General features: G+C 31.9%; 7 protein-coding genes across 13 annotated transcripts; 2 read left to right on the top strand and 5 right to left on the bottom strand.

Moving 5' to 3' along the window:
• The first annotated feature begins 13621 nt into the window (after nucleotides 1-13621).
• LOC133668735 (protein DETOXIFICATION 29-like) lies at nucleotides 13622-18934 on the top strand. Its single transcript, XM_062088715.1, has 8 exons — nucleotides 13622-14045; nucleotides 14188-14729; nucleotides 15567-15653; nucleotides 17374-17430; nucleotides 17527-17765; nucleotides 18006-18124; nucleotides 18429-18515; nucleotides 18623-18934. Exons 1-8 carry the CDS (start codon nucleotides 13698-13700, stop codon nucleotides 18713-18715), a joined length of 1572 nt encoding a protein of 523 aa, XP_061944699.1. The 5' UTR covers nucleotides 13622-13697; the 3' UTR covers nucleotides 18716-18934.
• A 2793-nt stretch (nucleotides 18935-21727) lies between these two features.
• On the top strand, nucleotides 21728-24191 carry LOC133706219 (probable fructokinase-5). Its single transcript, XM_062131702.1, has 5 exons — nucleotides 21728-22020; nucleotides 22268-22678; nucleotides 23417-23551; nucleotides 23676-23792; nucleotides 23900-24191. The coding sequence occupies exons 1-5, from the start codon at nucleotides 21838-21840 to the stop codon at nucleotides 24032-24034; spliced, it is 981 nt and encodes a 326-aa protein (XP_061987686.1). The 5' UTR covers nucleotides 21728-21837; the 3' UTR covers nucleotides 24035-24191.
• Nucleotides 24192-32641: 8450 nt separating this feature from the next.
• Nucleotides 32642-34320, bottom strand: LOC133668234 (putative clathrin assembly protein At1g33340). Its single transcript, XM_062088005.1, has one exon. The coding sequence runs from the start codon at nucleotides 34225-34227 to the stop codon at nucleotides 33124-33126; it is 1104 nt and encodes a 367-aa protein (XP_061943989.1). The 5' UTR covers nucleotides 34228-34320; the 3' UTR covers nucleotides 32642-33123.
• A 1426-nt stretch (nucleotides 34321-35746) lies between these two features.
• LOC133668201 (uncharacterized) lies at nucleotides 35747-40072 on the bottom strand. Of its 3 annotated transcripts, none has more exons than XM_062087966.1 (7): nucleotides 39527-40071; nucleotides 39326-39401; nucleotides 39053-39183; nucleotides 38888-38958; nucleotides 38422-38503; nucleotides 37052-37099; nucleotides 35747-36138 (listed from the first exon to the last, which is right to left on the bottom strand). In XM_062087966.1, exons 1-6 carry the CDS (start codon nucleotides 39932-39934, stop codon nucleotides 37079-37081), a joined length of 789 nt encoding a protein of 262 aa, XP_061943950.1. In that variant the 5' UTR covers nucleotides 39935-40071; the 3' UTR covers nucleotides 35747-36138; nucleotides 37052-37078. The 3 variants fall into 3 exon arrangements, with proteins under 3 accessions (XP_061943950.1, XP_061943949.1, XP_061943951.1); XM_062087965.1 differs by having other exon boundaries at nucleotides 35747-36150; nucleotides 39527-40070; XM_062087967.1 differs by lacking the exons at nucleotides 35747-36138; nucleotides 37052-37099 and having other exon boundaries at nucleotides 38416-38503; nucleotides 39527-40072.
• Nucleotides 40073-44179: 4107 nt separating this feature from the next.
• Nucleotides 44180-46406, bottom strand: LOC133668068 (pheophytinase, chloroplastic). Its single transcript, XM_062087812.1, has 6 exons — nucleotides 45942-46406; nucleotides 45403-45514; nucleotides 45210-45303; nucleotides 44904-45081; nucleotides 44754-44823; nucleotides 44180-44674 (listed from the first exon to the last, which is right to left on the bottom strand). Exons 1-6 carry the CDS (start codon nucleotides 46328-46330, stop codon nucleotides 44363-44365), a joined length of 1155 nt encoding a protein of 384 aa, XP_061943796.1. The 5' UTR covers nucleotides 46331-46406; the 3' UTR covers nucleotides 44180-44362.
• A 6527-nt stretch (nucleotides 46407-52933) lies between these two features.
• On the bottom strand, nucleotides 52934-60457 carry LOC133668187 (COP1-interacting protein 7-like). 4 transcript variants are annotated; one of them, XM_062087936.1, is made up of 12 exons: nucleotides 60284-60457; nucleotides 59939-59997; nucleotides 58936-59015; nucleotides 57809-57994; nucleotides 57606-57717; nucleotides 57496-57529; nucleotides 56812-56849; nucleotides 56667-56701; nucleotides 56430-56582; nucleotides 53762-56268; nucleotides 53527-53613; nucleotides 52934-53366 (listed from the first exon to the last, which is right to left on the bottom strand). In XM_062087936.1, the coding sequence occupies exons 3-12, from the start codon at nucleotides 59007-59009 to the stop codon at nucleotides 53299-53301; spliced, it is 3294 nt and encodes a 1097-aa protein (XP_061943920.1). In that variant the 5' UTR covers nucleotides 59010-59015; nucleotides 59939-59997; nucleotides 60284-60457; the 3' UTR covers nucleotides 52934-53298. The 4 variants fall into 4 exon arrangements, with proteins under 4 accessions (XP_061943920.1, XP_061943918.1, XP_061943921.1 ...); XM_062087934.1 differs by lacking the exon at nucleotides 59939-59997 and having other exon boundaries at nucleotides 60284-60456; XM_062087937.1 differs by lacking the exons at nucleotides 59939-59997; nucleotides 60284-60457 and adding an exon at nucleotides 60058-60254.
• Nucleotides 60458-62996: 2539 nt separating this feature from the next.
• Nucleotides 62997-68519, bottom strand: LOC133668188 (uncharacterized). Of its 2 annotated transcripts, none has more exons than XM_062087939.1 (8): nucleotides 67867-68519; nucleotides 65155-65302; nucleotides 64905-65055; nucleotides 64609-64734; nucleotides 64421-64501; nucleotides 63871-64063; nucleotides 63526-63796; nucleotides 62997-63402 (listed from the first exon to the last, which is right to left on the bottom strand). In XM_062087939.1, exons 1-8 carry the CDS (start codon nucleotides 68077-68079, stop codon nucleotides 63164-63166), a joined length of 1422 nt encoding a protein of 473 aa, XP_061943923.1. In that variant the 5' UTR covers nucleotides 68080-68519; the 3' UTR covers nucleotides 62997-63163. The 2 variants fall into 2 exon arrangements, with proteins under 2 accessions (XP_061943923.1, XP_061943922.1); XM_062087938.1 differs by having other exon boundaries at nucleotides 62997-63405; nucleotides 67867-68518.
• Between the last annotated feature and the right edge of the window lie 2452 nt (nucleotides 68520-70971).

Raw genomic sequence — 70971 nt, 5'->3', positions numbered from 1 at the left:
CTGAAAAACAGGTCACTAAAAGGTTAAGTCAAACCACTTATGTCTTTCTTGATATTGAGAGGACCATGATAAATTGCAAGATATTATACTTGATCTTCAAATATAAATTATTGAATTGATAATAAATTAAATTGTTTAATTTATTTAATCTTATTTTATTTAGAATTATGATCTATATTTAGGCCAACTTATTTGAAAACCTAATAGGTCACACATATAAGAACCATTGGTCAAAAATTAAAATGAAATGATTAATCAAGTATAACTTGATTGTAAATAAGTTTTAGAAATTAAGAACTAGAATGTGATTAATACAAGGGAATACAATTCTAAATATGGAAAAATTCACGTAGAGACTTGATTGAATAAATTTCTAAATTATTCTAAAATAATATATGCAATATCATTTAATGAGAAAATTATTATCTTTCTCATTTATAGAGTTTTTAGGTTTTTCTATAACTATGTCACCTATTTCTAGTACAATATAGAGGAAAACTAAACTAGTTGCACAAACACTTGAAACACAAAAAAAAAGCTAGCATTCAAAAGTATAGCAATCTCTCTTTTCTCGAAGGGTTTAAGAGATTTCTCACTTGTGGTTCATATTAAGTCATGCTCTTAATGGTTATTTCAACTCTTAATAAATTTCTCATCATTCATAAAAGAAAAGGCTACTAGTTGTAATTTGTTGGAGAAAAAACACGTTAATTTGCAATGAAAAAATCTTAACAAAAAAGATGAACTATATTTAGTTTTTTTAATGATTATTTATGTGATACTTATTTGTTAATTATACCTAGAATGAAATAAATGAATATCATTAAACACGTTTAAGCTTTATTTTTAGATTTATAGTACAATTGAAATTTGGTTTTAAAAACTAATATTCATAAAATATTATAATGTGAAAAATACTAAAAGATATAGAACTCATCGAATCAAATACATTGATATAAGAATAATATCCGAAATTGTTTTAGAGTTCTTCAAAGAATTATTAAAAAAAATTAAAATATAAAAGGACTGACTATAATTAATTAATTGGAAACCAAAAAACTAGAAAACACGAAAATTAAATAATGGAACCAAAAATTGTGAGCCTGAAGAAATCATTGAAAACTACTTAGTGTAATTGGGCTGAGAACAGCCTTTGTAAAGATCAGGCAAATCCTCGCCTGACCCCTTTTAGCTTTTCCCACAGAGGAACCAATAGACTAGAGAGTCAGATGAATACAAAATAGCATATGCCGGTGGTATCAACACCACTTTACTAATATTACTGAACCAGTCTAGACTCAGCCAGAATAACATTTACGAAGTCGCTAGTGAGAAATGCGAGGTTTCAAAGAAATTTTTAAATGAGATGACAAAATTACAATTAAAAAAAAAGAAAAAAAATCCTATAAATGCATTTAAATTCTGATTATAACATCATCATTAGTACTATGATATAAATCCAACAATATCACAAATAATTATTAATAATGACAGGAGTCGGTCACATACACTGCTCAAAGATAAGTAAGTCATTTACCGTTTTTTGGTAACATGAATTGTTTATTCCAGTCATTGTTGGTATTTGTTTTTTATATTATTAAATTTATAACATTAAAATCTTTTTTATGATATTGGTAATGTTATAATTAAAGTTTCAGTGTATTTTATTACCATCTTTTTTCTTTTAAATTTATACCAACTATTTAATAGTTAATAATTTCTTTAAAGTGTTGCGATTTTCAAATGCGATAATTTTAAATGTCATTTTTTTACTATATATAATTTGTTAAAACTGTTGTGTTATTTTACCAAATCTGTTTCCAAATGTGAAAAAACCGAAATGGACTGAGTAAGCAACTCAGACGATATATTTCGATAACTATGTTCTGGCAGCTGAAATTTTAGTGTATTTTTTTCTTTTATTACTATGTTTTTGTAATGGGTTTTTGTGCCATCTTTTTATTGCCCATTAACCTTTGTATGAACAGTTGAATTTTGGGAAACAGTGGAATTTCCAAGCCAGATTATCAATGAAACTTGTTTTACTTCAAATTATGTAACCATTTGATGTCGAAAAGAACTGTGGCTTTGCAGTTTATTGTTTAAATTTTGAAATATAGGCATAGTTCAGGATTTCCTAAAAACAAATACCTCAAATTAACTTCTTTTATATATTTTCAGATCGTTTTAACATTCTAATATTAAAAATAACTTTTAAAAAATAAAAAAAATATTATTTTGATATATTTCTAAAAAAAAAACAATTTAATCAACAATGATAACCATATTTTCAAACACTTTCATAATCAATAGCTTTTGACCCACCCAATGGTTGGATAATATTCTTGTCTTTATTGTGCTGCCATGGGGAATTGGGTGTTTTTGAAACTTAGTTTCCAGCAATAGAGTTTTACTCTGGACTGGCCGTTACGGAAACCCCTTGTGTTGTTCTTTCAAGTGTAGACTTTTACTTTGGACTGGCTGCTATGGATTGTTCTTTCAAGTGTAGAGTTTTACTTTGGACTGGCTGTTATGGAAATCCCATCACGAAAAAGAAAAAAAAAACTATTAAAGGCCCCTATAAATCTAACGAGATGACAGTCAGCTATGTATTTGTTTGGCAGGTTTATGAAATTTTTGTATTAAATTATAAATTTCAATTAGATTTTGTAGGGGGAGATATCGATGAAAAAATTAAAATATTAATTTTTAATTTTTTAATGATAAAAACAATAATATTTAGATAAATCTGGAAATCAATGAAGGGTTAATTTTATAAGTAATATAAATTTGATTACTAATGAAATTATAGATAGTTTTTTTTAGTGATTTTTTATAATTATCAATAGAATTATTAATGGAATGATGTCGATAATTTTTTTTGTTTGGTATTTTTTTCATTTATAAATCTATCAATAATTATGTTAAAATCATCCGAAATAAGTTTTTCAACAATTATCTACCATCTGTGAGTCTGTAGTAAATATTTAAATATTTTCCTGACAGAATAATGTTTATATGCTGACAATTATTTCTTTGTGGTGTCTGATTTGATAAAAAAAACAAAACAAAAAAAGTATTCGTCCAATTTGTTGCCAATCGTATAAACAGAGGGCACGGCGTTAGTGACCGGTGGTCAACATGTCTTTCTTGACTTTTAGCCATAAGATTTATTCCCTTAAATTAAAATAAAGGTTGTGTTATTAAGATTATTAAAAGAGGATATAAAACCTTAATTGAAGTCTAAATTTATTTGAAAACATTTTTTTTTTAAGTTTAACGTGGGTTTTTAGATCAATTTATATGTATTTTAACTAATTTTGTGAATCCTGAAGTTAATAATTATATAAATAATTATAAATTTTAAACTTTTTACTATTTTATCACCACCTCATTAATTTGAAAACATTATTTAATAAAGAAAATGATGAACATCTACCGAGAACAGAAAAAGGAAACCTGCACACGACTTTTAAGTTGGAGTTGGACTGTGGGATGTTGACAAGGGATTCTCTGATTGGAGCAGTGTTGTCCGCTCATGGCTGTAAAAGATTAAGTATGGATCCGAAGGTCAAAGCACCATACTAACAAGTTAGAAATTGGGAGGCAAGAGAGAAACTCACCAAAACTTAATTATTATTATTTTTATTTTGTTATTTTTTTAAATTGTTTTGATATAATGATATCAAAAACAATTTTTTTTTAAAAAAATATCATTTTAATATATTTCTAAGCGAAAAGCTTTTTTAACCACAATCACTACCACAATTCCAAACAGACGTGTAACAAAACGGTTAAAACACTGTTTTGAAGTGAGTTTTAACATGTTTTTCATTAAAATTTGAATTTTTTTATTTTAAATATGCTGAAATTAATTTTGAAAAGGTATATTTGTTATGAAAAAATATTAAATTGATGGGTTTTTTTTATTTTTTATCACTTACAAAAAATTTTTATCTGTTTTTAAAAATATTATGAAATGAGCATTGCATGCTCACATTTAATTAATTAATTAAATTAAATTAAAAAAATAAATATCTATAAAAATGATAAATCAAAAAATTACAAATAAAAATACTCAAGATTTAATATTTTGAGTTGAATTTTGGTATCTTGCTGAAATATTTAACAAAATATGTCGTCAAAATGGTTAGAAACACTGTTTTGGAGTGAGTTTTAACCTGCTTTTTATTAAAATTTAAAATTTATTTTTGCTTTAAATCGATTAATTTTTTGGTATTTTTGAATCGTTTTTAACATGGTAATGTTAAAAATAAATTTTAAAAAATAAAAAAAATATTTTAATATATTTTCAATAAAAAAAACAATCACTATTATTATACTAATAGATATGCTTTAACTCATCACTTTATTATGTTCAAGTTCTAATATTTAATCTTCCTCCACAGGAAACCCGGGCTCTAGAGCTATGTAGGAATAATATTTTCTTTTTGTTTGGCTTTTGTTTTAGGTTCAGCGTTGAAGATGCATTAAATAATGCCTATAAATGACCCTGCCACCTGGCCTTTAATAAACCTTGATAGCCATCAGCTGACCATGTGAATACCCGAGATAGCCATCAGCTGACCATGTGAATACCCAAGTGGTGATGATAGTATCGGTTATAATAATTTTATATAAAATAAATCAAAATAAATTATGAATTTTAATTTTTAATTAAATCAATATTAAAAGATGAAATTAAAAAAAAATTTAAAAAAAAACTAAGTTAACCTATTAAACTCGCGATCTAAGTTATAAGACTGAGATAACCTTACGAAAAACAAATTGATTAAAAAAACTCAATTAAAAATATATAGAAAACGACTCTAGTCAATCCGCTAAACACATGATCCGAGTCATCTGACCGAGATAACCTAGCTCATAGGAAAAAAAACGACCTAATTTAATCTATCAAATCCACGACTTTGGTCATGAGACTAAAATAACTCTATAGAGAGCAAATCAAAACAAATTATGAAGCTCAATTCTCAATCACCTCTATTGAACCCAATGTTAAATGATGAAATTTGTAAAGATTTTAATTAAAAAAATGACATAAAAAATTATCTAAGTCAACTCGGGTTAACTCGTTAAGCATTATTCTCGGATCATAAGGCCGAAATAACCTAGTAAAAAGTAAACCAAAACAAATCATGAAAGTTAATTCCCAATCTAACACAATATTAAATGATGAATTTGGGGAAAAAGTCAATTAAGAAAACAAATTGAGTCAATTGGATTAACTTGTCAAACATACGGCTCGGGTCATGAGAAGGGAACAACTTAATAAAAAAAATTCAATGTTGAAGGACTTATGACCCGGATCATGAAACAGTGATGACCTTTTAGAAAAAATTAAAAAAAAACAACCCGACTTAACTATCATTAAAATGCCAAAACCAGCGACCTTGATCATCAGACCAAGATATCCCAATAAAAGCAAATAAAAATAGATTATGAAGCCCAATTCTCAACTAACTCAATGTTGAAAAATTAAATTAGAAAAAAATCCAATACAAAATAAGATACAATAAATTACTTGAATCTACTAAGATTAACCTTTTAAGCATTATTCCTGAATCATGAGGCCGAAATAACATAATAGAAAGTAAAAAAAAATACAAATTATGAAATCTAATTCCTAATTAACCGAATATTAAATGATAAAAGAAAAGGAAATTAATTAAGAAAAAATGAGTTAACTATGTTAACCCATCAAATCAAGTTAACCTGCTAAACTTATGATCCATATCATAAAAATATGATAACTTAGAAAATAAATTTAATATTAAAGAATAAAATTACCAAAAATACATCAATTCAAAAAACAAACAAAAAATAGAACACTGTTGCAATGAATAAACAGTTTTGTGAGAATGTTAGAGTAAAACTACATTCTCTTTTAGTTTATAGTTAGATAGATGACCCGCATTTTGTTGCAAGCCAAGCTGACTTTTTTCAACAATGTAAAAAATAATGTCCAAGCGCTAATATTAGATTTTAAAGATCAAAAAAAAAAAAATCCATGACTCAAGTCCATAAAAAGAAAGCTAAAAAAAATAATGATCGTTAATCCCCTAGAATAAAAATATAGAATGATGAAATAAAAAAAAATCAATGAAAAAAAAGTATTAAAAAATAAAGCACCAGCAAAACAAAGTGAGGTTGTCAAAACCCACAAGCAAAACCAAGTGGACGATAATTATTTGATAGGTGGCTCGCGTAATGCTGGGGACCTATTATTTTTTTATCGCAAAAAAGATATTGAGATTATTCATGTTTTTTTTTTAAAGAACAAAATCCAAGATTATGATCATTGACTTAAGATTCAAAAATATTAAAAAGCAATGAAAAAAATGATTCAGCCAAACCTTGTGAACCTGCTGAATTTATGACTCGAGACATGATACTGGAATAACTAAATAGAAAAAAAAAGGGTAAGTCAATAGAGAATACTAATTTCAAAAAAGAAAATTAAAAAAACTGAATTCTTTCATATATTGCCTCAAATTAAATGCTAGGGATCCAATCAATAAATTTAATAAACAACCAAAATAGAGCCAACCATATTTTTCATTGGAGAAAAAAATATATATCAAAATGATGCAAACCTTGTAAACCCGGGTTAAACTATCAAATCTATAATCCATTAAATTCTTTACCTAAGCTCAACCCAAGAGCTTAACACCTAAAAAATTAAAATATTGGATGGTAAAATCAATTAATTCAATTCAAAAATAAAATAAAATTCCTTTAGAAAATCTAAATTTAACAAAGTCAAAAAAACTAAAAGCAAGGTGACCTATGTTTTTTTAAAATTAGCCACAAAAATTTTATAGAAAGCAAATAAAAAAATAACTGGATGGTAAAAGAAAAAAAAAGCTAAAAAACCATAAAAACATGTGTTCGTATCAACTTTGTTAATTGGAGTCAATCTCTTGAACTTGTAAACTGTTAAATTCTACACCTGGACTAACTAAGAAACTTAACCCGACCAACCTGCGGTCCGAAATATGAGATAAGGATAACCCCACAAAAAAAAAGATGAAAATTCACAAAACTAATAGCCTAATAATTCAATATCAAATGATAAAAATAAATAAAAAATATCAAACTCAAATAAGGTAAATCATTAAAACTGGTGAACTGAGTCATAAGAATGCGACAACCCTGTAAAAGGCAGAAATATCACAAAGCAAAATCCTCAATTATAAAATAATTGAAAGAAACTAATTACGGACTAAATTGAAAATAAAATAAATGAAGAAAAAGATAGAAAAAGAGATGAAAAAAATGAGGACCAAAATTTGAAAAACAAATGAATTAAAATTCTAAAGGAAAAAATCAAAAAAATAAAATAAATACAAAGGATAAAAAAACAACAATCAAAAGAATAAGAACCAGATTCTAAACAAAAATAAATTAAATTAAACTTCAAAAAGCATTAAAATCAAAGAAATAGAAATAAAAAGAATGAGGAACTAACCCAAAACAAATACAAAATGGAGGACAATACTAAATTTTTCAAGGCTTGGCACAAAAAACAAGACGCGAGAGATAGAAATGAAGGGAAGGGCCCCATTGTCCATTTGACCTAATAGAAATCGGGTTTGCGGTATTGATACTTGGTTTCTCGCAATTGGGTTCGAGCTCCCAATCCCCGGTCGTCCAAGCAATTATACAAGAATAAATTAAAGCTCAGACGACCCAACATAGTTATGAGATGACCAAGCTTAGGTCCAAGATGACCAAGCTTAGGCGATTGTACGTGAAGCTGTTGTCAAACCTAGGTGGTACATGTGGTTTGTCTAGTCACCCAATTGGTCTCAGCGAAGATATACCTCCACCTCGTCCTCCTCTTCTAGCTTCTTTCTCTTAGATAAATTGTATTTAATCTGAAAAGTTTTTAAATAGTAATAAATAATTGGTTTTTTATTTTAGTTTTATTTCTTTTAATTTGTTTTAAATATTGATGGGATTACTGATGGATTAATGTTTTAGAAAGTTAGAGAAAAGTTACAGGATTTTTCCAGTGACATTTACAAACAGAATTACTAACAGACTAAGTACTTTGAAAAGTTCCAGAAAATTCAAAAACAATTACAGGAATTACCATTAAAAATATGTAAATCACCAAAGGGTTAGTTTCATCGGTAATATGAATTTGATTACTGATGAAATTACAAATAGTTTTTCGGTAATTTTCCATAATCATCAATAAAATTATTGATGGAATGATGCCAGTTATTTATTTTTTGTTTGGAATTCTTTTTCATTTATAAATTTATTAATGATAAAATTTGGACATAATAAAAATCATCAACATGAGTTTTTCAACAATTATCTACCATTTGTGATTCTGTCAGCAAATATTTTCCTGTCAGAATAATATTTATATACTGACAAATTATTCCTTTGGAATCAAACAAAATTCTGGTTGTAATATCAATTCCATATCCAATGGTGTCATCAAAATGGGTTTCTCCCTAGCTTTGGTCCTCTTCCTATCTTTTTTTTTTTTTGGTTTGGGTGCTCTCTGATTTGATAAAAAAACAAAAAAAAAATAATATTCGTCCACTTTGTTGCCAATCGTATAAACGTAGGGCACGGCGTTAGTGACTGGTGGTCAACATGTCTTTCTTGACTTTTAGCCATAAGATTTATTCCCTTAAATTAAAATAAAGGTTGTGTTATTAAGATTATTAAAAGAGGATATAAAACCTTAATTGAAGTCCAAATTGATTTGAAAATATTATTTAATAAAGAAAATGATGAAGATAGCTAATAAATTGATAAACTTCCTATTTCAGGTTATGGCTGAGAGGAAGGGGCACGTCTTTCATCTACCAAGAACAGAAAAAGAAACTGCACACGACTTCTAAGTTGGAGTTGGATGGTGGGGGATGGTGACAAGGGATTCTTTGAGCGGGCACATGGCGAGGCAGTGTTGTTATCTATTAAGAATTATATTTAATTTTAAAGGGTGTAGCTCAATTAATCAAGTTTTGAAATTGTTTTTTAAAAATTACTAGTTTGAGTGTTATAAACTCCAATCATTAGAAACTTACATGATCGTTAACTTTATGATCTCAAGAGATTAATTGATATGCATGCGTGTAAGTTGATTCAGACACTCACGGTTAAAAAAATAAATTAAAAAAACAATATTAAGAGAAAGAACAGATGCTACAGAGAGAAAGGGAAGGAAGAAGAGTAGGCGATCTTACTAGAAAAGGAAGGGTAGAAGGTGACGATGCCGTGGCAGAAAAAAGGTGTAAACGTATTGTCTACTCATGGCTATAAAGGTTAATTCAAGAAGAAAGCATGGATCCGAAAGTGAAAGCACCAAACTACAGGTGATAAAGTGTATTAAGTCTAGAGAAAAATTCACCAAAAATCCATTTATGATATAATAATGGATGGTTTATCTGTATATAATAACACTTAACCATCAAGATTCTACTAGTTTTTTGGTTCGCGAGACCATCTTTAATAGAAAAATACTATTTAATAGAGTTAAATAATTAAAGCATTATTTTGGAGTCAGTTTCAACCTGTTTTAATATACTAATATCAAACATAAATTTTAAAATTTTTAAAAATTAAAAAAATATCATTTTAATATATATCTAAATAAAAAACACTATAAAAAACAATTGCTACTACACTATCGAATATTCTTTTAACTCATTACTGTATTACGTTCAAGTTCTAATATTTACTCTTCATCTACAGTAAATCAATGGCCCTAGAGCTATGTAAGAATAATATTTTCTTTTTGTTTGGCTTTTGTTTTAGGCTCGGCGTTGAAGATGATCTGAGTGATTAAATAAGTGTCACATATATACAAGTAGCACATAATTAAATAAGTGCCACATATCTACAAGAATCCACATGATTATTGGTGTTTTAAATGTGTGAAGTAAAATCTTCCTTGAACATCTCATTTAAGCATATAATGCCTATAAATGACCCTGCCACCTTCCCTTTAATAAACCTTGACAGCCATCAGCTGACCATGTGAATACCCAAGTACGTGGTGGCGTTATTATTTTATTCTGCAATAAATTTTATCTACACAAGAACAAGTGGTGGTTTATACTAGATGATTTACTGCTCTACGTTACGGATTTGGTTAATTTTTTAACATAAAAAAATATTAAGATGTTGTTTAATTTTTTTCCCAGCAATATGAGGGTTGATACGATATAACCTGATTGAATCAACGGGTCAAAAAATAATCTACATAACTCATAAAAACATAGTTGTACTTAAAAAAATTCAAGATGATATATTTTTTTTAATATTATGATAATAACATGTTGGATTGACTTGAGTTAACCTAGTTTAACATGTCAAATCCGCAACCAGGGTTATAAGACCATAATAACTCTATAGAAAGCGAATCAAAATAAATTATAAAGCTTGCTCCTCAATTAAACCAATGTGGAAAGATGAGATTGAAAAAAAAAACTAATTAAGAAAGGACTTAAAAAGGAGACTTGAGTTAACCTGTTAAACCCGTGATCTGGGTAATAAGACTAAGATAACCCTATGAAAAATAAATCGATTAAAAAAGAAATCAATTAAAAAAACATAGAAAACGATCCGAGTCAATCCGCTAAACCCATGACCTAGAACCGAGATAACCTCATAGAAAAAAAATGACCTAATATAACCCACCAAATTCGCGACTTTGGTCATTAGATTAAGATAACTTTATAGAAAGCAAATCAAAACAAATTATTAAGTTCAATTCTCAATCACTCCTATTGAACCCAATGTTGAATGATGAAATTTGTAAAGATTTTAATTAAAAAAATAACATAAAAAATTATCCAAGTCAACTCGGGTTAACGTATTAAGCATTATTTTTGGATCATGAGGCCGAGATAATCTAATAAAAAGCAAACAAAAATAAATCATGAAACTTAATTTTCGATTTAACACAATATTAAATGATGAATTTGGGGGCAAAGTTAATGAAGAAAAACAAATTGAGTCAAATGGTTGTCAAACCTACAACTTGAGTAATGAGATGAGAACAACCCAATAAAAAAAATCCAATGTTGAAGGACCCATGACCTGGGTTATGAGACCATGATGACCTTTTAGAAAAAATAAACAACCCGACTTAACTGTCATTAAAATGCCAAAACCAGCGACGTTGATCATGAGACCAAGATATCCCCATAAAAGCAAATAAAAATGGATTATAAAGTTCAATTCTTAATCAGCCCAATGTTGAATAATTAAATTAGAAAAAAAATTCAATTAAAAATAAGACACCAAAAACAAATCGAGTTTACTCAGGTTAACCTTTTAAGCATTATTCTCGAGTCATGATGCTGAAATAACATAATAGAAAGTAAAAAAAAAACTACAAATCATGAAATCTAATTCCTAATTAACTTAATATTAAAATGTAAAAGGAAAAAATTAATTAAGAAAAAAAAATTGAGTCAACCAGATTAACCCGCCAAATCAGGTTAACTTGCTAAACCCGTGATCCATATCATAACAATATGATAACTAAAAAAAAATTAACATTAAATAATGAAATTACAAAAACAAACATCAATTTAAAAAAGCAAAACACTTTTACAATGAATAAATAGTTTTGTGAGAATGGTAGAGTAAAACTCCATTTTCTTTTGGTTTATAACTAGATAGATGACCCGTATTTTGCTGCAGGCCGAGCTTATTTTTTTCTGCAACGTAAAAAATTGATGCCCAAGCGCTATTATTAGATTTTAAAGATCGAAAAAAAATTCATGACTCGACACCATAGAAAGAGAGCTAAAAAAAATGATTGTTAATCCCTGGAATAAAAATATAGAATGATGAAATAAAAAAAAAATCAATTAAAAAAAATTAAAAAACAAAGCACCAACAAAACGAAGTGAAGTTGTCAATATTATGCAAGCAGAACCAAGCGGACGGTAATTATTTGATAAGTGACTCACACAACGCTGCGGACCTATCATTTTTTATCGCAAAAAAGATATCAAGACGATTCATATTTTTTAAAAAAGAACAAAATCCAAAATAATTATCATTGATTCGAGATCAAAAAAATATTAAAAAGCAATGAAAAAAATGATCGATCCAAACCTGGTGAGCTTGTTGAACCCATGACTTAAGACATGATACTAGGATAACTAAATAAAAAAAAAAAGGTAAATAAACAAAGAATACTAATTTAAAAAAATTTAAAAATAGAATTACTTCAAGTATTGCCTCAAATTAAATGCCATGGATGCAATCAATAAAATTAATAAACCAAAATAGGGTCAACCTTATTTTTCATTGAAGAAAAAAAATATTAAAACGATGCAAACCTTGTAAACCCGAGTTAAACTATTAAACCTGCAATCCATTAAATTCTTGATCCAGACTCAACCCAAGAGATCAACACCTAAAAAATTAAATGTTGGATGATAAAATCAATTAATTCAATTAAAAAAAAAATTCATTTAGAAAATCTAAATTTAACAAAGCCAGAAAACTAAAAGCAAGGTGACCCATGTTATTTTAAAATTGACCATAAAAATCTCATAAAAACAAATAAAAAAAATAACAAAATGGTAAAAGCTGGAAAAAAAAAGCTTTTAAAAAAGCAAAAAAACCATAAAAACCTGTATCCATGTCAACTTTGTTAATCAGAGTCTATATCTTAAACCTGTAAATTGTTAAATTCTACCACATGGACTAAACTAAGAAACTTAACCTGACCAACCTACAACTCGAGATATGAGACGGGGATAACCCCACAAAAAGGAAAGTTGAACAAATCACAAGGGTCATAGCCCAATAATTCAATGTCGAATGAAAAAGAAAACAGATTAATAAGTCAATGTCAAATGATAAAAATAAAAAAAACTCTAAAAAGGATTTTTAAAAAATACCCAACTCAAACCAGGTAAATAATTGAAACTAGTGAATCCGATCATAAGAACGAGACAACTCTGTAAAAGACAGAAATAATCACAAAGCAAAATCCTTAATTATAAAAAATTGAAAAATAAATAAATAATGAGGAAATCTTGCTCAAAAAATAATTGAAAGAAACTAATTAGGGATTAAATTAAAAATAAAATAAATGAAAAAAAGAATAGAAAAGGCGATGAAACAAATGAGGACCAAAATTTGAAAAAATAAGAATTAAAATTCTAAAGGAAAAAATCAAAAAAATAAAATAAATGCAAAGGATGAAAAAACACCAATCAAAAGAATAAGAACCAGATTATAAACAAAAAAATAAATTAAATTAAACTTCAAAAAGCATTAAAATCAAAACAAATAAAAATATAAAAACCCTCAGCAGAAAACCATTTTTTATTAGATTTCAAAGGAAAAGGAATATTTTTACTTTGCATTATAAATGTGAACGATAACTTTGCCCAAATCGATTCCCAAATAATATTTGTATCCTATAAAAATTATAATTTTACCCCATTACCAAAACAAATATTAAAAGCAATAAAAAGCAAAACCATAATTACGAATCCAAAAAAAAATCTACTCACTTGATACAGTGAATTAGTACCGCATTTTGTTATTTTGTTTTTTTTTTGTAATTAATTAATTAATTAAATGCATATATAGACACACACACACACAGAGTAGCATATACACAAAGCATTCGCCTCAAGTTGGGAGAAGGCAAATCTCCCTTTCTCTCAGTAGCTAACATGGCAGATTCCAGGCAGCCACTTCTCTCTCCAAGAGGGAACCAAAACGAAAGTGATGACCAGCTCCTGTCACTTACCAGATCAATCACAAACAATTCATTTGCCTCCTCCTTCGTTGCAGATGCCGATGACATCCAACCAATCAGTAGTGTCCGCGACTTTTTTAGAGAATTCTGCAGGGAGTTCATAAAGCTCTGGTACCTAGCCGCCCCTGCCATCTTCACTTCCGTATGCCAGTATTCCCTTGGCGCTATCACTCAAGTCTTTTCAGGCCATGTTGGCACTCTCGCGCTTGCTGCCGTCTCCATCGAGAACTCAGTCATCGCTGGCTTCTCCTTCGGTCTCATGGTACAGAAACAAATTTAAAATCCATCTCTTAACTATTTTTATATGTATGTATTTAATTAACATATTTATGCAAGTTTAATTCGGTTAATTATAAGGATATATATGATCATGCACTAATTAAATAGAGTTGAATGGTGATCAGCTTGGCATGGGAAGTGCTCTTGAAACATTATGTGGGCAAGCTTTCGGAGCTGGACAGCTTGATATGCTAGGAATTTATATGCAGAGATCATGGCTCATACTCAATACCACAGCCTTATTGCTTAGTCTGGTTTATATCTTCGCAGCTCAACTCTTAAAGCTTATAGGCCAAACTGCAGCCATATCAAAAGCAGCAGGGATGTTCTCGATCTGGATGATACCACAATTGTTCGCCTACGCGTTTAACTTCCCAATGGCAAAATTCTTGCAATCTCAGAGCAAGATCATGGTCATGGCTGTGATTTCAGTTGTGGTCTTGATTTTGCATACGGTTTTCAGCTGGTTGCTGATGATCAAGTTGAAATGGGGTCTGGTGGGCGCAGCTGTGGTGTTGAATGCGTCATGGGTGATCATAGACATATCGCAGTTTGTGTATATTATCAGTGGAACCTGTGGTCGGGCGTGGAATGGTTTCTCGTGGAAGGCCTTTCAAAATCTCTGGAGTTTTGTCAGGTTATCTCTTGCGTCCGCGGTGATGCTTTGGTAAGTTTCCTTGTGCGTAATTATTAATTTTTACCACTACCATTTTCTTATGTATTTACATTTGATGATCTTAATTATATATCTCAAGATCTCATCATGTACCATTAGGAGACTGCAAATGTACTCTTCTTCGACAAGTTTATAGTAAATCAACTCCTTATTCTCTTGCATTTTAGGGTATTTGAAAGGGTAGTAGTAGTTATTTTTTAAAATGTTTTATTTTATTAAAATATATATTAAATAAAGTTTTTTTTAAAAAATTATTTTTAATATTAGTGTATCAAAATGATATGAAAATACTAAAAAAATATTAATTTAAAGTAAAAATAAAATAAAATTTTTTAATTTTTTTAAAATATTTTTAAAACGTAAAAACAAACATGATTTTTGAGTAAAGGTATCATTTTGGTTTGACTGAGAGCTTGATGAATCTATTTTTTAAAGTGTGTCTTTTATTTAACAATATATAAAAATAATATATTTAACTTTAGTAAACATTAAAAAAAATAAAAATAAAATTTAAAATTCAATGAAAAATCAGTTTAATTGTAGCTCCAAACGAGGTAGTCTAATCTTATCATGCTCCTTAAAGTTTGGTATTTGATGTGATGGATAGCTGCACGGTAGCGTGGCCCTTGCAAATATTACTATAACCAGCACAGTAAACAGCTGATTCAACGTTTACCAAATCCCATTTATAAACTTCCTATTTGTACTTGGGAAGATCTAACTGAGAAAAACTCCAAAATTTATATAATTTTTTTTTATTAATTTATCCCAATCTTGACTCGAACGATTTGATCAACATTTTCACCGTTATTCCAAATTGTTTTGCAGCTTAGAGGTCTGGTATTTTATGGCATTGATACTCTTTGCTGGATATCTAAAGAACGCAGAAGTTGCGGTGGATGCCTTGTCGATATGGTCAGACTCTCAACATTACAAATATCATTCTCTGTTTCTTTTTTTTTTCTTTTTTTTTTTGCCCCTTTCAGTAGGACTTACACGGTAATATTGGCTAGGAATTCTGCTGGCGAGTGATATTAGCTAGGGAATTTTCGATAAAAAAAAACAACCTTAATTGCTCAACTACAGACAACATTAACTAGTTACTAGGTGGCGTCCCAAATTCGATGCCTCATGTCTGAGGTCTTCCCATCTAGCCGCCGCCATTCCCGGCGCGCAACCATAAATTTGTCCCATCGATAGTAAATTTTCAGAATCATGTGGCTGCCTCGGAACTAAATCAGATTTCACTGTCATTTTTTTTCGTTTTTATCCGAGTAAAAACCCCGTCATGTCATATCACCTTGTGAGAAAAACTGCTCATTTTAGTCATCGCCGAAAGGACAGATAGCGACCGAGAGTTCTGTCACTGGGCCAGTCCTGTTAATTTCCATTTTAAAATTAAATCCATGCTTATGCCATACTCAGCTCTCTGGACTCCACGTTGTATCCCTGTGATGAATGGTCACTAACAAGCCGCAGGCTTCCTCGAAAAAAACAAAAAAAATGGAGAGGAAGGAAAATAAGGAATTGCAGGTGGAAGCTAACAGTCAAAGAATAGAGCACACGTTTGACCTACCAGTCAATCCAAGCACCTGCCAAAAGCCTCTGACTTTGACACTCCTTAGGGGACCCCACGTGTAAATGGACACTGTCAGTGTCTCTCCTTAGGTACACATATAGGTACGATGTTAAAAGTTAATTACAACTTAGTTTTTAAAAACATTATACAACATTGCTTTAAGAAAATCAAAATGCTTTGTAAGATTTCGGTCCTGGGAACGCAGTTGCGGCTATATTTTTAAAAAATTTAAAATTTTATTTTTTTTAAATTTAATATGGTTTATACGTTTTGAATTATTTTAATGTGTTAATGTCAAAAAAAAAATTTTAAAAAATAAAAAAACATCATTGACATGCATTTTGGCATGAAAAGTTATTTGAAAAGCATCCGCAACTACGCTGCCAAACACGCTCTTCAAATTTCAAAATCAATGTGTCTACAAGACAAACTTTATTTAGATGTTATATATATATATATAGAAGGTGTTTTAATAATTATTATTTTTAGAAGTATGTTTTACTTGGTAATATATTAAAATAATATTTTTATTTTTTAAAAAATTATTTTTAATATCATCATTTAAAACAATTTAAAAACACAACAAAATTAATTTAAAATAAAAAATAATAAATTTTATTTTATTTAAAAAAATATTTTTAAAAAACAAATACAAATACAAATACGGCCATTACTTTAATGCTGCTTTTAAGATGTATCTGACACTTTATTTGTCTGCATGCATTTGGCAAGTTATGATTTTTCTCTTCAGACGTCTCTCTTTTTCGTCCTACCTAGAGAACAAATTGCTGTATGATTAACACTCTTAACCACAGGTCTGCAATTCCTCGGCTTCTCAGCACCAAGGAAAAAAAAAACATAAAAACAATATATTTTTATCTAGTTTATCAGTCTACTCCTTCCAGCTACCATTCTTTCTCTACTGAACATTCAAGATGTTATAGGAAAATCTGATAAGCAATGTGTTTTCTTGTCATATTACAATTAATTATAATGCTAGAGACAAATTGGGGTACTGTGATAAAAATTGTTCCATAATGTATTGAAAATCTGCAGCATGAACATACTGGGATGGACGGTCATGGTAGCTATGGGAATGAATGCAGCCATAAGGTTTGTTATATCTGCTCCTATATATATTAATTTAATAAATACATATAAGCAAAATCAATCTGATATATGGTTGTTAAATAATGTTTGTGTATGCAGTGTAAGAATATCAAATGAATTGGGTGCTGCTCATCCGAGAACAGCAAAATTTTCACTGGTGGTGGCTGTTGTATCATCCTTCATCATTGGTCTCATTATTGCAGCCATTCTTCTTATTTTCCGAAAGACTTACCCATCTTTATTCTCAAGTGATGTGGATGTGCAAGAACTTGTTCGAGAGTTGACACCATTGCTGGCCCTTTGCATTGTTATTGACAACGTTCAGCCAGTTCTCTCTGGTAATTAATTAATAACTCCTAGACGTCATTATTAACTTCATGAAAAATCTAAATCTTTATGCTTGTCTCTTTATCAGTCTTTCTCCTTTCTTAACTTCATTGCTTTGCTGCTTCACTTTTAGTTCGAGATGATTTTTGATATTCACAGTTAAAACAATTATTTTCTTCGCATTGTTTTGTTCTTGTTATTTTTATCTTTACGTGTATGCATATATATTTTTTTTTATGTTTTTATTTCAGGTGTGGCTATTGGAGCTGGATGGCAGGCTCTTGTAGCCTATGTAAACATTTCGTGTTACTATATATTTGGGATCCCTTTGGGTCTCATATTGGGTTTCAAGGTCAAACTAGGAGTTAAGGTTAGTCAAACTAGGATTTCTTACTCTATTCTTTGCTTTGATCAATTGTTCAATTAATAAACACTGACAACTGACACTATCAATTATTAATATTACAAAAAAAAAAACAAAATGGTTGGTGAGTTTCAACAGTTCATATATATATATATATATTGGTTAATGTGCGTGCTGCATCCAAGATATATATACTATACAATGTATGAGGTAGCAAAATTAAAAACAAATATCCGATAGCCAAGAGAAACAGCCCCCTGTAAGTAATATACATGCGTTTCGATCTAAGGTTTTGATCCGTTTTGTTCAGGGGATTTGGTATGGAATGCTATCAGGGACTATCCTCCAGACTTTGATCCTCTTCTTGATAATTTATAAAACAAATTGGAACAAAGAGGTATGTTCAAAGCTAAACTTTCCCAGCAGCTTCAAGCATTCCCAGTCCTTGTGTTTAGTCGTTTTACTCTTTCATAAATATATACATCTTATACATTTTGCGTGCAGGCTTCTATTGCTGAAGACAGAATAAGAAAATGGGGAGGGGACACAGATATCAAAGAAAAAAGCGTCAAAAGACTTACAGTTACTGAGACTTGAAGTAAGAGAGATATATTTTCAGATTTTGGCCGAGTACAAGGTGAAGAGGAACTCAATAAATTATTAGGCAAATCTTCTTTTCTTCGTGTAATGTTTTCATATAACGACAATGGCGGTTGTATATGGCCACACTTGTAGTTTTTCTTTTCTTTTCAATTAAGGTAACTTTTTGTTCTCAACTGTTTAAGACTATGAATAAAATCTTAGTTGTTGAAAAAAGGAGAACAATTCTTGACCATATGAAATATGCGTTCCTTCACACTTCCTATATTCGGTAGAACAACCAGGGGAATAGATGTTTCGACTTTTGCAATCTAATTCTAAACTCGGAGCCGAAGTTGATGCTAAAAATGGAGGCCTTGAGCTTGCAACGACAAAACCATAAGGGGCTAGCACCATAAATCATCAACCTGGTGCGATCATTTTACCAACTAATAATGAGATGTGTTCGAAGGAGATGACAAGGGGATTAGGCGCCCGGGAAAAGGCGGGAATATTTTAAACGCGTTGAAGTGTCTTAGAACAGAGTTAAAAAAAAAACAGAGAAAACAAGAGCAGAAAAACAAGTTTAAAAGGACTGGTTGATCCGAGAGGAGAACCAGCAACGGTCTTTGTTGTGTTCATGAAAAACAATAAAATAGTTAGTATCTAATTAGACTCAAAGAAGGAACAAGACGTCCTGCGTCTAATCTTCCAATTCTTGACTGTTGTTCCTTGAAAAGCATTTGGAACACAAGTATCATTTGAAAATCCGGTTTAACTTCCGAAGAACTAATTTTCACTTCAAACGACACGTGTTCATCAAATTGTGTATTAGAGGCATTTTCAACATTATGTAAAGAATTTTTGAGAATTTTTGCATAGGACATTGAGATGAATTATATGTAAAAAAAAAAAAGAAGAAAAAACAGTTCCTATCTAATTTTATTATAGTTAGAACTTTAACTGATTTTTAGATGACATGTTTTTACATCTAATTATACAGTAAATGATTAAATTTGATCATCGGAAAATATCTGACACTTTTTAAATAACACAAACGCCGCCTACTTACTAGAATATATGATATACATACCAACAACTTTTTAATTAAAAAATAAAAAACATTTAAGATACTTTTAATAACACAACATACTCATGTAAAGTTTACCATTCATAGTAATATGTTCCTAGAGCTACAATAGGCAAATCTCACTCTCTCTCAGTAGCTAACATGGCAGATTCCAGGCAGCCACTTCTCTCTCCAAGAGGGAACCAAAACGAAAGCGATGACCAACTCCTGTCACTTACCAGATCAATCACAGACAATTCATTTGCCGAGATAAAATTGAAGTTTGTCCATAGAATATAAAATAAGAGATTTCATCAATTTTATCCTTCCAATAAAAAATTTGATTTTAATTTCTAAAAATATAATATTTCATTGATTTTGACATTGTAAGGAGAAATTAAACACTAATCTTTAAAAATAAAATATTTTATTAATTTATTTTTTTCTTGAAATAAAAACTAACATCCATCCCTAAAATAGGATCTTTTGTTGACTTGGGACTTTGAAAAAAAAACAATTGACGTCCATCTTAAAATAAAAGTTTTTATTATTTTATAGTTTTCAATAAAAAAAAGTTTGATATTAATCTTTAAAATAGGAGACTTTGTTAGTTTAGGGTTTTAAGAAAGGTATTAAACCACACTATAAATGGTAAAAATTGGGCTTTGGTTTACTCTTTTGAATATATTCAAAATAGAAACTAAGAATGCCACTAATATTCATTGGGCTCATGTGGGGTCAAGTTGATGTAGCTCGGGTCTTTTTAATGAAAAAAATAAAGTTAATTTATAAAATAAAAGATTTCATTGATTTTATCATTTCAATAAAAAATTTGATATTAATCCCTAAAAATAGAATATTTCATTGATTTTGACCTAAAATTAGGATATTTACTAGTCCCTAAAATTAGTAAATAAACAAATAACAAAATAATAATTAAATAAATAATAACATTTTAAAAAAATTGTGGTTCCAATATTTGTTTTATAAAAAAATAATTTTACATCGTTCTGAACTTTCTTCTTACAAAAAGTTCACTAGTTTTGGTTGGATTAAACGATTCACGGATGCATCGATTACATTAGCTAGACTATTCTCATCTAATTTACTTTAAAATCTGACTCAATTAAGAGGATGAGTTGAGGAGCAACTATTTTACACTATAAATTTGAAAGTTTAATAATATTACTGAAAATTTCCTCGCAGCAACACACATTGCAACTATGTACCCTACTAAGTCCTTCAGTAGTCTCGAGTGATTATCCTAGGTTAAAATGGTTTTAAATCTTGGGTTGAGCAGAGGCGTTTTAGACTTGTGTTTATGAAAAATGCTTAAGGGGTTGAGCAGAGTATCCGACTAAACCCTAAGTAAACCATTCATGTATTATCGTAAGCAGGCAGAACTACTCGTTCTCCAGAGTCCAAAATAGCCCTTGAAGTTTATTAGTTACTTCATAGAAGTATTATTTCTTAATTTTCTATAAAATAGTCATTTCAATTACTAATTATTAATTTACTATAATTCGTTTATGGAAGACCGATATAATTGGCATAGAATCCAAACAATAAACAGTATACGAGAGTTGCCTATTACCTTGCTGGGCAACTGTTGATCAGGATTTTCCTTTCTATAAAAGACCCAGTTTTTAAGGTAACTAATAACAAATCACATGGCCGTGTCTCAACTAAAAATCTGACAACATTAAACCAAGGAAATGAGATGATATGATAGCTTGATTTATCATGATCAACCGGTCCATAATGTTCCTGATACCCTAGTTTACTTAGATTGGATGGATACGATGTAAGCAAGGCATGGATTTCTTTACTATGTAATCTCTTTCTGAAAAGAATAAGCCGAAAAAGAACATCTGCCAGTGTTGATATAATTAAGCAAAAAATACGGATTGTCATTTACTCATATCCTTGTTTTTGTTGCCTTTGTGTGTATAAAAGGGTCTCTGATTTGAGAGTTTATCAGTACTCGTTGCTATTATCCTTTACCAAAAGAGATCGATCATAGCTAGCTTGTTTGAGAGAAAGTTTGTTCAAAATTAATTAAGAGAAGAAGATGACGACTAACCCTACCCCATTGATCGTCTCTTTCGGAGAGATGCTCATTGATTTTGTGCCTGATGTTGCTGGAGTTTCATTGGCAGAGTCTGGTGGCTTCATCAAAGCACCTGGTGGCGCACCTGCTAATGTTGCTTGTGCCATCACCAAGCTTGGTGGAAAATCTGCCTTCATTGGCAAGGTAAATCTCTTGCTCCTAGCTCGTTTGTGCACCATGCAAGGCACTTACTTTTCACCATTTGTTTTGTGAGCCTTCAGATCGTGAGATTTGTACACGTTTTTTACACATCTTCTTCTTCAAAAAAAAAAATAAAAAAAATAGAGATGTGTTAAATAAAATGTAATGATTTTTATGCAAGAACATATGGATCTCAAAGAATAATAATAATAATGTACCAGTAATCATGATTATGTTTTTAATATGATAGGTTGGAGATGATGAGTTTGGCCACATGCTAGTTGACATCTTGAAGAAGAATGGTGTGAACAGTGAAGGAGTGTGCTATGATCCACATGCCAGAACTGCTTTGGCATTTGTGACCCTGAAGAAAAATGGAGAGAGGGAGTTCATGTTCTATAGAAACCCTAGTGCTGATATGCTACTGCAGGAATCTGAGTTGAACATGGGTCTCCTTAAGCAGGCCAAGGTATTCCACTACGGATCTATAAGTTTGATATCTGAGCCATGCAGATCGGCTCACTTGACAGCCATGAAAGCCGCCAGGGAAGCTGGGATATTGCTTTCATACGATCCAAATGTGAGGCTGCCTCTGTGGCCGTCTTCTGATGCTGCTAGAGATGGGATCAAGAGCATCTGGAATGAAGCTGATTTCATCAAGGTAAATCTACCTAAAATCGTCCCTCCAAATTATTAAATATGTCACAGTTTAATTGAGTTATCTTTTAGTTTTACCAAAAAAAAATAGTCTCTTAGTGAGGAATTTTTTTCTTAAGAAAAGCTGCCTGGGTAATTATGTTCTTAATAAAATCCAAAGCTACACACATTGTTGGACTAGATGTTATAAAAACCAGTCACAGCATAAAAACAAATTGGACCCAGATCCTCATTGTCCCAATTTTCTTTTGTGTCTTGAGCTTGGGGTCGAAAGCAAAGTCAACGACTTCGTGGTTTTTCAACCAAGGTATTGAATGGTTTAGCTGAAGAAAATCAATTATATTCCCTTAATTCATCAACTCAGATCATGTTTAGTCTAAATTTCTATTTTAAACCTATGGATTCAGATTTTTTAATGTTTAAATCTTATCATCTCTATTCTATATAATTATTTAATTAAATTATAAAAATACTAATAAATATTTTTCAAATTTAAAGAGATTTCACTCATTGAAATATATTATAAAATAATATAAAAACCAGAGATTTTATCTATTAATTGAAATTTGATAGTTGTTTGACATTTATTTATATGATCTTGAGTTGGTGCCACAGTTACTTTTATCCACTGATCAATGATTTGGTAGCTCATACATAGTTAAGATCAGCTATATATCTTATTGCTTCGCTTTTAATTCTTCTTTTTTCAAGTAATTGAATTGCTTGCTGTTACATGACGCAGGTTAGTGATGATGAGGTATCATTCCTGACACAAGGGGATCCCCAAAAGGAAGATGTGGTTCTGTCCCTCTGGCATGATCGCCTCAAGCTACTTGTTGTCACCGATGGAGAAAAGGGTTGCAGATACTTTACCAAGGCACTGTTTTTGTCTACATATTTTGCGCCTCATAATTTCTTGAATGATTATAATTCATCACTATATTCTAAAGTATTTCCATTTTCGCCTCATTGTTTGATAATACGTTTTTTGCAATGCGCAGAGTTTCAAAGGAAGAGTGCCTGGGTTTTCAGTGAAGGTAGTTGATACTACTGGAGCTGGTGATGCTTTTGTTGGTTCGCTCCTTCTTTCTGTTGCCAAGGACACTTCAATTTTTGAGGTACTCTCTTTTCCTCCCCTACTTTCGATTAAGCAACACTTTTCTCCTTTTCTGTTTGATTTGGAATTAATCTTATAACTCAATTATCCTTGCATTTGGTATGGCAGAATGAAGAGAAACTGAGGGAGGCTTTGTCATTTGCAAATGCATGTGGAGCCATTTGCACAACTCAGAAAGGAGCAATTCCAGCCCTTCCTTCTGGTTCTGATGCTCTTGCACTTATGAAGTCCAAGGCCAACTAGATGTTATGTCCCTTATTTTCTTGGGTCCAAAACTTTTGTACAAGAGATGCACTGTGTATTTCTTCTTTTAATTTTCGATTTCTCTGCCATTGCAGATAATCTCTGTTGACAGTTTTGTCTACATCTTTAAAAGTTTATGGTATGCTGTTCTTAATAATTTGTTTTGATTCACTAAATTGGCTATCCCTCCTCGACCTCTCACTAGCAAAGTGCAAAGCTGAAATATTTTTTATTCGATATTGGAACCTCCCATCTTCATCCTCCCATGAGTGACGTTTTTTCATGCCAAGAAATACATTGAATTAACCACTTAATTTATGGGATCTTTTGTCTTTTCATTGGAGGAAAATAATTACCAAATTTATGTTCTACTTTGTAAATTTAAGATTGGAAGATCAAAATAAAAAATAGCTTGAAATGCTCTTAGGATAGTATATATGTTAATATGATGGTTTCGAGTAACTCCATACTTCATATGTTGACAAGAGGTTTAGGTTTGCAAATATGAATTTATAATTATTATGACAGTATTATGATATTTAATCACTTTTTTATTGCTTGAGAATGTATGGCAAATGGGTTTATCGTAAAAGACAGAACACCAAGAAACCATGTCAGCTGTGCTCCTCTGTTTTCACGTTATCGTTGTCGGTGGAGGGCTGTACAGTCAAGCAATTCCAGGTGAAATTAGAAAGGAAGTTGATTCCTTTCTTCCGAGGCTATGATGATTCAATCAAGGCCAACTTGTTTGATGAAATGTACATGGTTTTCTACAGGAAAAAGTACATAAACAATGTAATAGATAGGTCACTCGGCGTAGCAGTTCAATGCGAGAGCTTGAATGAAATAGAAAACCCATTGTGAATCTAGTGCGTTATTCAGCAGTAGCATGAGATTAAACACATGCAAGATTCTGCATTTATTTTCTCGAGACAAGTACATAGTAAAACTACAGAACCTGAGAAGTGGAGGTGAGGGGGTTAAAGGAGGAAAAAAAACAGGATTACAGAACAGCAACAGAGTCAGAGTTCGCAGGGAAGAGCTACCCATACAAGAAGTTACCGAGAGGAATTTTAAATGTGCAAAAAGCTCTACATCTCTGTTCGGAGCCTGTCAAGGAATCGGCATCATAATTTGCAGTATGTTTAGCACGTTACACCAAAATAAACAGAGCAGTCTCATATGTCAGTATGACAGAGAGTCTCTGTTCCCCAACACCAAACTGGCCTTCTTCGTTGTTGTAAAGTCTCATATAGAATTTTAGTTACACAAGCAACAACCTAGTGCAAAGTGCAAATGGCCTTCTTCTTTGCAATAATTAGCTAGATTTGTAGGAATTGCTTTGTAATCGGGGAATTCTTGCCTTTCCTCTTATTCTCTTTCGTTTCTTTGTTCTTGTTTCACTTCCTGTTCTTTTTTGCCATTCTCTAAATGGCTAAGTTTATTTTTAATATATATCGATTATTATCCTAAAAAAACCTGATTCATCTAGAGATCACAGCACTACCGTGAGCCGAATTATTTTTTTTTAACGTAAAAAATATATTGGCATTAATATTGTGTTTTCTAAGAAGAAAAAAGTTTAATTACGAAGACAGTGATAAAATATAAGGTGTATTGGATGACACTTTTTTTTTTAGTTGTAAGACAGTGATACAATAGAAAAAATCAAATATTAAATGATATAGTATAATAGATTGACATGTGTCAACCCGAGTTAAAATAATTAAACTCATGATCTAGATTATGAGACCGTGACAACCGCATAAAAAACATATTGAAACAAATAATAATGTCCAATCACAAAGCAATCTAAAGTTGAAAGATGAAATTTAAAAAAAATTATTCAGTTAAAAAATATTAAAACATTATATTATAATGAACTCATGTTAATTTGTTAAGCTTGTGATTTGAGTCATATAGCCCACTAGATTAAATAACTTTTATTTATCAACTTTTTTATTTAATTTGTAAAACCCGGTATAAATATAAAGTTGATGTAATGAAACCTCGACGAGAAATGAAAACTTGGGATGAGAATAAATAAATAAATGGTAGAAATAATAATAAATATACTGTATATGGAGATGATTATATCCATAAATAATATAAATGTATTGTTGAGGTTAAGATGAGTGATATGAATTTAGATTAAAACTCTTAATGTTGGTGCACCCGGTAATGGGTTTTGATAGATAAAAGAATAAAAAAATGGTAAAGTTATCGTGAAATGATAATAAGTCTATAAATAAAATAAATAATAAAAAATATATATTTTGAAATGAGAAAATAGTCCTAATGACTTAGAGAGATAATTGATATGATTTAAGCATGGATTAACAAGAAAAATCAGATTTTGAAGTAAAAATCACATATTAATCAATTTTATGCTATTGCGTATAACTTTTAATTCGACTATTGGATTAAATTGAAATTTTACAAGGAGTCTCCTAGTACATTCTTTTACCTTAGGCTAAAATTTTAATTCAATCAAAGTTTTGAAAGGCCTTACAATATAGTTCAGCAGCCGGGTGTATTTCATAAAAACACTATAAGGTATCTTTGCAAATAAGGTAAAATCATTATCTCTTACCCTTAAAAAATGACCAGCAACAGCTGTACAAGGGGGAAGGGTTGTTTCTCTTATTTGCTTGTAAAAAAAATGAGAGGATGAGAGCTTGAATTAATAGAAAATGGAGAGAAAACTTGAAAAAGGGAAGGATTTCAGTGATTTCTAGTTGGAATCCATAGGAAGGCACAATAATTTAAGGGAGAGAGGAGAGAGAAAATTTTGGCTAGAGAGAATGAGAATTTGCAAGGAGGGAAGAAAAGCTTGTATTAAACTTGAAATATTTCTTGGAATTGTTGTGTTTAGAAGATAAGATAACCTTTTTTCATGTTTTATTGGATTTTATAAGTCTTTTTGGCATATGTTGATTATGGAAGTTGAGTAGACTTAGGGTTTAATTGATTGATGCATGATTGTTAATTTATTTTTTTAGTGATGGGTTAATTGAGATGATTAATGAATGAGTTTAGTGTTAATTGCATGAAAAATAAAAAAGGGAAGCCTTGATTTCTTCCTTGGGTATTTCAGCCGACATTGAAAAAATTGGGATGGGACTAATTTGTGTTGAGTGCTTGCTTAAAAAATTTATTATATGTTTTTTTTTATGTAAATCATGATTGAGAAAATATGTAAAGAGTTTTGGGAAGAATCCATTGAATTCTCCAATAAAAAGTTTGGCCAAATGGTGATGGTTCTAGGAGGTTCTTAATTTGATTTGCCATGTGTGACAATGTATTGATTAGTTATAATGAAATGAGTTTTCAAGATGAAAAAATTGAAAGAATCCATGGAATATTTGAAAAGATCATTTGACCAAATTAACCAATTAAGAGAAGGAATCAAATTTATAGATAAATATATGTTTGATAGGATTATTCCTTATAGACTAAGCAAGTTGGTTAAGTCCTAAACAAAAGATTAAAGTAAGATTCGTGAAAAAACATAAATTGTAAGTTCAACCAAAAGAATGAAAGATAAAGAGAAATGAATTTCTTTATGGAATAACATCTTAAATTGTCATTGAAATGTTTATTAGAACTTGTTATTGGCTTTTGAATTCAAGAAATGAAAGAAAACACCATAGGATGAAATGTTAATTTTGCTAAGAAAATGAATAATAAAAAGAAAAAGAGAGATGAGGGTCATTTTATTATACGAAACTAAGTTGATGATAAATGTTAAATGATCATTTAACTTGTGTAAAAAGGGGTTAGCTAATTTGACTATGGTACTATAGTGAAAGGCTAAGTTTAGATGCGTAAAACTAGTTAAAATGGGGTATCGAGTGGATCGTTGTTTTAAATTGTTGTTAAGACTTAAATTCAAATCGTTAAAATGATTATATATTAAAAAAAAAGGAAATAAAGGCCATAAGATATAAATGTTGATTCTAGGTTAAGCAAAATACATGATAAACAAAAAAAATAAAGTTTAGGAGTCGTCATACTAAGTGAAACTATGCTAACGATTAATGTTATATAATGATATAACAAGTGTAAAAAATGTTTGATAAAAAATATTTAGATGTTAAATAAAAGAAGTGTATTAAGGTGTGGACATTGACAAAGTTGAGTATATAGACATTAATTAATGTGCTTAAACATATGACTATGCATTGATGCATGAATAAAGAAATATGCCTTAGATAAATGGTAGGTTTGGATCTTTATAAACGATGAAAATTTTGGTTGGTATAGATGAGTATTAAATCATATAAGCCTATCTTATAATAAATTTGCAATCATGTGTTTAGTGGGAGTCGCGATAAGGTTTTTAGGTTGATTTAATATGGGTATAATGGTTTTAAAATTTTGTTGATATAAAAGAGATTACGAGAGCTGGACAACATACTGGTGGAGCAGGATCCACATATGTTGCGGGTAAGTGCTCAATATCTCTTTTTTTCTAAAATTCTTGAATGTTTCTTTAATGAATTGTTATTTTTTTAGTGTCATGTTATTATGAAATGAATAAATTTGGTAGAATGAATAATGAAATGAAATATTTCACTCAATTGTTAAAATGAATACTTGGATATGTAATATAGTCTTGGTATTGAAATGGATTGTTTGGAATGCAATGTTGTAACTTGTGCTTGAAAACAAGAAAAATAATAAAAAGAGAAGGAAGGCTACAAAAAGAAAATTGAGAAAAACAAATTATGGATTGGATTGAAAGGATTATAGAGTGATTTGATTAGTCATCTACTCGGTAGAGGCTAATAATATCGGGTTTCTGATATCTCTATTGATTGGTTATCCATGTGTATGGAAGCTAATGGTATCATGTTCAACTGATATCAGTATAAATTTGATTAGTCATCCACTTAGTCGAGGCTAATGATATTGAGTTTTCAATATCGACATTGATTAGTAGTCCATGTGTATGGAGGCTAATGATATTAGTTTTGGCTGATATCAACATAAACGTGATTAGTTGTCCACTCGATAAAGGCGGATGATATCAACTTGATTGATATCATCATTGATTTAATTAGTATATCATGTATACAAAGGCTAATGATATCGGTTAAATTGATATTGACATTATGGTATGGCCTATATGGGTGGAGGTTAAAGGCTTTTACTAAGCAAAGGTTTGGGATAAACTCTAAGGAATTAAGAATATATATATTTATTTATGGTATGGAGTTTCAAAAAGGCTATCTTGATGAAGTGGATTTAGCATACTTAATCACATATCTAATAAGATTGGTTGACAACTTATAGTATAAAGATAGATTAATTGGACAAACCTATTAAGATATAATCATATGTTGAAAGGGCAATTCTTTGTGATAAGAATGTAAGCTCAAAAAACTAATAATAACAAGAATGGTGATTGTTTTCACAGCCTATTCATGATAGGAACCAAGTGCATGTTGTATCTAGTACATCATAATTGTTATAATTGTGTTTTATTTAAATTCATGAAGTTTTGTAGGTTCTTGTTATTAGATATAACTTATTGAGACAAGGCACTGATTTGCTTAGTTACACTACTAGGTATATTATCATAGTGTATTTTAATTCAAATGGATGAGAATTATAATATGAATAAATATTTATAATGTAATGGTCTCTTCATGAAAAGGTAAGCTTAAATTGTTTAATGTACTTGATATATTTTTAATAGGTGTGGATTTTTATAAATTGATTGATCGATTGACTAGCCTAAGACTTAATATTAAGAATGAGTTGTTGCGTTGTGAAAATTGAATCTTCATGAGTTGTTATGTAAGTTATCTAGGGTAAGAGAAGAAGTGTTTAATGACCCGAACATAAAAATTATTCACTTTGTGTTTTTTAGCATATTAGTAAAAATAACTAAGATCGACCATCAACTATGGAGAAAAAGATTAAAGTTATTGATCAACGATAAAAACCTATTCATAACAAGAGTTTTTAGCAATTAATATTGAAGAATGTTGTGTAACACACACACACACACACACACACACACACACACATATATATATATATATATATATATATATATATATATATATATATAGAAGAAGTGTGGTACAAATAAAAAGTACAAAATTTACTAGGATTCAAGTTGTAAATTTCTTATTTTTCATAAACAATTTGTGTGAAAAGTAGAATTTTTATTGTATGTGAAACTCGATTTCTATAACAATATAAATAAATTATTTGGAAGCTGAAAATAATGAATAAGCTCGTATATATAATTTCTTTACAAGCTTTTTATGATTTATTGTTTTTTTTTTACTTATCACAATTGATAATTTTTCTCTATAGTTTTTTCTTAAAAAAAAATTATTGCTATATATATATATATATATATATATATATATATTGCTTTAGGATTAAATTCTTAAGTGTAGTTTAGAAGAAAGGAATTAATAACAAGTCATATTAATCAAAGAGTAACAGTTATATATTCTTCATATTCTCCTTGAGATTGGTGCTTTTATGACATGTCTTTAATTAAAAGATACTCTTTTAGTCAATCTTAGAGGTGAGCAAACTAATTGAATTATCCAAAATATTCATAAAAACTTATCCAAAATTAATCAAATTGAATGATATTGGATAATTTTGGTTAAGAAAAATAAAAAAATTGGTTTGGTTTATTTTAGTTTTAAATTTTATAAATTAAAAAATAAACACTGAAAAAATCCATTATAAACTAAAAATATACTAAATCAAAGTATTAATTCAAATTTTATTTATTTTATTTTAACAAATATAAAAATGAACTTATCAATTTAGTTCTTTCAAACGATTTAACTTAGAATTTTGAAGAAAAAAATAGTTTGAATTTTTTAAACCAAACTAAATTGTTTGAAAATCTTCTCTTTCAACATTAAGATATTATATTATTTGCGACCTAATTACATGTTGTTTGGAAAGAAGGAAAGTAAGAAAGAGGAAAATGCAAATTCCAAGCATAATAGTTAGATGTGACCCAAGTTTGACTTAATGAAGGACTAAAATCATCAGATTGGATCAACTAACTTTTCATAAAGTGAACTCTCTTTTTCTATTCTTTAATAAATAACTATATCACATCATTTTGATTATTTTTTATATATATATTTTATAGTTTACATGTCTAGAATAAAATAAAATTAGATGGGATTAATTATATTTTGCCAAGTTAATATCTTAATTGATTTAATTTCAAAATTAATTTTCATATAATTGTATTTTTTGAATTAATTTATGGGAATCAAATTAGGTTAAACAGTTATATTCCAAAGCATTTTTCATGTCCGGGAACATGTAGAAAAGTAAAGGGAAAATTCCTTCATAACCTACACAAACCATTCTCTCTAGTTTGGAGAGAAAGTGGGTAAGAAAATGACAATTCCATCCTTTATTATTGCCATATTAGCTTTAAATCTAGAATATAATGGTAGTTTTTCTTCTCTCTTTTTTACAATTATTTTCGTCCATTTTTTGCTATTTATATTTTCTTTCCTTTTCACTTTCTATTCTTTCATCTTCTACTATATTCTAACAGGTGGATAAAAACTAGGGATAATCATTTTCAGTTCGGTTCAGTTTTTATATATATAATAAATAATGAAATCGAATTTTTTTTTTTTAAACCGAAACCGGTTCAAACAGACCGGTTTTGGTTTCGGTTCGGTTTTTTAGAACAAAAACCGGTTCAAACCGGTTTTGCTCGAATTTGGCTCGGTTTTTTCAGTTTGATTCTGTGTTTTTTCCCCTTTTTTTCGGTTCGGTTCGGTTTTTTAGTTTCAGACTTATAAAACCGAAACTGAACCGAACCGGTCAGTTTTTTCAAGATTTTAATCAGTTTTTTTTAATGTTGGGTTTTTTCAGTTATTTTTTTTCTAGTTTTCTCAATATAATCAATTTTTTAGTTTTTTTCCCCACCCCACCTAAAAACACAATTTTCTTTCCCCACCCATTTTTTCTTCCAAACACTTATGAACTCTTATAGTCTTATTTTCTAAGATTATCATCTCTTTCAACTTTATAACAAGTGTCATTCGCAAATTCTAAGATTACCATCGAACTCATATTTTTGCCCTCAAGGTATTATTCCTTCTTGTCCTCGTGCACCACATTCGCCCTCGAGGCATTATTCTATCTTGTCCTCTCGAAACGCCCCATTTGCCCTCGAGATTGTCAAGAACACAACACTTCCTCGTCCTCAAATACGAACCGTAAAACCCACCAATAATCTCCAATAACTTCTCAAGCCAACCCCAGTTCTGCACTTAGGATGAGGGGAAAGTGGAATAGCTGCAGGGATTCTCTCAAAAAATCCAAGTTACCTGTTATAATATCCATGCTTTGCTCCTGGAAACTAACTTGTTTCTGCTACATATCGAAATACTAGTTTAAACAAATGATATTGACAATGCAATCATGGCAAAAGCTTGTTGATTAAGTTGGTTCATGTGTTAATCATCAATTAAGCTTGTAAACAGAAATCTGTCTCATGCATTGGCTAATAATTACCAGAGCTGAATGAGATGAAGGGATGGAGCCTAAGGGAGAGGTATAGTAGTGTTCATCGATCAGATCACTAGCAACTTTTATCTAATGAACTTACTTTACTGAATCAGGAGTAGTTTACTAGTTTATTTATACATTAATTGTAACACTTAATTCTTCCAGAAAATAGCCCTAATCATTTTTCCTATAAGTGTATTCACTTCTACACTTAATCGCTCACAGACAAGACGAAGATAGTACAATAATGGGTTGTTCTCGTGCTTACATCACGTCCACGTTCAAGTTTTCTTCCTCGCAAAAACAAACAAACAATTGACTCCCATTGAAGATCCAACATCAAGAATCAACAACATCATGAGTCCAAAATTACAATGGATTTCTTGATCCAAGCTAACTCGTACTTTTGAAAGGTTCGCTTGTAAAAGGGTTTAGAATGAAAGGCCTACCATGTTCATTCTCTGGTATGTTACTTTTTATTCACAATTTCCCAGATATTGGGTTTGCAGAAAGATCATCACTGGCCGTGCCACAAACGAAGGGCGTATGAAGTTTCATGATTATTAATCTTCAAAAACCACCCACACCTTGCTTATTTTAGTCTCCAATGTGCAAGAGAAAAGAGTTGGTGACCAGCTAAAATTACCCGCATCCTTCTCATCACCTTCTGACTTTGTTATGCAATCCAAAATGGGAGGTGTTGAACCATTCTTGCTCAGGACTGACGAGCTGCGGGAAGTTGCAATATAGGTCGAAAACTGCTCCAGTGCCATAATATGATCCATGGTGATGATTTGTACCACTGGATAGTCCAAGTTCTTGTTTTCGATAATTCGTTTGCAATTCTCAAACAAATTATGAAGCTCCTGGCTTTGCTGAGAAGCCCTCCTTAGTATTTGACAGGCCAAGTCTCTAGCTGCCCTTGTTAAATCAAAGAACATATTAACAAGAGCTGCTACACCTTCACTGTATGTCTTGTAAACTTGGAAGCTCTCTTTCAAGGTGTTGCTCATAGCTGCTTGAGCAAGATTATCTAAAGTTGAAATATTGAACGGCGAACAATCTAAAACTCTATCTATAAACACTTGACATTTTGGCAATTTTCTGAACACCATATCGATGGACTTTTCATCATAGCATCGAGAATCCAGATCACCTTGGGACATAACAGGTTCAAGCTTCCCTGCTTGATTGATGACCCACCCTATTCTTTCCTCTAGATAAGCTGCATATTTGTGTATGAAGCTTACGGAAGGATCTGAAATGTTCCTTAGGAAGCAGCGAGTACTCATTTGGAGATGGCCTGAAGCATGCGCATTACGCAGCTGTTGCTCGAAGCATCGATTCCCTCCACGAAGGAGTCGATGAATTAGAGAGAGTGTCTTGAGGGCAACCAGGTTGTCTCTGGTCTTGCCAAGGCGGCGAGAAATCCTCTCGGCAAGAAAGTGGATGGATCCGGGAGAGTTTGAGACCAAGAAGAGGATCTCATGCATGTGTTTGTCGTCAATGGGGCCACTATCATGGCCAGTTGCACGCACAACTGCGACCTCTATGCTGGAAAAATCCTTCCCTTCATGATGACTGTAGATCATGGCTTTCCCAATTGATGCATGATCCTTCACTGCGCCAAGAGCTATTCGGAGCTTGCCTTGTATGTCCACCCCCATTTCTTTGAATTTGTAAGAAAATGTGTAGATATGTTTCACTAGAAGAAAGCATTTATAAAAGGGAGGGTGGGGAGAGGGAAGTTGAAGAATTAGGCAATGGGGAATCATATCTTGATTTTAAAACAAGCCAAGTTATGCCTTTAAAAAAGTCTTCCAGTAACAAAAGAGACCATATGGGCCAATATGTTCTGCTAAGAAATTTAAAATCACAGTTTGCATGCTTTGTTACTATTATATTGCTGTATAGGGTACCAAGTATTTCACATACGCAAGTCAACAGGAACAAATTCTCGCAAATCTACCATGAAACTTATCCTCGACAAGTATTTGCTAGACCGAGTGATTAATCACATGCCTGCGAGTAGTGCAAGCAAAAGGATCTCAAGTGCTTTGCTCTGATCTCAAATATCTCTGCAAAAGGGTCCCACTAGTTGAACAGTGAATTCCATGAACACGTGAATGATTTGTACTGGACAAGAGAAACATACAAGTACAAATAGAATTTACATAAATCTTTGTTTTTCATAACTTTATGGGATTATAAATCGCAGCCCCATGTTTGACTCTAATTAATGAATGATATGGAAGAAAACAGGAAAAATGTGGTCATTGGCCATCCCACTAAAGGCCTTGGATTCTCTCCCTCTCTGTAAACTCAAATCAATCACTAGTGTTGATTAATATTTAGCTTTTCCAGGGGAACTGATTGTTGTGAATTTGAAAACCGAAACAAGGAGTGCAAAAGCTTTACAAGGCCTTCCTTTCCTTCTTTTTAACTTTTGGGAGTGTGGATATAAACAAGTAAACTGCTACGTGTTAAAAGAGTCAACGGGCAAAAAGGTTTCTTTGTAGTGGTGGGAGAAAGAACCTCATTCCTTAGGAATAGGATTCTCCCGCATCAAAGCTTTCTTCCTATTGGCAACAACATAATATACTAAGCATTTTTGACCTTGGATATCTTCTCTCTTTTTCTCAATTTTTTTTTTTTTTTTTTTGCTTTTGGTTATGATATCTTCTCTTTCACACCCACAGGTTCTTCATTCATTATAATACAACTTTCAACTTCTTCAGCTGCCACTCAAGGGGCAAAACATGACCCATGTAAGATATTGCGGGGTGAAATGCCTTGTCATATTTAGTAATGGCTAAATCGTGACAGCTAATAGTCTCTCAGCGGACACCTCAAAAGTTCAAACTTGAGGTTTCATGTGCAATTCTGAAGTTCAAATTAAGAGAGAAGTGGGATGGGAATTTGAAAAATGGAAGCAATCTTCACTGTAAAACACGAGACTAATAAGCCTCCTCAATCCCGATGAATTAAGGAAAAAACGATGAGGAAAAATAGTAGCCATCACATCAAACAAAACAAATTCCATTATGTCGACACATGTCAAGGTGGAAGGATAACTGAGCCTACTCTCTAGCCTGGTTATTCTGTCACTAGTGGCCGATTTGGAGAAATTGAATTGTGTGGATAAATGATTGAATAGATCTCTAACAGCAGTTTCATACATTCATATTCCATCAAATCAAATAATATCATGAATTTCTATATTCTGAAAACCTTCATCAAAGGGTGAATTGACAGGTTGTATTTGGGAATGAAACGATTCTTTTTTATCCTCTATATTCCCCAACTCAAGTTGGATATTGTCTGGGGTCAAAACCAACTTGTGAGAATACATTTCCAGGCTAGCAAGTACAAGATACAAAGCGAATAATTATAGAACAAGCCCGACTACAATGGTCAATGCTCAATATTTTTATTATGAATAAAGACAGATATGACGATGTGCTAAGCTTACTTGTAACAAAAACGAGAATTTCACTCGACAATTATGATTGTTGAAATTGTCCGATCTCATTATCCATGCATGCACCCTCCAGGAGCAGATGAAAGGTCTGCACACACTGCCAACAGCCCTGAAATTGGACGCTTGCACTCATGATAAAAGGGTTTGCTATAATGCCACCAACCACAAATGCAGATGCCTTTAGATGTAAATGTGCTAACTCTTATTTATTGTTTTATTCAAATTCAGTGATCTAAACACTATTTTCAGTAGTCTAGACTTCTACATGTTAAAAATGCACTCCAATAAAAACATTAAGTTTAATACACTATCTAACGTCATTATTGTCAAAACTAGTTGAATCACCAACAGATAGGCAATGGGATTATTACGACATGAAATTTTTCTTTTAACTCATTGTCTTTTCTGTTGTTTTCATTCTATCCTCCCACACTTGTGCTTTGCTAGCTTCAGCAAATACAAAAAAAATCAATAGGCAAAACATATTCAAAAACTACAATCAGTGTGTGGTAGACACAGCATTTCACTACAAGGGCCGCGGAATTCTTCAAAGGAAGGGAAAACAATTATTGAACTACACATTTGTGAAGGGAGGCCCATCAACTAAAGCTAAAAAATGATTCCTGTCGAACCTATTCCCATGTTTTACTCTAGACACCACAAAAGTGATTCCAAACAGTACAAGGCACGAATCTTAAACTTTTTGTACTCTAGTGCAACTCCACTAGAAAAGTCCCCCGAGAGCATGTTGATAAATTCATTAAATAGCAATACAAGGATCTGGATAAATTTGAGAAATTAATCAGTAAATAAAAGCATTACGACAACGCATCTAAATGCGTGGTTCCTCTGGGTAAAACATTCTGCCATCTCATATTTTCTGTCACCGCATGATGTCATGACTATGCAAACTGCTGTGCTATTTTAATTGATGACATTCCGTGCATAGTCACTGTAAATAAAACAAGCGGTGCTTTTAAAAAAAAGAAGAAATCAAGAAATTGTTATACCTGAATGTAAGTAGCCTCTGGAAAGCCCTACCTTAGAGGCTTTAAACCCTGGAAAAGTCCCATAAAAGGTCAGATTTTTTATTGATAGCTCAATGGATAAATATAGAAAAAAAATTAAAAAGCATGTGAAAGAAGCTCAAACTACATAAAATACAGCATTTACACACATGGCATTAAAAATTCAACAAAATGAAGGCAAAATTGTGTTTCTATTCTGTTCAAGCAAATTCCTACTGATGTCATAGAGAACAAATTTTACCTAAAAAAGTGAAGAAATGACTGTTTTCAGCTTTTGCATTTTACTTCTTTTACTGATCTCATTCAGAGGGGAAAAAAGAAAAATTATATTTTACCCTCAGTTCTCATGGGATGCTTTAAGGTCTGGAATTTTTGACACTCCCTTGGTATAACACTTAACAGGTAATATTCTTATCAGAGATCATTTTACACTTAGTTTTAACTTTTCAATCAAGTCAATGGCAAAATGTGTCTAGTTTCTCTTCATATATCACCAAGCAATCCAGGTCATCATATCAACTTGATGGGCCGATGCATGAAAAGAGAAGTTTCGGGAAACTAATGTGATGCCATTTTTATAGATCTTTCACCTTTGCACCGCTTCATTTTATTTTTATTTTAATAGGGGCAGTTTAAAACAAAAAAATCTAAGCTGATGCTTCAGATCAAGTTGTGTCTGGAGGCAGAAGAGTTATGTAATAAATTTATGCATGTGTTGGTGCCTATACAAGCCAAGACATGGAAAGAGGATGTTCTCAGAAAAGTTTTCATCATGCCACATTTAGGAATGCTAACAATAAATCATTTTTATAAGTTTTTCTTCTTTTCTTTAACTTTATTTTGACACGTACAAGTTGGACCAACAACCTAAGCTGATGCTACAGATATCAAGAGATGTGGAGGTTGAAATGTTCTGTAATCAAGTTATGAATGTTTTAGTTCCTTTCCTGTCTCCATTAAGTGCCAAACATCAAAAATATAAAGCTCCACTGTGTATGAGTTGATAAGCAAATACAAATTAGAAAGAAATGCATAAGCTCATTAAGAGGTTGTATTTGGCTAAAACAAGGTGAAGCAGCCTAGTTTTTTATGAGCTCAAAGATGGAGATTATCAGTTTATTTGCTCATCAAAATGATACATCTCTATGAGCTCAGAACAGAAAGTTTAAACCAAGCTACTACAAAGACATGGATATCTTGGACAAAGCAAAGTGTCAAAACTGTTCTCATCTAAGAGCTAGCATGCATTTGTAATTAAGATTTATCCATTTCTTCTGCTGGAAATAGTAATTGATATGACCTAGTATGTTGCCAATTGCAATAACTCTAGCAATAATAATTAGTAACTATACCTTCGAATTCCTCAAATCATTCACTGCCATCCTAAGAGAATCATCTGATAGTATCAAACGTGACAGAGCCCCTGTGCTTAACCTGCAACATTCAGCAGAGACTATCATGAGAGCGGGATTGTTCAAACCTAGTCAGTCAACAAATATAATCAAGAATCAAGTTTACTTGCACTAAGCCAGACTAGCATGAAAGTTTTCCCTGATCAAGAAAAACTAGAATGGATAATACAACAAATGATGGTTTAAAAGGAAATGATACATTTATTGGACCAGTGAAAAATAATTCTTAATTTCTGCAGGTATGAGAAATGAACCACTAAAAATCTAGTCGAGAATGCATCATGGTGTCTAGAGCCTCTAGGCTAGCATTAGAAGATAATCAAGTTTCAGTTTTTAAGGCTTATAGTCTGTTTTAAGTATAGAAAAAAAAAAGGGATATAGGATAGAAAAGCTCATTCCTAAGTACCCTAGTAATTTCCCTGCTTCCGATATAGAGCCGTCAACAGCAAAGATTAGATCCAGCAACGCTTGCATTCCCTATATTAAGGAGTAAAACTTGCAATGAGTTTTCCAACCCTTCAAAATGGATAGAAATACATGTAACTTTTAAAAGGAAAAACAACTTTATTACCAAGATAAATTTAGGATTCTTGGGTCCAATTTGTGGACCACAATCTGATCCTCTGATTGTTGATTTAAGAGGAAGAATTTGAAGCAGTTCCAATGGAGGTGTATACGAATCAATATCCAAACTGTTCCTAACTACCAAAATAATAATAATAATAATAATAATAATAAGGAGTATCTGAACAAGCAAAACAAAACATACACTTTTGTCCATCTTCACTCAATCAGCAATAAAAAAGAGCACTAAAAGAATCAAAAGGCACTTAAAAGTCTCTACCTCTGATAGCTAATAGAGCGCGCAGGCGTTTCAAAGCCGAAGCACGATTCATATGCTGTGATCGGTCCTCAACAGCCTACATACAGTAAAAAGAACAAGAACCAAATAAAAACCATTTAGACAAAACAGCAAACATGTTATATGCATATTCGGCATGGTACAGTTTTGGCAGAAAATGAAGCAAGTAAAGCTAGTGGTGACCTGAGCAATAATCCCAGTAGGAAGGTGCTTGAGACGGACAGCAGACTCACGCTTGTTACGGTGCTGACCACCTGGGCCTGAGGCCTTGAACGTGTCCATCTCACACTGTCTCATCAGTTCATCATCTGTCAATTCTAAGTAGTTTGTAACATTACCATGACTTGCAGAAGTGTTATAATTGAAGCAAATTAAGTGTTTTTTTGGGGTTTCTGCAGTTCTTGTGTACAAGGTTGGTGAATGAAAATGTCTTGATTTGGTTCTGTTAGAAGCGTTGAGATAATGGCAAGAGATCAAATTTAAAGGAGAAGAAGATGGACGAGATATGCGGGTAGGAACAATGGTGTTGGTTGTGATTGGAAGTCTGAGGAGAAGCATTGATTTTAGTAGCGAATGAGCTGACACTGCCATTTTCTTGAATCAGTAAGTATTACTTTTAATGGTAAGTAAAGGGGATTTCAGTTTGTCCCAAAGGAAGCCATTGTTGTCCGAGGAAAATAACTCTCTCCCGATGAATTTCTCGACTGTCATTATACTTTCTTCCTCCAAGAAGGAAAAAAGTAAACTACAAACCAGTGCCTAAACTATGTGTAATTTTCAGTTGAGTCTCTGCAAGTTCAAAGTTAAAGTAATGATGCCTAAACTTTTCAGATTTTACTCAATAGTGCCCTCATTAAATGGAATTAATTTAGAACTAGCCCCGGACGGCCACATGTCGGACCGAGAGCTAAGGAACTAGACCCAAATACATTCGATTCTCACTAAAGATGATTGAATCGGCTAGTTGAACCAATTACTTTTATTCTTTTATATTTGGTATTTTTTATGCAATTTTTCACTAGTATGATTTTAATAATATTATCTTTTTTTCTCACTGTTAAAGTACATATTGAATATCTTCAATTAATATTTAATAAATTATTTTAATTTTAATAAAAAGAAAAAATTTAAATATTGATAGAATTAAATTAAATGTTTGGTATATGATAATTCAATGAAGCCTAATGTGATTTTGGTATTGTTTGGGAACGCGGTTCAACCCGCGTTCCCAAAAAATTTGAATTTTTTTTTTACTAAAATTTAATATGATTTGTATATTTTGGATCGTTTTGATGTGCTAATGTCAAAAATAATTTTTAAAAAATAAAAAAACATTATTGGCATGCATTTTGGCACGAAAAGTTATTTGAAAAGCACCTGCAACCACACTGCCAAACAAGCTCTTTATTGATTTATGATTTTAAACATACCACAAATTGCTGAACTTGACTATCCACGAGTTATTGCATTTTTTTTAAGCATTCATCAATTCGCACGTTTGTTTCCATAAAAAGCTCATTCGAGCTTAGTTTACATCCAAGAACCATAACCTGCAAGAAAAAATTATTATTACTTAAATATATTTATAAAAAAATAACAAATAAAAAATAGATATAATTAAAAAGAATTTTACCATCTGCTTCACATGTGAAACGAATAGAATGAGTTGTCGGTGTGCGTGGTAACGAAACCGTGAACACGCCGGTTCCAGTTCTCCGCACTAGAGTGTGATCGCACATAAAATGATTGTATAGCACGTGCTAAATATATTCCACCCACATGACCTCTGCGACATACGGAGGTCTGAAATCTTTCTATATCGTCACCTCCTTCTAGCCTGAAAGCTCTTTTTTCGTGTATTTTTTGGCTTTTTTTTTCACTTCATACCAAAAATAACACAACCTATATGGTGCAAATGAATTATCTATTAGTAAATGAATAATAAAATTGAATAAAATGATTAAATTTTTTTATCTTGATTTTAATCTTACCTAGTTGCAGCATGATTCTCCCAAACCCTCCTTCCAATAGAGTTGTCAGCTCTATCCCATTCAGATTTTTCCATGCAGTTAAAATTTGTACAAGAAAAATTTCAATAATAAGTTAATAAACTAACTGAATCAACATAATAAAATAATATTTAAGTTGATACTAACATTAAACCTTTTGAATCATGTATCAATCATAGATTTCCATTCAGGATATTTGGAAACCTAACTTCATCTAAACAATAAAATTTCCATCAGCGATTTGATCGCCGATGTCATGGTTTGGATAGCCTTAATGTTTATAAACCTAAAAAAGCATTCGTTAATTCAAAATTAATTTTTTAAAAATTATTAACATTTCGATGTGAAGGGAAAACAAATTTACATTGAAAGATCATTCTTACACTAAGCCTAGTATTTCTGAGTAAATGAATCTCATTATGAAGGGACCTCCCCTCGACGTGGCATCATCATAGATGGATTCCTGTGTCTCAGGTACTTGTTCTTGGTCTACACCTAACAACTCATGATCTTCAAAAGCGCTATTAGAAAAACTAGCAGCAATCATATCTATATGACATGCTATTGACTTTTCCTAAGGCATAAATTAAATGATTGAGATACCACAAATCATTTCTATTTTAAAAACATTCGGCAGCACCTTTCCTATACAAGAAACTACCTAAAAATTTTAAACATGTAAATACACAACAATTTAAATTAGATTGCATAAACTAGTTGATTTTATTTCAATCTATGTCAATCAAATAATTTCAATTATGCTAATATAACTAACATTATCTTAGCCATATTAAAAAATCAATAATTTCAACAATAATTTCACATTAAAAACTATAAATTTATCCTAACTATTATCTTAGCTTTTTTTTTTAATTTATGATGGCTACTATTTTGGTTATTTTCATTATTATTCAAAATTGTTGGTTAACACCAAAAAATGAATTAGCTAACCATGTTAATAAGAGAAAATTAAAAAAAAAAAAAAACAATTCCAACAATCCATATACAATCTTTAAAGAACATAAAAATTAAAAAGAAATTAAAAAAATCCAACAATCTATATATAATCATTAAATAACATAAAATTAGAAAAAAAAACAATTAGAAAAATTCCACCAATCTATATACAATCATTAAAGAACAGAAAAATTAAAAAATTCCAACAATCTATATACAATCACTAAAGAACATAAAATTAAAAAATTTCAATAACATTTATACAATTGTTAATAATAGAAAAATTAAAAAAAATTGCCATCAAGATTTATGCAATTATTTATAATAGAAAAATTTAAGGAAAAATTAAAAAAAAATTGCCATCAATATTTATACAATTATTTATAACAAAAATTTTAAAAAACACAATAAATTTCCATTAAAATTTATATAATTATTAATAACATAAAAATATAAAAAAAATGCAAAACAAAAATGTGAAACACACACACACACAAAGAGAAGGAAAAAGAAGAATTTTACCTTAATGTTCAGTTTTCCCGAGCTCGAGAAGAGAAAAATGAATCCTAATTAAATAAATAGAGAATAAAAGAAAGAGAAAAGAGGATAAGACATACCTGCGCGTGGAGACAAAGAGAAGAGAAGATAATGGGTTGAGGATCGAAAGAGGGAGAGAAGAGAAAGAAAGATGGAGATTTGGGAGGAGAAGAGAAGAAGCTGCAGAAGAAGAGAGAATAAGAGAAATGTGTCTGTCTGTTCTGAATTTTTGGATTCTAGTCTTTTAATTTGGGGCTTTGTTACTAACGGTTTTACCAACGGACAATTAAATATTAATTTTTTTTAATTTTTTCATCGATGTATCCATTTGTAAAGTCTAATTGAAATTTTCAATTTAATTGAAAATTTTTAGAAACCCTCCAACTATCAGTGACTATTTTTTTTATCTATCGGTTATTCCGTAAGTACTGACCAGTAATAAATAGTGTAAGTGAGAAGTGAATAATACTTAACTCTTAAGAAAATGCCGACGTACATTAACTGTCAGTGAATTTGTATGTACCGAACAATAATAAACAATGCAAGTGAGAAGTGAACAGTAACTTAGCTCTCAGAAAAATACAAACGGACATTAACTTTCGATGATCTCGTATGTATTGAACACAATGAATAATATCACTATATCGGTGAGAAGGAGAGTTCATATTAGGTGTTTTTTTACCTTTAAAATTCATGAAAAAATATATATGAGCTAGGATAATTTTTTGTTTTTTTTAGGTCGTGAATATGTTTATAACAATTCCAAAAGTATTTTTATAGGTGTTTAAGGTTAAAAATTGGTTGAAATAATAGTTTTTAAGGTCAAAACAACATAATTCATGATTTTTTGGCCACTATAGTTGTCGGAATCTAGTCAAATCAGACGACGCATCATCTGACTTAATAAGAGACTCGTCTAATTTTTTTTAAAAAAATGGGGCATACGAGTTGCAACAAAAAAATAAGGGTTTAGTGTGGGTCTTCCAGGGCAAGCCCACGTATAGGCCTTAACGAAATGGGTCAGGCCAAGTAGCACCTTGCCTTTATTTTTTTTCTTTTTTTTTCTAATTCTTTTTTAAAATTAATGCTTTTTTATATGTTTTTTCTCTATTTTTTTTATATTTAGATTAATACTCCTCTCTTTTATTTTATTTAAAAATCTTTTAAATGACAATTATTTTTTTGGTTATGTATTTAAATTTTGAGGAGTTTTTTTTTATTCATCTATATATATATATATATATATATATATATATATATATATATATATATATATTGGGTAGAGATGAACTTTATTTTTTTTTTCACTAAAGAAATTTCAAATATAAAAACGTTGTGCAAAAGCTTGTGTATATAATTTTTTTATTTGAAAAAAAATATTTGACTCGCAACAAAACACGGGTGAGTATCAGTGTATCATAATTTTCTATACAAATTAGCCAGGGATGATAAGCTTCTTAAATCCCAATATACAAGGAATGGCCTGAACTAAATTCATTCTAGGAAGCAGAATGTGTCATGAAGCAGCAAGATGAGCCAACCAAGGAAGCAAATTGTCATGGACCAAGTCTGGTTTGTCATCATGAGGACAGTGTCCAACGCCTTCCAGCATACAAAGTCTCACATTTGGAAGCTGAGAAGGCAAGGAAGAGAAATATTTGCCAACAGGTCCATCAATAGGCGTGAACGGATCTTGATCGCCCCAAAGAACTAGAATAGGTATGGAAATTCCAGGCATCAGTGTCACTGGGTTCGGCCCTGGTGGCCCTGTCACAATTGAAACAAAAGCATCGAGTGCCCCTTCATCACATGCTGGTCCTCTGATAATCTGAAAGTTTCCATGAGGAAACGAAAGTTCTGAGTGGATGTTCTGTTAAATCTGCAAATAATCTATATGAAGATGTTACCTCTACAAGGTCTTCATCCACGGATTCCTTATTTCCATAAACAGACAATAAAATGTTCCTCAGAGTATCTCTGCATCCATCATACGAGTTTTAGATTTTCGCAGTCACTCTTGTATTTCTGTGCTAAATTGGTGAAAGTGCATGGCATACCTCTGTTTGACACGCTCAAAGATCGACGATGCAATTGCCCTTTGCTTCAGCAGAAAATCAATTAACCAAAGCAGAGGCAGCAACAGCTTGATCCTCCAATCATCAACAATCGCCTTGTTGTTCATGCCACCAGAGCAATTCAGCAGCACAAGCCCTCGAACCAGAGTTTGACTAGAATCTATAATCGCAGAAAGTATAGCAGGCATGAAGAAAACCATAGATTTGACTGCATGGATAAGTTTTTGCAAGGGAATGTTTCGTAGAAAGTATCTTCTCTCTGGAAATAAAATGTACAGCTTCAACTACCTGAGGCTGCAATTACGCAAGCTAAACTCCCAACAGAGTTCCCTATCAGCACAGTTGGCTTCTGAATAACTTCATCCAAGAAATCTAAAATTAACTGCACAGTGAGTCCAGAATTAGCAGGGTAACATTTTCCCAAGGTTAAGAAATGCTCGCTGTAAAATACAAGACAACTCAACTTCTGATAATGGAGTACCTGAGCCCATGCTTCCATGGTATATGAAAAGCCTTCTGGCTTATCCGAAGCACCAAATCCCAGAAGGTCGATGGCATAGACTGTATAATTTTTTGCCAGTGTATCGATATTCCTGATAAAAACCTCAATGGTGTGAACAGAAAACACAGTAATTACTTAGAAGGTATTCGAAAATGTAAAAGCTACTTTGAGAAATGCCCTACCATACTAATTCTTGCTAAACCAATGAAACATGGCTCTATCATTACGAACTGGATATGGCAACGTTTTTCTTCGGTCTCCACTAAATATAGCTTGGACAATCCATGTGAAGTGTGAAAATAGCTTCCATCTTATCTTATATACAGCAAAAAGGTTAATGGAAGAAGAGCTCTAAGAGCGAATGGATTTTCTTGAATTTGACAAAATGTAACCTAAGACAGACCAGACCCTACATCATATCACCACCAATAGTTAGTGGCTATTGGCTAAGAAGGCAGATTATCAAGATAAGGGTATGAAGTTAATATGTGGCTAAATTATTTCAAAAATCAACTAACCTGCGCCAGTGAGGAATGGAGGCACCGAAGCCATGAACAAGAAGAAGAGGAGGTCCAGGGTTTGACTGTGAATCAGAATTACAAGAAACAAAGTAATTGATGGAGAACTGCCCCTTCCACAACCACTTCGTGCACCTTTCCCTTATCTCTTTAATCTCCAAGACTTTTCCACCACAAGAAGAGGATGAGGTGGCACCAGTAGTAGCAGTATTATTACCGCTGGTGGCAGCAGCAGTGATGTTAGACTTGATGTTGCAAGAGACGGGCTTCTTGCAATAACGAATGTGGCCATGTTTCCTTTGCTGACACAGAAAACGTTCCCCATTTTTATTTACTGATGAATAATGAAGGGGAAGCTCAGCAGCTACTGCTAGTGCCGAGAAGCCCATGTCTCCCTGGGTCCCTTCTTTTCTGATTTCTCTGCAGAATGAGAATACAGAGATCCTATAATCAATTTTAGAGGGTAATAAAGTCAAATGGAAAACTAGTTGTAGTGAGGGCGAGTATAGCCATTTGCCAATAGCCAGTGAGCAATTTTACCAAAATAAAAATAAATAATGAATTTTCATTTCACTTTCCTATCCAAAATTATTACAGGTTGCTTTTCTTTAATATCTGCCCTTCATAAAGTTGAGCTACAGTTCCTTTTCTTTTTCTTTTTCTTTTTCTTTGTTGTTTTCTTCTCCAAGTCTAACAATTTCTGTTTCTTGTTTTTTGCTTCTTTGTTTCCATTCCAATTCATATGTTTTGTATGACTTGTAGCCAATTGCATTTGGATTATGTATTCATCTACCCTTATATTGTATAAAATTCATACGTTTAATTAATTGTATGTGAAAAAAAAATGAATTTGGATTAGCGAGTTATATCCTGACAATAATAGTCAAGGATTGTAACTCTTCATCCCTATAAATATATTTATTAACAGAAATTAAAAAAAAAAGAAAATAATTATTTTTTTGTCAAAAAAAAACTCTTAAATCAAACTCGCTGTCAATTCACTGAAGAATTGTTTCTGCAAATAAGGTACACTTAGACAATGAATAACAAGTATTATTCATTATTATTTAATGTGATTGTATTTAGATTAGTGATACAAGTTTTCTGAGACACGCTTTTTTTTTTCTCTCTTCTATTATTTTTTCTATTATTGGTATCGAAGCATGTTGTTACATATTTTCTAGTTTAAATAACATGTTTGATCTGGTTATTTTTAACATAGTTGATACATTAAAAAAAAGGTTTTGTTTTGGACAAAAAATTTAAATATTGAAAATTGTTTGTTTACTTTAATTATGTGCATAAGTTATAACTTAATAATGTTAAGTTGTGGATATTATGTATGTTCATGAAATCCCAAGTTTGCTTTGCGTGTTGAAATTATGTGCAAACTGAAATTCTTCAAAACTACAAATTCCAAGTGATTTGTTTGCTTTTATCTTTTGCAATCTCAAAGTTTTCTTTTAGAAAGAATTGTGGAGTGTACATATGATTCCTCATAAATTCTACATAAATTAAAGGAAAAAAAATAGGGCAGTGCACTATGCATAATAAAAATTGTTTATAAGTTAAATGTTATGTTTATCAAGAAAACATTTATTATAAATTTTATTTCATAACAAATAAAAGTTGCCATCGCTAGGCTACTTAATTTTTGTGTCATGCATGCAACATATAATAATGTAAACAGAGCTTAGTGACAATAGATAACAATAAAAATTGTCCAAGTTATCATATGCTTTTTATCTTGTAACTTGGAGCATATAAAGATGCATTTGACTTGCAATGAAAATATCAAAATGATTAAAGATGCAATACGCCACCTTGAGATTGAGATGGAAGAGGATCGCCTTGAAGCCAACAAACCTAGAACTTATATATATATATATATATATACACGCGCGCGCGCGCGCGCATAGGTATTAAAATAGGTCTTAGTATAAAAAATATAAAGAGGAAGCCACCAAAAAGCAAAAGTTGAACCAACCATGAAAAGAAAAACATCCTTTTAAAAAGAAAAGCAATAATATGACCAAAGTCAAGTGCTTTAACTATGGTAATAAAAAATATTTTTCTTGTGATTATAGAGAGCCTAAAAATTTTAAAGACCTTATGTATTTATGAATATAATAGATGTTTCTAGTTTTGTTTTTCTAAGTGAATCCAATCATTTGTTAATTGTAAACTCAAGAGTCACTAACCATGTCGTGAAGGATAAGGGTGTCTTTGTGGAATTTCAGCGAATCTCACATTGAACATGATGGTTGAATGTTGGAAACAACTCTAAAGTAGATGTGAGAGAGATTGGAACATGTATGTTAGTCATGCATGAAGAACGAACCTTAATTCTACCTGATATGTTATATGTTTTAGATATTTGTTAAAATTTAGTTTTTGTGTTGGTTTTACTAAAGCTAGGTTTTAATTTGTATTTTCATGAAAATAGTGTTAACTTGTCATTAGAAACAAGTTTTCATGGTAATGGATATTTATTGGATCTTTTATTGTATTAGATGTTGATTATAATACAAGTAATGTATGTTTTTTTTTATTTGCATCTTTTACTAATTGTGAGAATAGTGTGACTTTATGGCATGCAAGGCTAGGCCATTTAGGCCAACAATTAATGAATATCTAGCCAAAAAAGATTTATTAGGAAATGTTGGAAAAGTAAATTTATCTACTTGTGAATATTATGTAGCTAGAAAAACAACAATAAAACCATTTGAAAAAGATATTAGAGTTGAATTTTCATTCCAATTAATTAATTATGATATTTGTGGTCCAATGAATATGAGAGAAAAACATGGAGATGTCTATTTCATCACCTTTATAGATGATTTTATATATTTTTTTAATTTATCATAAATCAAAAGCTTTAAATTGCTTTATAAAATTCATGAACCTAATGAATAATCAATTGGACATGAAAATAAAAACTTTAAGAACCAATCAAGGTTGTGAATATTTATTTGATCATTTTAGAAAATTATATAATGAAAGAGGAATAGAACGGACACAACAAAATAGTATTGCTGAAAGAAGAAATAGAACCCTACTTGAAATGGTTAGATCAATGATGGAACAAGTAAATTTGCCTATCATCTATTAAAGTGATGCATTATTAACTGTCATGTATGTATTTAATTATATAATTTTTAAGTCAGTTATAAGTACGCCATATGAATTATAGAAAAAACAAAAATTTGATTTTAGTTTTTTGAAACCTTTGGGGGTTGTGGTGCTTATGCTTATGATTCTTATCATAAATATAAAAAACTAGGTCCAAGAGGGGAGAAATGTATCTTTAAAAGATATTTTAAACACTCAAAAGGACAAGTGTTTATAGGTGAACAATAAAATAGAAATATAGCTAAATTTGAATCATGAGATATCACATTCTTGGAGAATAATTTTTCTAGAAAAATAGAAGTATGTCAAGACCTATCTTTTTATGAAACTCAGGACCAGAATACTTCAGCTATACAAATACAAACGGGCTTGCTTTCGAGTGGAAGCAATTTATAGGAAGATGAATTTGTTTCAACTGAACCTCAATTGCTACCTATAATGAATACATCTACGATTGCTAGTTTGAGTGGTTGTAACATTTCCATTGATTCATTAATGAATCAATCTCATCTACGATGAACTGGTCATTATAGCATTCTTCATCATTATTTTATTTTGAGATTAAAAAGGAAACACTTATTATTACTATGCAAGATAAAAAGGAGCTAAGAAATATAAACAAAGCTCTTACATGCACTACTAAGAAAAAATAAATTAAAACTATGGAAGAAGAGTTGGAATCTATGAAATCAAACTAAGTTTAGAAATTGGTTGATTTTCTAAAAAGATATAAGCTTATCGGGAACAAGTGGGTTCTTAAAATAAAGTGAAAGGTTGATGGCAGTATCGAGAAATATAAGGCTTGATTAGTGGCTAAAGAATATACACAACAAGAAGGAATTGACTATTATTAAACATTTTCACTTGTTATGAGGTTTACCTCGATAAGATTAATTCTAACTATAATAACTAACTTGAATATTAAATTACATCAAATGGATGTAAATAAAGTTTTTTTTAATGAGGAATTAGAAAAAGAAATCTATATAGATAGGTTTCGTTAGGGAATGACAGGAACACATAATATGTAGATTTTTGAAGTCAATTTATGATTTAGAGTAGTTTTCAAAACAACATTATATTAAATTTCTTAATGTAATCATATAATATGGTTTCACTATGATCAATGAAGATCATTGTGTATATATTAAAAGGTCCAAAAAGAATTTTATGATTTTATCATTATATGTGGGTGACATTCTGATAGCTAGAAATAATAAGACTTGGATGAAATTATATATATCCTTGGAGTTAAGATTTCAAGGGACCACTCAAGAAAGATATTATCTCTTTCACAAGAGTCATATATCAACAAAATCCTTATGCAATTTAATATGCAAGATTGCAAACCCATAGATACTTCAATTTTAAAAGTTGAAGCCTCAAGCTAAAAATTATATCTTATGACTTCATAAACAAAGAAACAAATGAGCAAAGTTCCTTATTCCAGTATAGTTGGGAGTTTAATATACGCAATCATGCATACAACACCTAATATTTGTTATGTTGTTGCACTGGTAAACAGATATCAATCCACCCTAGGTCAAGCATATTGGAAAGCAATAAAAAGGATATTAAGATATCTAAATAGCATAACTGATTATTCAATATGTTCAATATGTTATCAAGGGAATGATTTTTAATTAAGAGGCTATATTAATACTGATTAATACTGATTGGAGAGGAAATAAGGATGAAATAAAATCTACCTCTGGTTTTGTTTTCTTATTGAACAATGGTGTCATATCTTAGAGTAGTAAGAAACAATCTTGTATAGCCTTATCTATGATGGAAGCTGAATTCATGGCATTTTTAATTGTAGTATAATAAGCTATTTGGTTGATATATTTTCTGGTTCATTTAGGAGTGTTTGATATTGTAATTAATTAGGTACACGTGAACTATGATAATCAAGGTGCAATAGTACATAAAAAAAACTCCAAGTACCGTGGAAAAACCAAACACATAGATATCAAGTATAATTTTGTTAATGATATGGTTGCACATAATAAAGTGAACATGAAATACATAAATACACAAGAAATGATTGCATATCCATTTACAAAACTTATTTCAAGAGATGTTTTCAATAGGCATGTTAAGTCACTTGGATTATGTAGATATTGATGTATTAATGTATAATATTTTTCCCAAAATATTCTTGAATGTTTTTATTATTAATAATGATGTTATTGATGCCTAATTAAATAAGTTGTAGGATATACATACATATTTGCATTTAATACATACATTAAAAATAAACTATGACAAATATGTCGTACAAATAAAAGATTAGCCTTCTCACACAGGTAATTGCCCCCATTATATTATGATGAATAAAAATAAGATAATTTTAAACTTATTATATGAGTAATAAGATAGCACTAAAGCTTAATATATGAGCTTTCTTCTTAATAGAAAAGGAGGTCATTGAAATTTATTTTATAAATTTTACCCCCAGTGATTATTTAAAATATCACTATATTTGTCTTATCTCCAGATATGGATTTTGATGAATCAAAAGTAAATGAACTCAAAATTAGACTTTAAATGTGTATGAACTATTATATGTACGGTATTATTGATACATTCCCATGAAAAGAAAATGATATCATAACATGTGTTTCATACCACAAGTGCAAAATATGACCAAATAAAGGTAACACAAAATAAGATCTCAATTTGATATTGCATGAGACTTTAGAGCTTGTAATCTTTATTTATGCTCTTATAACTCTCATATGTTTCTCAAAACTTAGATTATACATTCATTATTTTAATATATTTCTAAAAGATTATGAATGATTTAATCTACTGGGACATTACTAGAAAAGCAAGTCAAGTAAAAGTTAAAGGAATCGAGAAAAGAGGAAGATCATTTTAGAATTATCACATCGATTTATATTCATTAGTCAACCAATTATGTTTGTTTATGTGATAAGTTATAATTATGAATGCAACAAGTATAACAATGAGATTATGAGAGACGAAAAAATCTGATAAATGAGATTATGTGATAAGTATATATTGCATTTACTATATATCCCATTATTAAGAAGTTATATACTCCTAATAGATATGTATAGCAATTAAGTTCTTGAAGTATGCCTGATCACACGACCTATTTGTGAAATATGAATTTTGCAGAAATAATAAGAGTTGATCCTATCATGTGTCGGTGGGAGATGAAGAAAAAAATAGATTTAGGTCATTCATGATGGGTTAACCCAATCTATATAAATATTATTTATATTACTAAGGTAATATAAGGGAAAATGATGGAGTTATATCCCAACAATAACTGTCAAAGGTTGTAACTCTTCACCCTTATAAATATATTTGTTAATCGTAACAGACAATAACAAGAAAATAAAAAAGAGAGAAGAATGTATTCTCTATAAAAAAGAGGAAAAGGGACTTTCATAGCAAACTCCCTGTCAATTCATAGAAGAATTATTTCTGCAAACAAAATACACTTAGGCAATGAATAACAAGCATGATTCATTATTATTTAATGTGATCATACTTATGACTAATGATGCAAGTTTCTTGGGACATGTTTATTTTGTTTCTCCCTTTGTTATTTTTTCCAACATGTTTAGCATGACTTCTTGCATATTGTATTTAGATAATGTATCCATCTACCCTTGTATTGCATAAAATTCTACTTGGTACATGGTGTAGAGATTCTGCTAAATGAACTACTGTGTATGCTATTCTTTAGAAATTGATTTGTGAAAATCCTAGTTTATCTTTGGTTCTCAAAACAAACAAAATGGTTTTGATTAGTGCTCAAGGAATGCGCTTCCTTTAGCTGCAAAGCATCCATGTAATAACACAAACAAGCTGCATGCATGATGTAAACATAAGTTAAACCTCGAAGATTTCAACTTAAAAATCATACAATGAAGTGAATTAACACAGACAAACAAATGGGTCAGATGTTAATGGATTCATTAGCATTTAACATTCTCAACTGAGTTTCTAAAATGCAAGAATCCGTATGATCTGCATAATACATATACTGATACTAGACATGTGCTCTATGTGCAATACCCTTGGTCAGTATGAAACACATGGATGGTCCAGCCCTCTGAAATTCATGCAGAACTAGACAGGAACTGTGAGTGAAGATGAAGGAATATTTTTCCTCAAGCCCAAGTCTAACCTTGTACGTGGCTCCTAGGAGGAAACATGTGACCAATATTTTACATTCATTCCAACATCAATGGAACTTGGTCTCATTTGGTTTGCTGCCCCTAAATGCTGAAAGAGAGAAGAATGACCTTGTTGCTGAGACAAAAATATTAGAGGATGTCAAAGTCTACTTAAATTCACCACTGAAGGAGGAGACAAAAAAAAAAAAAAAAACTACAAATTACTCTAGAGTACATGAAAGGAGAAGGAAAAACCAATAAAGATCACAGTATAGCGAAAAAGAATCACAACTGACCTTTAGTTGTAGAGGTTGCAGTTGATACATTGCCCTTGTGCAACTGATGTGAACTCTGGGCATTGAATTTGCTTATGTTTGATTGAGCTGCATCCAGAATATCAAATACATGTTATACATGACAAATTGAAAAGTTAGCATGTGGAAGAAAGAAAAATAGATCACCTATAATCATCCAATTTTTTATTGAAAAAAGACAAAGTAAAGAATTGCCAAAGCCAGGAAGAAAAGGTACCCAGCAGAAGTTCATGGGCATTCACATTTCTGTCATATCCTTCAAAGAAAGAAGTCTGTTGCTGCCCGCTGTCCTTTGAATGATGGGCTGCCTTTCTCAGAAGATTGTCAGTGTTTCTCTTATTGATAGCTTTAGATTCCTCACCATCATCCTCTCCTTCAGAATAAACAGATGGGCTAGACCAACCTGTCATATTTGCATCTCCTTTACTCTTCCTAGCAAACTTCAAAAGCCTCTTCAACCCCTTTGGAGCATCTTTTTGGTAGACCACTGAAGGAGGATTTTCAGCATTTCCCCACTCGACAATATCAGGTTCACTGTTGTTGTCTTCTTGCAGCATCTGAGAAAGAGAATGACGAACACCTTGACTAGGAAATCCCACAGGTGCAGCACGGACTGGAGGGCTAAGTTGAGTTGTGGCATCTCCATGTATGCTAGGCAGGTCCTTTTGCTCTTCTATTTCCACCCATGCACTGGGAGAGATAACTGAGTCTTCTTCGGACTGAAAGTTTGCTGAAGATTGAACTGTATCTTTGAAGCCATCATCAACATCAGTGGCAAGCTCTTTGAAGTTCTCCACCTCACCTGAATTCTGATGGCTATTTCCCACTGTTTCTGAATCCATAGCAGCACCAAAATGACTCTCTGCCACATTATCCTGATCTTTATGCTCACTAACCTCAACAGAAGCATTAACAATCACCTCATTCTCTTGACTTTCTGACATACTCCCACAGTTTACAGAAGACTCCCCCGGCTGGGAAGAATCTTTTGTCTTGTTCACAATGGGAGGGCCACTTCTAGATCCCTTGCGGAGGAAGGGTTTCGATTCCACTGGAACAACAGTGCTTTTTTTGGTAACCTTATTATAGAAACTAGGCTTTGATGGAACCATGGCAGAACCATCTTCAAGAACTGCTGCAGCTTTTGTTTTTGTTGTTTTTCCACTTTTTGTTACAGTTTGCTGCCTCTTCTCTTTTACCCCCTTTAAGCTCTTGTTAGCATCAGCTCGTGTTTCCTTTACAATTCTATGCTGTGGCTGGGATCTTTCAACTTTAGCATTTGATCGAGGAAGCGATACTGTTGACTGGGATTTTCGATTCCTTGGTCTGGTACCAGCAGATGAGATTCCTGGAGTTTTAGATGGAGATGACACTGGCCCTCTGGTTGGTGGTGTTGATGGCCATGATTTACGAGTGGCAGGCAAGGTCGTTGTTTTAGATGAAACCTTTTTTGTGGCAGAAGATTTTAGGCTGTCTTTTCGGAGATCTGCAGATGGAGATGGATTTTTGAAAGATTTTTGGGGTTTGCTTGGTGGATGCTTCTTACCAACATCCTTCACATTTGTGGTAGCTATTTCAGCTTTTCTCGCATCAAGAATTTGCTGCATTGCTCTAAATTGCGCTTCTTTTTCTGCTCTCTTTTCAGTATTCTCTCCTCTAAGTTTCCTATCCCTCTTCTCCTTGTAGTGATCATAAAATCCACCCCTCTGCTCAGAAGGGATATTTTGGTTTTTGACAGTTTTAGGCTTTTGGGTTTTCACCGGCCTGCTTTCCATCATTTTCATCAACATCTCGTTCAACTCTGCTTCCTTTTGTCGACTCCATTCCACTGAGTCTGCTGTTCTTCCATTTCTTTCCTTTCCTTGGGCTCCATTAGCATCTGTTTCAACATCTGCATGCTGTTCCATTTCTTCCCATCTCTCCAACTCTCCATCAACTTCAGCAGTCTCAGAAAGATTTTGACCTCCTGGTGTAAAATCAGACTCTAATTTTTCTTCAACCAAATTATTTGAGATTTCTTTATCTGCAATATCATTGCAAGGAAGAGGAACAGAGTCTTCTGAACTAAGTTCTTGTTGGCAGAGACTGGAACTTTCTGCAACACCAGAACTCCATCTTCTTAAAACAGATTTATTTGTACAGAGAGAAATGTTCGATGACAAGCTCTTTTTTAGGGCATCTACACTTTGATCCTTTTGTTTTCTTTCAAAAAGATTGATCGCATCTTGAACACTCATCCTTCGGACATGAGCTTCAGGTTTCTTACTGGATTGTTCAGATCCTTCCTCCTCACTACTAATTTCAGCTGCATCTCTATGAGATGATGTCCTTTCTCTGGTAGGATAAAAGTTCAGGCTTTTAATTGTTAGTGCAGCTGCCCTGTGTGAGCCAGCTCTCCCAATTTGAACCCTCCGCATTGGAGAAGCTGACCTTCTAGGTGCTGCGGATCTTGAAAGAGCTCGACTTCTTTCCACAGATTTTTTATTTTCATCACTCGAATCTGAAGACTCTTCACTGTCAGATAAGCTCTGTCGCTCAACCTGGGCAGCCTTTGCTGGTGAAACACCATATTTTACTGGTGGTAATGAATATACAGGTCTTGAAATTGGAGCATCTTCATCCATCTTGCTTGCATTGTCAATTGTTGAAGAATGCTTGTCGTCATTTAGGAGTACATCCGCCTCACCCTTTTGGCTCAATTCTAAGATTTTGCACAAAGAATTCCTATACATACCAGATGAAATCTAGAGTCAGAAATATAATCTTCTCTACATTGAAAGACTAAAATAAAAATTATAAGTAACGTGAGGCTGCATCTACAAATTTTTTGTAGCAACTAGGAATTTAGACCACCTATGCACAATTTGTTCTTGTGGGTGACTTACTTTAGATCTCTTGCGCCAAAATAATCACAAAATTCTACCAAATAAGTGATTTCTTTACAGGAGCAGGCAGCACCAGAAGCATGGTTTAGGGCTGTAGCCAATTCTGTTTTTAATGCAGTAAGCCTCAGGTCCATAGCTCGCAGCAATTCATTTCTGGCAAAACAATCATCTATAGCTTAGAGGATATGCAGCCCTTATAGAAGCTCATTGGAAATACTAGCAATCAGAAGAAGTTACCTTGAAGTATCTGATAATGCAATTTTCGCTTCAGCCTAAACAGGTCCGGACAACTTATTTTAGTTGTTATAATATTCACAACAATAACCTAATCCAATTTACAAATAAGAGAGAACTCATAAAACAAGGAGGTAAAAGCAATTACTTTGACTGTTGATTCTGTCTCAATTGAGTCATAGCCACCTGTCAAATAAGGAAAGATATACAATAAATATCAGATAAAAACTGAAACTACGATCTCAGCAGATTCAATACAAATATCACATTGTTTTATGCCAATATGTCCACTGAGCACAGTAGCTAACTACTATTAATATGACACTGAAGTCGACTTATATGCTTGGACATCCTATGACGCTAATATTATGAATTTATGTCAAGGATAAATGTGGCATGAATTGGATAATCACCTGCAAAAACAAGTTTAGTTCATGGAGACACATTGTTTACAAATTGAGATGATAAACAGCATCACTTGTTTTTGATGCAGATGGTGTGGCCAGCCAGTGACAACGAGTACTTTAAAACTACCAAGTTGATGGCTGACAATGAGTACTTTAAAACTACCAAAGTTGATGACTATCTGGCACATTCTATATTTCCATATATATCTCTGCTTATAAAACAACTTTATTGCCATGATTTTGTTACAGATGAAGTGATAAAACCACATTGGATCTTCAACTGATTTGTTTCAGAAATTCCTTTGTTGGCAATGGAAAATTACCAATAAGAAGAATATTTGATTATATATTTGATGTAACTGTACTTTCCAGAATCCAAAATAACAAAACAAGGGTAAACTTCCATGTTTCTTTAAACAAGTTACCTGTTTGTCCACTTTTAGAATGATCCTGATGCCCCTGACAAAAGAAAATTTTCGTTAACAAGACACTCTAGGCAATATAATATATTATATGAAAGGAAACTGGAGCTGACCTGAGCAGATAAAGAAAGATGAAATTTTCTGGCCTCCTCCAATTGGGAGATCTCACCCTCAATAGACTTGCTGGTATTCACTAAATCAAGTGAACCAGCAATTTTCAGGAATCTGGGAAGAATTATAATTATTTTAATAACAGAATAAACAAGATTAATTCAAACATAAACAGAAAGCAAAATGCACACTAAGTTACAAAAACCTGTTCAAAGTTGATTTTGTGAACCATGGTACATTGCTGAGTTCTCCTGTTACTTGGAGTTTGAAGATAGCATTAGTTCCTTTAGCGTACAATTTACGTACTTCTGGCAAATGTGGCAAGAGTTGCTCCAGCAGGCCAACAGCTAATTTCTCAACCTCGTCATCACCACAAACAAATATCTCGTACCTAAAATAGCAGTGGATACGTCAGAGGGGTTCACAAAAAAAAAAAAAACTGAAAAGGAATGCCTATATATGCTTAGAGATGAGATTAAATATCTATCAAACTTGAAGGAGGAATGCCATCAATGGCGCCAAGCTTTAGATGCAGGACAAAGCTAACTAACAAACAAAAGTAGAGCCACGAAACTAGAAAATTTTTACTTTAACACCCCACCCCCCACCCAAAAGAAAAAAAAATCCTGAAACCTGGTTGGCACAGTAATAGATTTACTTGATTAGTAACCATATTTGTTTCATGGAAAGAAGTGCTAGGCAAAGCCTTGTATACCTCTTGAATACTGACAGGACATTACTCAATGTTTGTACTACTTATATAGGGCTCTTCGAAGGATGATCTAGATATAAAGTGGGTTCCATTTCTCAATGAACAAACATCAGTGCTTGGTACTTCGACTTCTTTTAATATGAAATGGTGGTTCTTTAAGCAAAGTCATGCACTTGGACTGGGAAATCATTTTTTTTCCTTTGGGCTGAAGAAAAATTGGATTATATAATGGGTCCTATAAAATCCTGCGGTCTCTTACGTCTATGAATATGTGCTTTCACGCACACGTCTAGATGAATGAAATGAAAGAAATACACAGCTCACTGTATATTTTCTTTGGTTTAAATGCAATATTTTCAGTCTCTTGGACTAGCAATGCTGACTGGTTATGCATGAAAGGCTATTAAAATGTCCATATGACTCAAATAACAGGTTATTCTGACAATGTTTCACAACTTCATTAAGTCCTAGTCATTTCTATCAACAGTCAGCATAGAACCGTCAAGGTTGCAAGCCAACAAGGCAGAGTGACAACAAATCAGCTTAAAATATCCTACTGTTCAATGATATAAAGCATCTTGTTGAAATGCTTAAACAATGTTTATGCAAAAACAACTAACTTGTTTTTAGTTGGAAAGATCTGAATCGTAGCATAATCCAGAGATGCATCAGGATCTATTCCGCTGTCCATCATAAGAACCTGAAAGGAAAGAAAACTTCAACTTTGCAGAAACAGAAGACTAATCTCACATCGTGCCATGCTTCAACTTTTTTTTCAAGTATATGCATTACTTTAACAAGCACTATAAAAAATAAGTGCTTGCTATGGATCTAAAAAATACACATCAATGAAACTAGAACTCTCGATCTTCTTTTATATATACTGCCAGTTATATTTATTGACAAATACCAAAACTCAAGACTGACAAAACAACAACCTCAAAGAAAAAGGATAAGGAGGTGCAAGAACAGGAAGGATAAATAAATAGTTAAATCCCAGGAAATTTGTGCACGGATGGAGAGATTAAAATGAGATATCCATTAAAAATCTTAATTGCATTAAACATGAAAGATACGAAGTATAAATCAGATTGTTATAACATTCAACCCAACAACAACAACAAATAGAGACAATAAAGTGAGTGATAGACAGATACAAAGATGTAGACACCCAATTTAAATTGATACAGTGAAAGTGATTCGCAGCCAGTCAAACATAAACGAAAACGAATGATGCTACATTTAAGAAGAAAAAAATAAATAGCAAGCTAAAATGTTTAGTACTAGCGTAGAGGAGTATGTCAAGAAATAAAAGCGGATTGCTTATTAACAGTGGCATGGGATCCAATCTGTTTGTCAGAAAAAAATTATTCCAAAAACAACTTCATCATCTACTTACTTGCAAAATGCTCTCAACCCCAGTGACAAAATTCAAAATTCAGCACTCATTGATACACAGACTTGAGACTGAACAAGAAATAACCAAAAAGATAAAAAGCATATAAATGTTCAGCCGACCAAAACAATTGAAAGAGCAGCCTTCTGTTAGGTGCAACTAAGAAGGGGGATTTATTTATTATTTTAGTTGATCTGTGCCAGCATAATTAAGAGCAAACTAACTACCTTTTACTAGAAAATTAAGCATCGAATCAGATCTAGGCGATGAAATGTTCTATCCTGCACTAAAAAACGGGACAAAAGAAAGAAAAGAACAAAAATTTAATAAAGAAAAGAAGGGTCACCACTCCACCATTCAGCACCGACAGCGAATTTTACAGTCAAGGCAAAAGGCATTTAGAATCTAAAGAGAAGTTCACTGATACAACAAAGCATAGAGATAGAGGTTGTGCTGCGTTACAGAAAATGGGAGTAGCAGGTAAGGAAATAGAGAAGAGAAGGAACTACCACCCAAAAAGAAAAGGGCCCATTTGAGTAAAAAAGAAAAAGGAAAGCACGAAGTTAGCTCACCTTGAGTGAAGAAGAGAGGAGGGAAGGTAATGGGGGCTGATGAGCTCAACTTCTCAGTGGGTTGGATAGCACGAGATCTTGATTGAATGAGGGAGAGGAGCTTTGTCAAGAATCATGCCATGTGTGGATGTGTGGCTTTTATTTCTTTAATCTTTATTCCAACGTAAAAAAGAGACACTGCTACTGTGCTCCAGAAGAGAGAGGATAGAGCAATGGCAGTAACTCCAGATATTACGACACCCAACTAACTACTCCTGTTACGGTAAGAACTAAGAAGTTCTTTAAACATAAAGCATAGCTTAGCTCAGTAAAGTGTGGAGATTGGCTTTTTTTATTTCTTTTTATTTTTTAAAATTTATTTTTAAAATAACATATTAAAATTATTTAAAAATATAAAAAAAATAATATAAGAAGTTCATTGAACTATAACGGGATTCTTACACACGGGTCAGAGAGTACTCATGCATTTGCCAATTTTTTTCTCTGGAATTGGAATCAATATAAATATAATATATGGCACTCTTTTAAAATACATTAAAATATTAGCTTGATTTTGGACGGATATTTTATATTAAATCACGTTATACTTTTATTAAAAATAATATAACATGGCCTTTAGTATCATTAAACCATTTAAAATAATATATATTTTACAAGTTGAGAATCACATTATATTTGGTGGGGTCATTTTAGTGGTGGGACAATAACAGTAAAGTAGTTCTATAAAAATTTAATTTTTTTATATATTTTAGATTTTTTGATGTACTAATTTTAAAAATAATTTTTAAAAAATAAAAAAATATCATTTTGATGTATTTCCACACAAAAAATATTTTGAAAAGTAACTGCAATCATACTCCCAAACAGACACTAAATCTTCAATTAATTTTTTCTTTTTTTTCTAGATATGATATTAATAGCTATTTTTTATAGTTGATTATTGTTAAAAAAAAATTTGTTTATTTTATTTACTATTAATGTTATTTTTTATCATATTGAACTTATTAAATCCATACTTGAATCTTAATTTTTATTTTTATTCATTAAAAACATTACGTAGCTGAATATTTTTATTACATTAGAAAAAATTTAAACAAGGCCGCGTGAATGTCACCTATCCAGCAATAACTATTATCCTTCCCGAGTGAGAGTGGTTGTGGTGCGCGTTGATTACGCAGAAATCTAAACCCAACCATAAATAATACTTGCAGGACACCGACGCGTATTGGCGATGCGTGAATGACACTCTCTGTTCGTGCCTTGTCCCCTCTCCCTCCCTCTCTCTCTCTCTCTCTCTATTATTAATCAATGATCATGAGATTTGAGGTTGTTTAAAGTTGTGTATTATTTATTTAATTAAAGTTTTCACGTCGATGCTTTCCCTTTTCTTTGAGTTCATAAATCACCAACCATTGCTCCTCCAAATTTGCATTCAATTAGTAGGGATGATATGTTTGAAAATATGATAGTTTTTTATTTTTTATTTATTTTTTAAAAGTATTTTTTTATTTAAACTAAAAGTATTAATTTAAAGCAATGAATAAAATAAAAAATTAAATTTTTTAAAAAATATTTTTAAAATACAAAAACAAGCATTTTTTAAAACAAATTAGCATTTTTTTTTCGTGAATTAACAATATTTTTTTTTGAGTTTCAGAGCCCATTTAATATTGTATTAATAATTGTTTTTGAAAATACTTTTCATTAAATATATTAAAATAATATTTTTTTTATTTTTAATAACGGTACATTAAAACAATATAAAAATACAAAAAAAAATATTAAAAAAAAAGAATTTTTTAAAAAATGTTTTTGAAAGCGTAAAAGAAACACTTTCCATGAATCAACCTCACCAAGTTACCAAGCAATCTCTCATTACCTTCGAATATTTCTATATACTTGCAAGTAACTAGCTTGCTGCACCATGTCAGAAAAACTAAACTAGGTTTCACGTCAAAAGCTCAAGAGAAGAGAAGAGGATGACAATATAAGAGGTTGGCGAATCGTAAAGCATTGAATCTACTTGATGGCTATGCTTTCCTTCCAATCCATGTGAAAATGCAATAACTAGTTTTGCCTTCATTCCCCACCTAACCTAAAACTAACAGAGAAGATGCCATCAACATATTGCTCCACCTTCCCAGCATCTTTCCTCCTCTGCAACCTCCACTCTGGTTTTACATGGAATGATAGTGGCTCAGTGGACTGTGGAGGGGACCCCAGAATAATTTGATTCTGATGCAACTACCCCCCCCACCCCATGTGGCACTGTGGTAAAAGCACACCAAGACTCTTACAACATGTGATGCAAAGTCCTCCATGTTTTTAGTAGTGCTGAGAGACAAGAATTTCATGCGTTCTCACCGACATTGACCCACCCGTTGATACTTGTTCAACACTCCCCAGCATCCACGGCTCCTGAGATCTACCAAATCACCAACGTGATATTTGAAAACAAAAACTACTTGAGCAAAGTGGCAGAAAACGAATGCCTCGAGAGAAAAACAAAGGGCAATGGAGCGCCCGACACTTTTGGACCGAAAACTATCGCAGTGAAATACATAATTGTTTTTTAAAATATTTTTGTTTAAAAATACATTAAAATAATATTTTTTAAAAAATTTATTTTTAACATCTACAAAACAACCTGAAACACATAAAATATTTGAAGGAAGAAGAAAATTAAAATTAAATTAAATTTTTTTTAAAATGCTTTTAAAACAAAAACAAAGACTCTTCATAGGCCAAAATGCAATATAACATGGTACAGGAGTGGTCAACGGTACAGTTTCAAGGAACTCTCACATCCAGGAAGCATGCTCATTCAACCATCTGATTAAACAATTATGAACCTTAAGCAAACAAGGATTAATCAAAACATCAGTTAGACCACACATGAACTAGACCATGCCTATTGCCTGTATAGATCTCATTGCGCTCTTCATCATAGAAGAGAGCAGTTATGTCTTCCAAAGCTTCTGCAGCTGTGCTTATAATCCTTGAGGCATGCCTATGCTTCTTTGAATTCTGACCGCATTCATTCTCATTTGGGAAGCTGTTGCTTGCCTTTATTTTAGCAAGACATTTCCCAGTCAAGATATTACTGATATTGATGGATCCTGCTGCATATGGATGCAAATATTGTTAGAGCTACGTTCATTTTTTCTTTATTCTAACAACTCAGTGCCAAAAGGCAGCTTATAATAAACTTGGAAAAACTGTGGAAATTTTGAAAAACTAACCATTGCCTTCAGACAAGGGATCATCAGAGTCAGCCTTACAGTAAGAAATAATGAGATCCTGATCACTTGTGATGTAAATATTATTAGTGTTGCAATCAGGATGCCACAAAAGGTGATCCTCAAAGGAAGTTACAAGCTCTCCCCGGAAGTTCCAAACAGCCACAGTTCGATTTCTAAAAGTCAGAAATAGCTGGTTTTCATATAGAAATATAAATGCAGATGGTGTCATAAACTCGGTTCTGCTAACTTCTGTTAGGTCAAAGTTGCGCACCTACAGAGAGTAGCGGTCAGATTTTGTGCATGGATGAAGAGATACAATTGGAAGATAACATCAATGATCCTTACATCAAGAATCTGGAGATTCTCATTTTCTTGCTTGACAAGAAGCTTCTCATTGAATTGTTCAATGAAATCCACCTTCTTATTCCGATGAAGGAGATGATTAAAAGATTTGAGAACAGTGCCATCCTCTATTGAAAGAATCTCAAGAGGAACACAGCCACTACTTTTAGTTAAAATCAACAACATGATCCCTGGACTGAAGAGAAAAAAAAAACAAAAGCAAACAGGAGAAAGTCTAAGCTCGTGTGAAGCAATGGAAACAGAACACTGAAATTAAACTTGTGCACTTGCATTATTAAATCCGATGAATAATCTCAAAGAAACAACACAAGACATTCAGAATCATGAAATGCATGCAGCAGTCCCTGAATTACAATCCAAGTGTACGACTTATTAATCTCAAAAGAACTATAAGCTCATGCATGCAGCAATTCCAGCCCCTCAGGAATAGTGCATGAGTTTGCGCTCATGTGTACCTGCATGCACATCTCTCGTGCATTTGAGAACATGCTGCTGGGCAAATCAAAAGTTGCAAGAATGTAAAGGATTGTACCTGATCTTAATCTCTTGAACATTTTTGTCTGCTATCGAGTATAACATTGTGTAATTCTTTAGGTCAAACACCTTGTATATACTGATAGAAGGAAAGAGAGAGAAAATAAGAGGTCAAATTGAAAAAAGAAAAAGCTACTTGGGTAATAATTAATAATTTCAATTGAATATAGCCATTGATGTACTTACCTATCCTGTGCAGAATATGTGAGTACTTTGCCATTTACATCATCAAACTCTACAAAACCAGGCCATTTCAGTGACTCAGATTCAAAAAGAGCAAAGCCAGCATCTGGTTGACCCCTTCGTATATATCTGGAACAGAAAGCACTGTTAGTAATAAAAGTGTAGGTCTAAACAAATTGAAACCACTAAATCGAGATGCTCTTATTTCCTCTTGGTCTTTCCTACATAATTTTGAAAGGTGGGAGGTGTGAGTGGAAGGGGGATGAGAGGCAGAGGCATGTGTAAAAAGATTCACATACTCAATCCTTGTGCTTCTGCATTTCAAGGAACTGAAATTGTCTGAGGCATAAACTGAAACTGTAATGAGTGAATCATTGTTTTTATTATAAAACAAGCTTCGTATAACTTCATCAGGAGTGACATTCAAAAAGCATATCCTTTGGTTGGTCTCTGCCAAAAACAATAGGAATACATTACAACCCTTCCATTCCACTTTTTGATGCAAAGAGAATCAAAGATCAGAGCTGACAGTGGAAAGATAATCAATACCTCGGCTAAATGCTGCGCAGACACCAGACTGTGCAAGAGCAAACACTATGTCACGAGCTGCTACAATCTCAATAATCTTTGACCTCTTTCTTAAAAAAGGCAGTACCATGGTACAGTGACCTTTTGGATCATAAGTATCATATTCCTCCTATTCATAAATTCACAGATTACATCTCACAACAGAAAGTGGGAATATAAACAATATGATGCAGAATGAAGTGTATACAAGATTGTGTTTGGTATTATGGTGTAAGGTGCTTTTCAAAGTGCTTTTAGCTTGAAAATGCATCAAAATGAAAAAAAAAATTCATTCTTGACATCAACACATCAAAACCATTGAAAAGCACTAAAAAACACTAATTTGATGCTTTTTCAAGTGAAGCGCACACAAAAGCAAAAGCTACCACACTCTCAAACACTCACTAACTATTGAGGAGACATGTATACAGGAGAAATATTAATTGCTGAACAGTAGAGCCTGCTTGTAGTGCAATGCTAGCATTAAATTCCATGAGCAGTGATTGAACTGAACGTTCTAAGTGCATCCAAGAGGCATCACTATGATTTTCATACAGCATGGTTATATAGAAATGCAGTATTGATAATGACATGCCATGTTAAAGATATGTTTTCTTATTATCAGGACTAAGAGTAACTATATATTCTTGAAAAGCAGTTACAAACACTACAATTTAATGAGAGAAGGCACAACACTTCTACCTATATATTCTTGAAAAACAATTATAGCATATTTGTTTGGTTGCTGGTTGAATTATTACATTCAGTTATTCTGTTCACCATGAAATAGCTCAGTGTGAAGAAGGCACAAGCAAGCAGCTTCTAAACAGGCAAGCAGAATTACTTCATCACAAGCCCTCAAGGGTGTTGCAAAGGTTCGAGCTGGAAAATTCTAATTTAGAAGTTCTAGTTTCAAACCTCACTGGGAAGATGGTGCAAGTAAGAATATTTCCAAGTAGGCAGGTAAAATTTCTTCATCACTAGTCCTCAAACACGTCTGCAAAGGTTTGAACCGGAAAGTTCTAATTTAGAAATTCTTGTTTCAGCCGTACTGAGATGGTAGGGGATTTATGGAAGAAGGGAGGGGTCAATGGGTTCCTCTACCTTTCTGTTAGGATCGATGATTGTTGCCTAGACACCAAACACAACATTTTATCGTGGTTCGGTAATTTTCCTACGTCCATGTAACAACCAATTTCATTATATAAAGAGAAAACTACAATCTACAACAATGGAGGAGGAACACCTCACTCAATTCCCACTCTTTGTGGTTGCCTCACATTTCTCTCTATCCCTCTGTGCTTACTGCTGCAAGTTGCTGATTGGCTCTCACGCAGCTACATCTTGCTGCACTTGCTTCTTCAAATGACTTATACAACCTTTATTTATATTGAAAATGGGGGAACAAAAACATCCTCCATTTCCATCTCAATATTTCTTCACCCAACTTTCCACTACCATCATTGTTGAGTTAGTGTGTTAGTTGAGTGTGGGCCTTTGTATCCACTTCTCAACAATCTTCCACTTGGAGACAAAAGGCACCAGACCTATCTTCTAACCTCAAAGATCTATAGAAGGTTTAAACAACTTCAATTAAGCAACTACAGCAAGATGTAGTGGAAAGTTAGGTTAAGGAATATCGGGATGGAAATGAGGATGGTTGCCCCTCCATGTACACTATAAATTGAAGTTGTATGAGAACCATTCGAAGAAGCAAGATGTAGTTGCATGAGAGCCATGCAATAGCATGCAATAGAGGGATACAAAGAAATGTGAAGCAATTATAGAGAGTGGGAGTTGAGTGAGGTGTTCCTCCTCCTCCATTGTTGTTTTCTCTCTATATAATGAAATTGGCTGCTCGGTGGATGTAGACAAATTGTCTAACCACTTTCAAGTGTTATGTATTGTGTCTAGACATCAATCACTAATCCTAACACTTTCTTCCTAAATACCTCCAAATTTCGATTCCACCTAAATGAAACGCTCTTTATCAAATTTCTGGCTCCTTATGAATTCTATCTTCAAATGAAAATTTGGAACTCCTAATATGGTCAATTGCTAGGGCATTTATGACAAGTGACAAGCAAAGAGATTTGCGCGACCATGGTGATGCTTAGATCAAATTTTAACCTACCTTCATCAAAGGAACAACTATCAGAACTGAAAAAACCTAAACTCTGCAGATACCATCACATGCATTACTCACATTTGCCATTCATACAGCTTTTGTCAACATCAATCAAGCATTTTCAAGACTAGCGTGTCCTCACTGCAACAATTTGGCAAGACCAACATTGCTAGCTACAGCTACAAGTGTTGCCACTATAACTTCTCAGTGCTCATAGCGTCATTGGTATATAAGTAGCAAAAAAAATGCATCAAAGGAAGCTAGCACCCATAAAATAATGCTACGAAATATGAATAAGAGAATTACAGCTCTGACGTAATAAGAAGCACAAATTAAAGAATAAATAACTATCCTGATTTAACCTCCATTCTAACTATAATGGACAGACTTAAAATAAAACAAATTTCAACATCAACACGATTAAGACAGATGCAGAAGAAACAATAGACACACTCAGTAGAAACCCTTAAACAACAAACAGGAAAATCAATAATCAAAATCTTAAATTCCCACAAGAATAAAAAAAAAAAAGACAAATTCCGAGGAAACCAAAGCCAAAAGGGTACCTGTAACCGGATGTTTCTAAAACGTTCTTGGGCATCAGTCATAGTAAAAGAACGGTCACGCTTAGAACAAATTTCCCTTCTTTGAAGCTTCTTGACACTGTTAACAAACCCATCTCCACCACCAAAACCCCTTCCCCGTTTCTTCGCCACAACTCTTTTCCCATTACACGGCCTCGGACTCACCGTTATCCTCCTCCCTCCTCCACCATCCATTTCTCCCCACCCTCCTCTCTCTCTCTCTCTCCCCCTCAGAGAAACAAAAAAAAAATTTGAATAGTTCTGCTAAAAAAATTCAATTTTAACACAAACCCATCTTCTCTTTTCCTCTCTTAAACTTAATAATCGCCAAAAAAAAAAACAAAACACAAAAACCCCCACTTTCTATACAAGAAAAAGGAACGATTTTCAGGCTGTTTGAATTGGAATGCTACCATACAAAACCGAAGCAAATGCACTTGCTAAGTTGCTAAATATATATATAAAAAAATATGAAGATTTGTAATGGGTCAGGGAGGAAACAAGATTGGAGAAGCTACCTAGGATTTTAGTGAGTTTCCCAGTTTAGGTCTGATTTCGATCTGCTTTCGAAATATCACAAACTTTGAATTTCTTTCAAAATTTGGTCAGTGAAATCTTGGCTCCCCAACTGGGGCCCGGACATCTTATTTTAGGCCTTTGTGGTGCTTCTTAACTTGGGAGCTGGACTTATACAATTGGGCTTACAACCCATTTCATTTCCATAAGAACACAATTGTATCGTTAAACATGAGGAATTTCAACAAGATTTTCTAACAAAGCTATATGAATTTTATTAATATGCTAGCATTTTGAGAAAAAGTGTTATGTGTTCTAGTGTATGTCTCCACTAATAGGATTTTTGGACAAAAGATTGGATTAATTTCTTCTAATTTTCACTTTATAAACAACAATTAAGTATCAGACAATATATTTTAAAATATTAAAAATAAAATAAAAACATTAACTATTAAAAAACTAAAATTAATATAACTAAAATTTAATATTTTTTAATCCAGATTCTCAAGAAAAAAACTAATGTTATTATCTCTATAACAAACCCAAGTTTTAGAACTCCTCTGAAAAAAACACTAATCACTCATGAAAATAGGGAAAATATTGATAAAAAAAAATGGTAAAAAATAGAAAGAAAAAAGAGAGGCTAGCTCTCCTAAACCCTTTATGCTCTTTCTTCCTCCAATTTCATGGCACTTGACTTGGGATTCGATAATAAATTAATAATAAATAAATAAAACACTCCAGCACACATTTCTATATAAAAAAACACGAAGTCAAGCATTTTCTGTCACTTTAATGTTTCTTTATTTGTCCAGCATCACTTCAATAAATAATCATACTAGTCAGAGAGAGGGAGGGGGGAACCATGCTTATCTAAAATAAACGCAGGAGAGGGAGAGAGGAACCACAGTACCAATAGAGATTAGCAAAAGAAATAATGTAAACTAAGTGTCTCTTTGGATGTTTTGGATATTTAAAAGTGTGATTGTGATTATTTTTTAAAATATTTTTTATATTAAAATACATTAAAATAATATTCTTTTATTTTTAAAAAATTATTTTTAAAATCAATGTATCAAAATAATTTAAAATATAAAATAATGTTTGTACCGCATTCTTAAATTATGTTTAAATTCTCAACTAATTAAATGAATAAAACATCTATTTTTAATGATTCACCCTAAGAGAAATATAAAAAAGAAAAAAAAAGGAGTAGTTTGAAAACATGCAAAAGATCTTATTTTCGTACCATTATTTTAAAGATAATTGTTTTATAATTTATTTTATCTATATGTACCGAGTTATGCAACATGCAAATTAATCCCTTTATCTATGGATTTCAAGTCATAAGTGCTTGGATTTATCATTTCATAATTATTCTTATCACCAAATTATTAGGGTTTTTTATATGAATTCTACCTTTTTTTTAGTAGTATGAAGTAGAAGGTATGACTTTGCTTATAGTTTTGAAACCCGGCCCAACGAGTAGATCCGGGACCTGGCCGACCCAAAGCTAGAACCGGGCTGGGTTGATTAAAAAATAGAAAAAGCCATAATTCGGTATGACCCGACTGACTCGGCGGGTTGACCCGGCAAAACCCTTTGACTTTTGTTTTTATTTTTACTAAAACAACACTGTTTTGAACTTTTTAAAAATAGAGATTGATCCGGCCGACCCGGTGATCCGGTCAAAAACTAGAAATCAGGCCTTGAACTGAGCCGGCCACCGGGGGGTTTAAAAACTATAGCTTTGCCTCTTTAACTCTCGCTTGACTATTTAATTTTTATATATTTAAAATTGAGTCTCATTCAATAAATATGTGGTCTTCTTTTCCTTCAACTATAAAAGGAATTACAACTCAGCGTGTTTATCCTTTTAAAAGGTTACCTTTATATGATACTGATAATGTTGTTTATTATCTATTAGTTCTTATGCTTTGAAAAACTTTGTTCTTGATCAATTAGGTCAAACTTTTTTGCGAGCTTTGGGTCAAGCAATCATTAACAGAATTTGTCACTATAATGACATTATAAGAGAGATCTTATTAATCTGAATCTTCATGTGAGTAAACTTCAAATGACCTATTTCTAGATACTTTTGTATATGGTTCTTGAAAATAATATTTTTTTTTATATTACCATCAATCAATTCTTATCTCTTTAGTTAAAAAAATAAAAATAAAAATAAAAATAAATAAAAAGAAGAAGAAAAAAGGCGTGTCTAGATATCCTAGAAGTGTACACGAATAACTATTCATCAAACCTCAGAACACCCAACCTAAGTTCGTCCAATCTAGTTTTAAAGGAAGAAATTTAAAAAGAAACCCTAAATCTTAACTAAGACATTGTAAATACAAACCCAAGCACACACATTTACACATGTTGATGGCCTAACATGAAACTTGAAAATAAAAAAGAGACATAGAAAGGGTCATTTCTACACCATATATTGTCATTCATTAATATCACTATATTGTCATTTACTATATGTTGCACTATAAAGATCAAATAACCAAGATGAAGTTGCTACCACCAAACCAAATCCATTTAAAATGTATAACACTTTTCATA

Source organism: Populus nigra, chromosome 11 (genome assembly GCF_951802175.1).
Source record: "Populus nigra chromosome 11, ddPopNigr1.1, whole genome shotgun sequence".
NCBI lineage: Eukaryota > Viridiplantae > Streptophyta > Magnoliopsida > Malpighiales > Salicaceae > Populus > Populus nigra.
This window is presented reverse-complemented; position numbering and strand designations above follow the sequence as displayed.

Bases quoted from the DNA above. Each gene is read 5' to 3' on its own strand.
- LOC133668735 (XM_062088715.1), top strand. From the start codon at position 13,698: ATGGCAGATTCCAGGCAGCCACTTCTCTCTCCAAGAGGGAACCAAAAC. The intron at 17,431-17,526 runs GTTTGTTATATC...TTGTGTATGCAG, and splicing joins GGAATGAATGCAGCCATAAG to TGTAAGAATATCAAATGAAT. The intron at 18,516-18,622 runs GTATGTTCAAAG...TTTTGCGTGCAG, and splicing joins AAACAAATTGGAACAAAGAG to GCTTCTATTGCTGAAGACAG.
- LOC133668201 (XM_062087966.1), bottom strand. From the start codon at position 39,934: ATGGCAGTGTCAGCTCATTCGCTACTAAAATCAATGCTTCTCCTCAGA. The intron at 39,402-39,526 runs GTCACCACTAGC...TACTGTATGTAG, and splicing joins CTACTGGGATTATTGCTCAG to GCTGTTGAGGACCGATCACA. The intron at 39,184-39,325 runs GTAGAGACTTTT...TTATTTTGGTAG, and splicing joins CGCTCTATTAGCTATCAGAG to TTAGGAACAGTTTGGATATT.
- LOC133668068 (XM_062087812.1), bottom strand. From the start codon at position 46,330: ATGGGCTTCTCGGCACTAGCAGTAGCTGCTGAGCTTCCCCTTCATTAT. The intron at 44,824-44,903 runs GTATGCCATGCA...TGATGGATGCAG, and splicing joins TTTGAGCGTGTCAAACAGAG to AGATACTCTGAGGAACATTT. The intron at 44,675-44,753 runs GTAACATCTTCA...GGAAACTTTCAG, and splicing joins TGGATGAAGACCTTGTAGAG to ATTATCAGAGGACCAGCATG.
- LOC133668188 (XM_062087938.1), bottom strand. From the start codon at position 68,079: ATGGATGGTGGAGGAGGGAGGAGGATAACGGTGAGTCCGAGGCCGTGT. The intron at 65,056-65,154 runs GTATTGATTATC...TGTTTTTGGCAG, and splicing joins CTGCGCAGCATTTAGCCGAG to AGACCAACCAAAGGATATGC. The intron at 64,502-64,608 runs GTAAGTACATCA...TCCTTCTATCAG, and splicing joins ACATATTCTGCACAGGATAG to TATATACAAGGTGTTTGACC.
- LOC133668187 (XM_062087936.1), bottom strand. From the start codon at position 59,009: ATGATGGACAGCGGAATAGATCCTGATGCATCTCTGGATTATGCTACG. The intron at 56,583-56,666 runs GTAACTTCTTCT...TTGTTTTGCCAG, and splicing joins GCATTATCAGATACTTCAAG to AAATGAATTGCTGCGAGCTA. The intron at 53,614-53,761 runs GTACCTTTTCTT...TTCTGGATGCAG, and splicing joins TGCCCATGAACTTCTGCTGG to CTCAATCAAACATAAGCAAA.
- LOC133668234 (XM_062088005.1), bottom strand. From the start codon at position 34,227: ATGGGGGTGGACATACAAGGCAAGCTCCGAATAGCTCTTGGCGCAGTG.
- LOC133706219 (XM_062131702.1), top strand. From the start codon at position 21,838: ATGACGACTAACCCTACCCCATTGATCGTCTCTTTCGGAGAGATGCTC. The intron at 23,552-23,675 runs GCACTGTTTTTG...TGCAATGCGCAG, and splicing joins GTTGCAGATACTTTACCAAG to AGTTTCAAAGGAAGAGTGCC. The intron at 23,793-23,899 runs GTACTCTCTTTT...TTGGTATGGCAG, and splicing joins AGGACACTTCAATTTTTGAG to AATGAAGAGAAACTGAGGGA.